This window comes from Sturnira hondurensis, unplaced genomic scaffold (assembly GCF_014824575.4).
Source record: "Sturnira hondurensis isolate 20B ecotype Veracruz unplaced genomic scaffold, ASM1482457v3 Scaffold0009229, whole genome shotgun sequence".
NCBI lineage: Eukaryota > Metazoa > Chordata > Mammalia > Chiroptera > Phyllostomidae > Sturnira > Sturnira hondurensis.
This window is the reverse complement of record NW_028081860.1, coordinates 532,695-603,817: the sequence shown is the minus strand read 5'-3', so window position 1 is coordinate 603,817 and position 71,123 is coordinate 532,695. Positions and strand designations below refer to the sequence as shown.

The 71,123-nt window shown below is 45.1% G+C and overlaps 3 protein-coding genes across 3 annotated transcripts in view; 1 reads left to right on the top strand and 2 right to left on the bottom strand.

Annotated features, from left to right (window-relative positions):
- The window catches only part of TKTL1 (transketolase like 1), a 23,463-nt gene extending 1,715 nt beyond the window's left edge, over positions 1–21,748 (bottom strand). The window contains exons 1-11 of the mRNA XM_037056909.1: positions 21,630–21,748; positions 17,949–18,046; positions 16,104–16,295; positions 15,894–16,021; positions 14,490–14,683; positions 11,067–11,231; positions 7,137–7,293; positions 5,084–5,214; positions 3,092–3,175; positions 865–961; positions 437–556 (exon numbers count right to left, since the gene is read on the bottom strand). Coding sequence (XP_036912804.1) covers positions 437–556; positions 865–961; positions 3,092–3,175; positions 5,084–5,214; positions 7,137–7,293; positions 11,067–11,231; positions 14,490–14,683; positions 15,894–16,021; positions 16,104–16,295; positions 17,949–18,046; positions 21,630–21,713 — 1,450 coding nt within the window. The 5' untranslated portion in view covers positions 21,714–21,748. The remainder of the gene's footprint in view (positions 1–436; positions 557–864; positions 962–3,091; positions 3,176–5,083; positions 5,215–7,136; positions 7,294–11,066; positions 11,232–14,489; positions 14,684–15,893; positions 16,022–16,103; positions 16,296–17,948; positions 18,047–21,629) is intronic.
- A 3,389-nt stretch (positions 21,749–25,137) lies between these two features.
- TEX28 (testis expressed 28) lies at positions 25,138–46,839 on the top strand. Its single transcript, XM_037056910.1, is given in 4 exon segments — positions 25,138–25,327; positions 33,382–34,126; positions 45,433–45,568; positions 46,242–46,839. Coding segments are annotated over 4 exon segments (1,428 nt in total). The 3' UTR covers positions 46,599–46,839.
- Positions 46,840–46,907: 68 nt separating this feature from the next.
- LOC118994308 (long-wave-sensitive opsin 1) lies at positions 46,908–59,141 on the bottom strand. Its single transcript, XM_037056952.1, has 6 exons — positions 59,002–59,141; positions 55,220–55,516; positions 52,308–52,476; positions 51,518–51,683; positions 49,796–50,035; positions 46,908–47,158 (listed from the first exon to the last, which is right to left on the bottom strand). The coding sequence occupies exons 1-6, from the start codon at positions 59,111–59,113 to the stop codon at positions 47,048–47,050; spliced, it is 1,095 nt and encodes a 364-aa protein (XP_036912847.1). The 5' UTR covers positions 59,114–59,141; the 3' UTR covers positions 46,908–47,047.
- Between the last annotated feature and the right edge of the window lie 11,982 nt (positions 59,142–71,123).

Sequence of the window (71,123 nt, the reverse complement as noted above, 5' to 3'; positions counted from 1 at the left end):
CCTTTCTCTGATACATACTTTTTCTGCATTTGCTGTGTTCTCTGACTGCAAGACACTTCCCATTTTCGGGAGCGGGGGGGGGGGGAATGGAAACTATTAGCCATTTAAAACTCAAGAGCAACTGTGAAACTCTTCATGATCCCTCCCTGCCCACAACGCCAAGGCTCAGTTAGACACTCCTTTGTGCTGCCGCTGAGCCACCCAGGGACCAGGCACTGTGCACTGTGCTGAGGACGTATGGGAACAGCCCCACGCTTAGGGAGCCAGTGTAGGTGGGTGAGAGACTCCTATGTCGACACACTTGCAAAAACCAGTAACAAAGTTTGTTGGGTAAGTGATTTGGTATAATTTGAAATGATGGCCAGGAGCACGGGGTGCCTCCAATCAAGGAAAACACAAACACATCCTGCCAAAGCAGACTTTGAAAAAGACATACCTTCCAGGTGGTGATCCTCCACTGTGATAATTAGGCCATTTGTGCATTTTGCACTGGAGATGATGGTGGCAACATCCAGGGGCTTAATGGTAAATAGGTCGATGACACGGATAGGAATATCTGGAGAACAGCAATAACCAGCTTGGTATATGAAGCAGACTTAGAAAAAACCGATAAGGGCACAAGAGGTAGCCCGAGCACTACCTCTCCCCAGCTGGAACTTCAACATTCAGGAAAAAAAACCCAATTTCCCTGACTGGTATAGCTCAGTGCATTGAGTGCAGGCCTGTTAACCAAAAGGTTGCTGGTTCGATTCCCAGTCAGGGTCCCCAGTAGGGGACCAGTAGGGGGCGCACAAGAGGCAACCACATATTGATGTTTTTCTCCCTCATTTCCACTCTGTAAAAATAAATCTTAAAAAAACTGACCTTCTTTGGAAAGGTCATCAGCAGCTGCTAGGACTTCATGCAGAGTGACTCCAGCTCCAATAACTGTGACCTTGTCATTGACACTGTGGCGAATGACCTGGTATTGCACACAACAAAACAAAAAATGTTGTGGTTACTATGGTCAGAGCACGTCTCAAAGTGTAAGACACTGCTACACTGCTCTTCTCTGTCCTACCAATTTCACTCCTCAATAATTCACTATGAAAAAGGCTAAATCAACACATGACATGCTTTTTTACTAACCCCCACTGCGTATGTTTTACAAATTCAAGTACCTTTCCTTCAGAGTTTCAGTGCCAAATTACTAAGTTATTACAGAATACGTACAAAATGACCTTTTAACAAAGAAGGTAGGTATCAAACTTGGATCTGAAAGGCAGAGAGGGTCAGAAGTGAGTTGTGTGGTCTATGTACGGCCAGAGCAGAGACTCATACCCACTGAGGAGTCTGGAAAGGCACCACCATCTCTGGATGGCTTGGACACATCACTGGGATGAACACACAGACTGAACTCCACTGATGAACATGCTAACAGGGACCATTTGGGGGCACTTGTTACATGCTCTGTGCCAAGCACCTTGCATGCCCCAAGTGCTCCGTAAGGTCTACGTCATTAGTGGCTCCATTCTGCTGTGGAGGAAAGCAAATTTCAGCGCAGGAGGAACTTGCCCAAGGCTGAGACTAGCAAGCATGCCTATCTGATGTTAAACCCACACTCCCAACCATCCTCTAATCTGCAAGCAAAAATAGGTGCCCTTGGCCTTTCTCATAGAATTTGGTTTCCTTCAAAGCTCCCCAACTGAAGGCATCTGGAATTAGTCTTCATTTCAGCCATCTGTATAGGTTTCCCTATAGCTTTAGGACCAATGCTGATAGTACAGATATTTGGGGCTTCTAAGCCACCCCATTCTCTGAAAATTTCTTAGCCTTTTCACTCACTCACACATACACACACCCCTTTTGCAAAACTCAGCCCTTGAGTTGTTCCATGCCATGCATGTTATCTTACACATTTAATATCCTTTACCATTTGAAAATTTATTTTGTCAGGGCTGTATGACTATCATCAAGACCCCCCACACCCTCCAGAGGCAAACATATGGCCTTGAGTTTAAATGTGGGAGTAGAGAACACAGAACCTAAGGTTAACCCTGAAGGTGAATACTGCAGCTTTTCATTCAGTGTTGGCCAGCTACCTAGCTAGTACTAAAGCCACTCAGCACTCATTCTGAGGACTAACAACTATAAATTCTAGAACAGCCTAGCCTTTAGCAATCAAGTAGAATGTCCCCATTACTCCTTCAAGAACAGCTGTTGGTCTTTCACATATTCAAGAAGAGTATTGGCTCAGTGGATTGAGGGCAGGCCTGCGAACCAAAAGGTCACCAGTCTGGTTCCCAGTCAGGGCACATGCCTGAGTTGCAAGCTAGATCCCCAGCTGGAGCATGCAGAAGTCAACTAATTGATCTTTTTTCTAGAACATCAATGTTTCTCTCCTTCCCCCCTCTAAAAATAAATACTTGTTAAAAGAAAAGCATTAATGACTTCCTAAAAAGTCATGTGATAAGAGTAAGGCATAAAATTTTCCTACGCAGTATAATCTCTTGTTCCTTACTGTAAACTCTGAGCAAAGCCCATCTTCTCTGATCCTTGTCTGCAATACAGGGCTGCATTACAACAATCCATGCTTCTAGGGCTTTTGTGGGAATGCAGGAGAAAAGTGCACAGGATGCTTTTAACAAAAGACCTACAGGTGAGGCCACATTCAATGTGCAAAACTCATCTCAGGGCAACACAATGGCTGGCAGCAAGATGGTTCACGTTCCCTTTTTTCCCTGGCTCTGAATATGCCAAATCGAAACTTCACAGATCTATTATTCCTTTGAAATGGATTCTATTATTCTGTTCAGCTTGAAGCTGTGATAAGCTATAGCCAAGCAACTCAAGTGCCTTCAAGTTGTACTGCTTATCTTTGAAAATTTAATAGCAAGAGTCTCCATTTGGAAAGGAGAAAAGTTCAGTTCTGGCTGATATTGGTAGAATGTTCCTTCTGGAGGAAAAGCAGGCAAAGGTCACAACTGTTTTTCTAAAAACTAGAATGAAGAAAAGATAAAGCCTTGATTGTGCAGATACCTAGTACTAGCTTTAAAATAGTTCTCTGCACATGAAATGATATAAGAGGACACTGGAGAACTTAAGCCCTTACCTTGGCTTGTCCAATCTCAAAACTGTCTTCTGGGGTATAAATAACGTCGGTTTCTGGGCGGTTGGTACGAATATAACAAATCCCCTAGGGTGTAAAGGAAAAGCAGAACTATTAGAAAATCAAACTCAATTTCTAACTAGTAAGTCTTTTAAAAAAACAGTGGGGAGAGAAGAGGAGGACTGAACAGATCCTTTTACTAAAACAAAGCACAAATTTTGAATCAAGGGATAAGCACTTACAACTACTGGCAAACTGGTCGGGTATCACCTGGTCAGGTTACTACTGAGCCAGGCAAAAGTTTATGCAGGGCCCTGGTGGATGCCCTCCGTGGCAAGCTTTCCACATTTCACATTCACTGATTTAGAAAAGCTTTCTGAGCTACATACTGACCTGTCTCCATATAACATAAATTCAGGGCAGGAGCACTGGTTCATGTTGAATAGAAAGGTCAGAACACAATGCTAAATAGTTAGTTTTTCCCACAATAGCTTATAATGCTTCAACCTTAGAAATGCCTTGAACACTGAAATATAAAATGACTCGGTATTTTCCCAGTGAGAAGATGTAAATACATTTCTATCAACTTGAACACATAAAGGGAAGTATAAATAAATACTGGAATGTCTGAAGTACTCAATTTATATTATATATAAATCATACATTATAAACTAATATATTAATTTAGAAACTTAAATTCTGTTCATTCCCATGTTATAAATCAATTCTATGAAGTGTTTTTTAAAAAATTTTGTTCATTTATTTTTAGAGAGAGGAGAAGGAAGGGAGAAAAAGAGGGAGAGAAATATTGATGTGCAAGAGAAACCTAGATTGGCTGCCTTTCACACACCCCCAACCGGGAACCTAGCCTGCGACCCAGGCATGTACCCTGACTGGTAATCAAATTGGTGACCTCATGGTTCGCAGGCCAATGCTCAACCCACTGAGCCACACCAGCCAGGGCTATTCAGTGTTTACTGAGGTAAGATTTACCTCAATGGAGCACTCCACAAATTCTGACAAAGGTATACACTGCATAACCAATTTCCGAGTCCAGATTGCATTCATCTGCCCAGAAAGTTCTTTTGTGCCTGTCCTGTCATTCTGCCTACCCAAGGTAAAATCTCCTTATTTGTCACTACAGCTTTATTTTGCCTTTTTTGAACTTCCTAGAAATGAAATTCTCCAGCACATGAGATCACTCTGTGTAGGCACAGGCATAAAGCAACTTCCAGGATACAGTGTACAGAACAAGAGTGTGAGCCCTTAAAACCAGGTCAAAGAAACATGTCTTTAACATACTGCAAATGCTTATAACAAAACTTACACAATCTACCCCACCTGTGTCCAGAGTCCCCTATGTAGGGGCCTGGCCAGGTGCAGGACTGGGTGGTGAGGAGAGCTTGCTGACAGATAGCTGCAGATACTGGAAAGGTGAAGACTACATCCTCTAGATGCCCCTGCAGCTGGATCCTGGGCAGGAATTATGTTGTGTTCACCTGATGTCCTTGTGTGAGACTTCAGGAGGGACAAGTGGGGCGGAAACCATACTCTTGCTCTTCTGCACTGTTGATGAGTGACCCTGGGGTTCGTTTGCAATGGAGTCCCCCCAGCCACTCTCCAGCTTTCTGGATGTCACAAGGTGGTGGCATGGGGCATGTCTAAGGCCAGCACCTGATAGCTCACTGCTGGAGCCAATTCCTTCAGCCCTGCCTCAGAGCCCCAGACTCCCTCTTCTGGCTGAGCCCTGCCCAATCTGGGCCCATGAGGTGGTGGTCAGCATCCCTCGGCACTACTTGTCTTAGGCTGTGTTGTTTTATGTGCTTAAATTACCTTTAATGGGTAACAGTTGTATTTTTCAAAGGAATCCTATGACCAAATCTATTACCTTTATGCTCAGAAAAAAAAAAAAAAGGAAAAATCCTGCCATCAGTACCAAACCAATAGCAGAGCTCAGAAGCATTTTCAGTCTGAACCAGTGTCCCCTAAAAATACCTTGGTCTTGGCCGCCAAGAACACAGCATGCTCGGTTGAGACTGCATCACTTGGATAGAAAATGGTGCAGTTGGGAATGGTTCGGAACATGGCCAAATCCTCCAGCGCCATCTGGGAGGCGCCATCTTCACCTGAGAAAACAAAGCCACAGCCCAACAAAAATGTGAGCAAGACCAAGCAGCTAGGACCCTGTCCCCTGCTCGATAAACAACAGCTCCTATTGCCATGAGGTGGGGGTGAGGGGCACAACCGTAGCAGAGCCCAACAAAACTGTCCAACTCTTATGCCAATATAATGCCTTGTAATGAGTTGCCACACATCTATCTCCCTTGAGACACTACTGTGACGCTCCAAGTTCAGCTAATTGACCTTCCAGATCAGCAAACGGTGGTCCCTTTTTGGTCTTGACTAGGAGTGTCCCAACCTTTTGGTGTCTCTGGGCCACAGTGGAAGAAGAGTTGTCTTGGGCCACACATTAAATACACAATCACTGATGAAAAGTAATGAGTGGGAAACAAGTTTTACGTAAATTTATAATTTTGTGTTTGGCCACATTCAGTCACCTTGCACTGACAGCATGTGGCCCACAGGCCACATATCCCTGGCCTTTGACCTTTGCCAACCTCTAGCACTTAGTCACTGCTACTACTGTCTAAGGTGCCTTGATGCTCTTCTCCTTGAGCACAGGTGGCCGATTTGGCCCATAAAATCTGTCCCTGTCCCCATTCTTCTGATGAAAGTCCTCTCAGGCTCTATCCTTCCTTCTCTACTCTTTTTTCTCGAGACTAGGGTTTTTATAGATTGAAGTGCTCTTACTAACTTCTTAAGGCCTTCAAGGTAGCTGAATATAATACACCTTGGAGGCACCCTTGGGGTGCTGTTGTGGGCCTTAGGGTTTGTTTGGAAACAGAGTTTCTGGCCAGAAATGGTGTGAAAAGAGAAAGCCCAATGTATACCATGGTAGTCTACGTCTTCTAGCTAGGAAGGGGACTATTACTGTGCTCACTGCCTTGCCTGGGATAACTGTCCAACCTCAGAACAGCTAGCTCCTCTGGGTTGGACCCAGAGCCACTTCTCTCTTAGCTGATTATTTTGAAATTTTCACTCCACCCACCCTCAGGAAGAGACCCCCAATTCCTAGGCCCCCTGCCAGGCCAGCCCTGAAATGCCGGGGGCTCTACTCTCCTCTCCCCCCCTGTATCTGGCCCATCCAGAAACTTCTTTGCTAGTGTAGTTCTCCCAGGGAGTCCCAGAGATGACTCCCAACTGTGCACTTCTAGCCCTCCCCTCCCCTCCAGCATTCTAAGCAACAAATGTAAGCTGTTGCATCTACCTAGGGTTCCTGCCCCCCATGTTCCGCAGGCACATCAGTCATCTCCATCGTAGCCAAGTCCTCATATCTGTCACTCATGACCCTGACACCCTGATGTTTCCCAGGCAATTTTAGACTTCTTCATCTCTCAGCAACGTGACTTCTTTCTTCAGACTTTTCAGATTCACCCTTATTTTCTATCCACTGCTAATGTACACTGTATTTCAACCCTCTTCCTGATTTTCCAATTTCCAGTTTCCACCAACTTGTCCTGCCAGGTTAATACCCCGAGAGTGATGTATTCCTCAGCCTCACTCCCAGCATCGGGATTCTCAAAGCTTCCTATTCCATCCCACCAGGCTGCTCTACCCAGGCAAAGTCCTGCAGGCCATGTTCCTAAGTTTCCTGTGCCCATGACCAAGCGCAGAAAAGGGATTCTGTAATGCTGGGACAGCCCCACTCATACCCAGTATGTGGCTTGACATGTAAGAAGAACTCAGGACAGATTATTATTTCTCAATGACTGCAGAAGTGGACATTTTATAGTGATATCAAAAGATTTAGTCAAAAGTAACCCAAAGTACCTAGAACTTGTAAAGCACAATATGGTTTTTAAAAAAGTGGTTACAAACAATCAAACGTTATGAAACCCTATGTACATTGGAGATTCAACTATTCAGATACTAATTTTTCTCTGTAAAGCAGAAAGGCTATGGAGAGGGTGGCATTGAGAACTCATACCGACAGATATCCCGCAGTGGGACCCAACAATGTTGATGTTGCTTTCAAAAATGGCTCCCATACAGATCTGATTAAATGCTCGGGTCAAAAAGGCAGCGAAGGTGCTAACAAAAGCAATGGTCCGACCACGGATGGCGCATCCCAGTCCCACGTTCACCTGTAACACCAAGAAGGGGAATCAGAACACACCTGGACATACTGCATGGTTCCCAGGGTAACAACCCTGCTGTGCACACCTCCCTGCCTCACCCCACCCACCCCAGGCACATACACAGGGAAAGCTCAAACCTGGCAAACCCAGTGTCCCCTGAACACTGCCAGAAATCAGGGGAATTGACCTGGTTCCTCAAATCCAAGAAGGAAAAGCTTGGGACACCTATGACCGCCCCCCAGTTCCTCATGGGTCTCCTTCCTGTTCTCCTCTTCCCAAACCTTCTGCATACCTTTCTCCCAGCCCCCTCACACAGTATCTTCACCTCACACCTCATGAGGAATGAGGTGAACAATGGAGGTTCTCCCATCTGCCCCAACCGGCCTCTCCAACTGTGCTGCTAAGAGACATGGTGGCCGTGCATCTACCTAAGGCCCACTCACCATGCTGAATCTTCTCTCATTTTCTCAAGGGTATCTCTGTGCAATTATCCCCTCCCCTCCTGTACTCAATCAGTTTTTCCCTTTCTCTTGGGTTCGCTCACCATTTGAGTATTTGCCGCTATCTTCTATCTTCACCCTCCCACCTCCACCTTTTCCATCTCCTCCAGAGACTGCCTGCCCCTTCATCTATGTTCTCCTTTACAACTTCTCACACTGTCCCTCCCTGGCCTCCTTTGGCTAGCCTGTCATCCCTGTGAGGAACTCTGAAGGTGCCAAACGCCTCTTTGCATTGCATCTGACCTCTCAGCAGCATTCCACCAGACAACTCTCCTCCCCCAATGGATGCTGCTGCTGCTGCTCCTGCCCCTGCTGGATGGTGCACACCACTTTACCAAGGCTGCTGGACTGAGTCTTGGGACTCAGTCACATCCTTCCACATTTGCCCCCCTCCACTGGGAACTGGCATGAGGCCTTGCCCTGCAAAAGCCCCGTATGATTTGGTCCTTGGTGACCTTTCTAAAGCAATTTCCTTCTGTATTCACCATATTCCTGCCACTCTGACCTTTTTTCTGTTCCCCAAACATCTCAAATTTGGGCTTGCTACAGAGATAGCTGTGCCCACTGCTGGGAATGCCACACTCCATATCTATGCATGGTTGTCTCCTTGTCACTTAAGTCTCAGCTGAAATGTCACCTCTTCCAAGAGGCTGTCCCTGATTGGTGCTGGTCACGCTCTCACTAGCGATCTGTTTAATCTTCGCACTGGATACTACCTGCTGGCTTCTTCTTTACTAGTTTTCCTCCAACTTTAAGAACCTGTCAAAGGGGGCAGTAACATAAAATGGAGTAAAGACAGCCTTGTCAACAAATGGTGTTGGGAGAACTGGACAGCCACATGCAAAAAAATGAAACTCAAGCACCAACTTACACCATACACCAAAATCAATTCAAGGTGGATAAAAAACTTAAATATAAGCCATGAAACCATTAAAGCCCTAGAGGAGAGCATTGGCAAGAAAATCTCAGATATTCCACGCAGCAATATTTTTACTGATACGTCCCCTAGAGCAAGGGATATAAAGGAAAGAATAAACAAATGGGATCTCATCAAAATTAAAAGCTTCTGCATGGCTAAGGAAAACAGTATCAAGATAAAAAGAGAATCAACTGTTTGGGAAAACATATTTGCCAATGATACCTCAGACAAAGGTTTAATTTCCAAAATATACAAAGAACTCACTTGACTCCACTCAAAGAAGACAAGCACCCAATTAAAAAATGGGCAAAGGACTTGAACAGACACTTCTCCAAGGAGGACATACAGAGGATCCAGAGACACATGAAAAGATGCTCGATATCACTAGCTATCAGAGAGATGCAAATTAAAACCACAATGAGATACCACTTAACACCAGTCAGAATGGCTATCATAAACAAAGAAACAAACAACAAGTGCTGGAGAGGTTGTGGGGAAAAGGGGACCCTAGTTCACTGTTGGTGGGATTGCAGACTGGTACAACCACTATGGAGAACAGTATGGAATTTTCTAAGAAAACTAAAAATGAACGTGCCTTTTGACCCAGCAATTCCACTCTTAGGAGTATATCCTAAGAACCCTGAAACACCAATCCAAAAGAACCTATGCACCCCGATGTTCACAGCAGCACAATTCATGATAGCCAAGAGTTGGAAGCAACCTAGATGCCCATCGGTCAGTGACTGGATCAAAAAACTATGGTACATTTACACAATGGAATTCTATGCTGCAGAAAGGAAGAAGGAACTACTACCCTTTGCAACATCATGGATGGAACTGGAAAGCATTATGCTGAGCGAAATAAGTCAGGCGGTGAAAGACAAATACCATATGGTATCACCGTTAACAGGAATCTAAACAAAACAAACAAGCAAGCAAAATATGACCAATGACACTCAAATACGTAACAGGCTGACAGGGTCCAGAGGGGAGAGGGGAGAGAATCATAGGGGAAAATGGGATGGACTCCCATGAACAAGTATAAAGGACACTTGGACAATAACTAAGGGTGGGGGGCGGAAATGGGAGGGAGGCGGGGAGCATGGGGCAGGGCTGGGAATATAAGACAGAAAGCTGTACTTGAACAAGAATTAAATAAAAAAATTATTTAAAAAAAAAGAACCTGTCAATAGGCATAGAGTGTATGACTGATGACTGAAGGAATCACCAGTGAGTTGGGGAGCAAGGTCTTGATAGGTGGCTTAATTCAGAAAATTATGGATAGTATTTTTCCCAACTGGAAATAGCTTAGTAAGACTCATAGAAAAATGTGCATATTCCTAAAATTGTGATGACCTACTTTACTGAACAGGGGCCTGAAATTCCAACACTGTCAGGGCCCAGGAAGCACCATGAGTGAATGAGCAGGCTGGGAAAAGGGTTAGGGTACACGTCCCATCTAAATGGCTCTAGCTGACTGAGGGAATGCCATCCCAGTGTTGCCAGATTTTCCCATTCTTCAAGAGAATCCAAAAATTAATATTCTACATAAAATCTAACCTTTAAAAGCTAGCAACTACTTTTAAAAAATTGTGAATACTACTTGTTCTAAATAAAATACCTCTGGTGGTCACCTGAAACCTGCTGGCCTACAGTTTTCCAGCCAGTGCTGTTTTTGGCCTCTGAAGTGTGAAGACAAATGTACATTGTCCTCTGTACTGGCACAGAGCTTTAGAAGTCAAGGTGTTTACTGGAATTAACTCCTTTCTTTCTTTGAGAAGAGGGGTGAGGGAGTGTGTGCACAAGTAAAAGAGGCTCCCTGCAGTATCATCACTCCAGGGAGAGATGAAGCACAGATAAGCAGAACAGCTTTATCCAAGACCACGGCTCTACTGGCATTCTTGAGGCTGCAATTAGCACACCATTTGAGTATCTGGGGTATATTAGGTCCTGCAGTACAGTGGAGAGAAAGAAATCACAGTCCTTTGTAGCTCTCTCAACCTATTGGTCTCTGTGTGGTTGTAGAATTGCTTGGTTGTGAGCTGGGCAAAAAGAGCAAGGCCACCTAGAGCTACTAGGGAGCTCAGGATGCTTTGGGCCTGGAGCCCTGGGGTTGAATAGTTGCTGCCTACCAGGACAGGGTGCTGGGCAATCTACCACACTCCTCCTAGCAGTTCTGGAAGCCACCCCTCAGACTCTGCCCAGCTACTCTCTACCTGTTTCCCTGGAGACATTTTTGATCCAGTGCCTTTGCTTTTATAAATGAAAAGGAAAACCACAAGGTAGGCTGGCTTCCTGTGTCCAGTAAGCCACTGTTAATCAATGAGAAGACCCAGGAAGGACACTTATAGCACACATACCATGTTTTGCTCGGCAATAAAACACTCAATGAAGCGCTCAGCATGCTCCTTCTTGAACATCTCGGAGAAGGTAGAGTTCTTGGTGTCACCATCCAGCACAACGACTCTCTCATTTGCGTGGCCCAGCTTAGCCAGAGCCAAACCACATGCTTTACGAGTAGCTACCTGGAAGAATCAAACAGTAGAGTTTCTTAGAATGGATTCAGAAGGTTAAATTTTATAGAATTGCAAATTGTCATCTATCTAAATGAAGAAAGCAAATTTGTGATTCACCAATAATATCTTTTAGGGTCATAAAAATGGACTGCTAGCCAATCTTAAATCCATATTTGGCTCACTTGTGTCAATTTCTTAAAGATACATTTATTCTTCTGTACCATTTGTGTAGTTGATTTAAAAATTTAAACTTACCAAAATGTAAATGCCTCTATAACTTTTCAACTATTAAACATAATACTCACTGCAAATATTAAAACGTAGAACTTCAGAATCCTGATACCAAAAATAAAGAATTCCACTAGAATATGTTTGAGATTGGGCTGAATTTATGAATTTAGGGGAGAACTGACATCTTTACAACATTATTTCTACTAAAACACGGTTTGGGACTTCCGCCAAGATGGAGGCATAGGTGGAAACACTGTGCCTTCTCCCACGGCCAAGTTTGAATACAACAAAGGTTTGGAGAACAAGGACACACCCAAAGACCAGAAAATTGAATTATACGGAAGTCCGACAACTACGAACCGTTCAATGGGGACGGTAAGAGAGGCGGAGCCAGCAGCGGAGCTGGGTGGGGCAGGACAGATCCCCCGACCTAGACGCTCAGGCAGCCTGGAACCAGTCGGGGTGTGGGGCAGACTGACCTCGGTCACACATTCGAGCACAGTGAGACGGACCACGCGGGCCCCAGGGGGCAAACTCAGTGGTGGAGGGCTGACGGCGGTGGCACACTTGCGTGCAGTGGAACGAAACGCGTGGGCCTGGTGACAGTGGTGGCTGCGGCACCAGTGGGGGCCGCGGCAGCAGGCGGCAGGCAGGACACAATTGTTCCTCTTTGACCCCGCCCCCACATAAACGTCACAACCCAGCGACTTAGTTGCCCTGCTCTAGTGAACACTTTAGGGCTCCGATCCTGCTACGGAACAAGCACGAACAGCCCAAAAGATGGTGCAAGAAGAACTCAAAGTCCCAGAGCCAATAACTCTCAGCGACCGAGAAATTGCCAGCCTCTCAGAAGCACAATTTAAGACACTATTTATCAGGATGCTCACAGAACTGGTTGATTATAGTCACAAATTAGAGGAACATATGAAGGCTAAACTAATTGAAATGAAGGGAGATGCACAGGAAACCAATAGCGATGGAAAGGAAACTGGGACTCAAATCAATGGAATGGACCAGAAGGAAGAACGAAACATCCAACCAGAAAGGAATGAAGAAATGAGAATTCAAAAAAATGAGGAGAGGCTTAGGAAACTCCAGGACATCTTTAAACGTTCCAACATCCGGATTATAGGGGTACCAGAAGGGGGAAAGAAACAGCCACGAGTGGAAAACGTATTTGAACAAATAATAAAGGAGAACTTCCCCAGTCTGGCAAAGGAAATAGACTTCCAGGAAGTCCAGGAAGCTGAGAGTCCCAAAGAATTTGGACCCAAGAAGGAACACACCAAAGCACATCATCATTACATTAGCCAAGACTAAAATGAAGGAGAGAATCCTAGAAGCAGCAAGAGATAAGGGGACACTCACCTACAAAGGAGTACCCATCAGACTGTCAGCGGATTTCTCAAAAGAGACCTTACAGGCAAGAAGGGGCTGGAAAGAAGTATTCCAAGTCATGAAATCCAAAGACCTACAGCCAAGATTGCTTTATCCAGCAAAGCTTTCATTTAGAATGGAAGGACAGATAAAGTGCTTCTCAGATAAGGTCAAGTTCAAGGAGTTCATCAGCACCAAGCCCTTATTATATGAAATGCTAAAGGGACTTATATAAGAAAAAGATGAAAAATATGAACAGTGAAAGGACAGCAAACACACAGTTATTAACAACCACACCTAAAACAAAAGCAAACCAAGAGGACAGCTAGATCAGGAGTGGAACCATAGAAATGAAGAACACATGGAGGGTTAGCAACAGGGGGGTGGGAGGAGGAGAAGGGGAGAGAAGGCACAGAAAATAGCATAGATGGTAGGTAGAAAATAGATAGGGGGGAGGGCAAGAATAGTGGGGGAAATATAGAATCTAAAGAACTTGAGACACGTGGTTATAAACTAAGGGGGGAGAATGGTGGGGGAGGGAGTGTGCAGGTGGAGGGGATTGAAGGGGGGGAATAGAACAACTGTAATGGTATAATCAATAAAATATATTTAAAAAAATAAAAAATAAATAATAAATAAAATAAAAAAACCCCAAGGTTTGGCATTTCCTCAAATTGTTAAGCATAGAATTACCATGTGACCAAGCAACTCTACTCCTACGTATATACTCAAGAGAAAACTACATCTATATAAAGCTTGTATACAAATGTCCACAATAGCATGTTCACAATTTTATCATCATAACCAATGATGCAATCGACATTCATTCTGGTAGATATATCTGCACACTTGCACAGATGTTTCTGCAGGACAAATTCCTGAGTTTGAAGGGTGCGAACAGTTCAAGTGTTGATACATGTTGTCAAAGTGTCCTTTGTTAATATTTGCTTTTTTCCTTATTAACTCCTTTTTCTGCCTTTTCATGTTTTCTAATTTCTTGAGTAGTCAATGAATTTTAAACCCATACTACCAGGCCAAGAAAACATAAGCAACACTCAGAATGTCCCCAAATAAATAAGGAAAATAAAGGTCAGAAAAAGTTTTTTTCCTCCCAGGCTTAGCACCTTGTTTCCTTAAATCCCGAAGACCGCACCTATTTTGCATCTGATGTAATATACAAGAAGGCAAGATATACAAATGATAAAAAATGAAAAGATTTTATGTTCAGGGTTTCATGCCTAATGTGTTTTCTTTTTTGAAGAATTGGTCTTCAATGAATTAGCCTGCTTCCTTGTGTAATCCAGGGAGTTAAGTTCAAAAGATTAGCCCAACCAGGCCCCCCATCCTTAGAGCAGACACAGAATTGTTTCATGCACAGTAGACTGCCAAACTACAAACTGAGTTTAGGAAGCAAGCAAAATCTCTACAACACTGGACGCTAATAGGTAGCAAATGACTGATAAAAAAAATTTAAATGTAAATTAAGTTTAAAATCAAATAATAAAAATCAGAGATAGTAAAAGAGAAGGTAAACCAGTCTTTCATTGCTCATAACCTTTAAATATTACACCATCTAATAAATGATTTATCCGTGGAGATCAGAGTAAGTGGGGAGTCCTGTGGATTTAGGAAGAAAAGAAGAAAACAAACCTTGCTTACCTTGTCACCAACTTGGTAAGCAGGTGGAGAGGTCATCTCTACATTTGTGATGTTGACTTCAGGCGAATCTTCAATAGGGGGTTTTGGGTCAAGTTGTCTGTTGGTCTCTATCTGGCTCTCAATTAGTTTGATAATTGCATCTGCTCTTTCTGATGGCATTGGCCTTCCATGCCAACTTTCTGCATCCTCAATGCCTGCAAAGGAATAAAAGATGTTCGTCCCATAAATACTTCATGAGCACCTGGTGACATCCTGATGGAAATGATGTCAGCCAAGGACTCAGGAGTAAAAATCTGGCATAGCCTGAGATAGTATTGTACTCTTAGAGAACAGCCTGGACAAAGGCCCAGAGGCTCTTGAAGGGGCCACTGGTCCACGTGCTGGTGAATGGAGGGGAGAGTGAGAGAAATGAGGCTGGAGAGATAGGCAGGGCAGACCATGGAGGATCCCATGGATATAAAGAGTTCTGAGTTTTGTCCAAAGCAAGATGGGAAGACACTGAAGGGTTGGAGTGGGGGAGGTGAATGATCAGACCTGTGTTGTAGAAAGACCACCACAGTAGCCCCATGGGGACTGGCTTTTGGAGACAGCAGTTAGGGAGAGATAGCAGGGGCCTGGGTAGGAGAGAGAGAGAAGACTGAACAGATTTGAGATATACTTCAAGGGCAAAAATCAGAATTGATGGTGGACAGGGTAGGGGAGCATGTAAGGGAGAGGGGCAAGGATGGTACCCAGGTTTCTGCCAGAAGTAAATCAATCAAGTGGTCATTTCCTGAACTCAGGATACCAGAGTAAGACTGTACTTTGAGAAGTCTTAGAACCGTTTTATTCTAAAATATCTATATTAAAACGTACCAGGAATCACACCCGTTGCAACTATTTATACTTGAGATGAACAACTCCAGGTGTCAGTTCTGGAATCTGCAAGAAGACTTTCAAAATGCCTTCCTTCCCCAGGCCCTCAATTCCACAGCTACCTTTCCTGGAAGCACCACTTCACTAGTTGCCTGTGTTTTCCCTGATACTTTGGGCACAGACAAGCATGGGTATGCCTCTGTGTGTTCACCCTTATTTACGTATCTGGTCACGCGCAGAGCAGCACCTCCTCACTCTGCACTCCTGTGGAGATCTTTCCCTGCCAGTCCTCTAACTGATAAGACTACCTACCCTCCTACCCACTCCCTCGTGTAGGCAGAAAATCACTGATCATTTGCTGGGGGTCTGGGCTTCCCCTCCTATCCTAACCAGACACACTATCTATAAAAGTTGGGAGTAGCACATATTTCAGGCATAGTCACTGTGTGCTAAGTCAGCTGTCTGCTTGGCCAGCCAGAGTGTCCTGACCTGTCTTCTGTGCAGAGAGATGTTTTTAATAAACCCAAGCAGAAAGAAACACTTGTTTACTTGGCATGCCCCGGCCCTTGAAGGTCTTGGCAATTACAGCAGTGGGCTTGTCTCTCACTTGAGTTGCCTGCCAGAATACCGCACACAGTGTCTCAATGTCACGGCCATCCACCACATAAGTATTCCACCTGTCAATGGAACAGAAGTCCGGGTTACGAGGTAGAGGGGGTGATGGGGGAGAAAAGTGTAACATAAAAACAGGACAGTTACCCAAAGGCTTCGCAGCGCTTCTGATAGATGTCTATGCAGTTCTCAATGGGCAAGACGCCACTGCGGCCCAGGCGGTTCACATCGAAGATGGCTATGAGATTATCCAGATTGTAGTGGGAAGCAAAGGCCAATGCCTCCCAGACAGAGCCTTCCCAAGACTCATTGTCTCTCAAGAGGCAGAACACCCGGTAGCTGGGAGAAGTCAAAAGAAGTTTAGGACCCTGCTCAGATCTCTTCATGGCCACTCAAGCTAATATATTTCATGGAGAGAAACAAAGGAACAGACTGAAGCAGCCACTTCAGATCAAGTTCTTAAGACTATTTTCCTTGTTCATCCTGTCCAAACTCAACATCTGAGGAAACACAGCTTTAAAAGCTTGGACCTGCCCTGGCTGGTGTGGCCCAGTGGACTGAATCAGTCAGCCTGTGAACCAGAAGGTCGCCAGTTCCATTCCTAGTCAGGGTACAGGCCTGGGTTGCCGTCCAGGTCCCCAGTTGGGGGGGCCTGTGAGAGGTAACCCATCAATGTTTCCCTCAAACATGAATGTTTCTCTCCCCCTCTTTTTAAAAAAAAATTAAGATTTTATTCATTTATCTTTAGAGGGGAGGGGAAGGAGAGAGGGAGTGAAATATCAATGTATGGTTGCCTCTCGTGTGTCCCCCGCTGGGAACTGGCCTATAACCCAGGCATGTGCCCTGACTGGGAATTGAACTGCAATCCTCTGGTCTGTAGGCCAGTGCTCAATCCACTGGAGCTACAACAGCCAGGGCTGGCTTCCTGGCTTCCTGGCTTCCTTCCTGGCTTCCTGGCTTCCTTCCTTCCTTCCTTCCTTCCTTCCTTCCTTCCTCTCTCTCTCTCTCTAAAAATAAATAAACTGTAAAAAAAAAGCTTGGGCCCCACAAATGGATTTCACCTTTGGCTAGTTTACTCATTCTAGTTGTAAAGGCTATTTCTAGGCTCTTCTGCCACTTCTCTGAACAACCAACAAGAGGAGATGGGAAGAAAGCAGCTCCCTTAAACACCCAAGCATTTACATATACAGTTTCTTGCACCGCCACCTACCTGTGATCTTACAAATTTACTGACAGTCAAAACATTCTACCTCAGGAGCATATGTTCTGTTGAAAATGGTGAACTCCTCCACAGCAGAAACATGAAACGTTTATACCAATAAAATGTAACCCAGACCTCACAAAAATGCAGCACAGAGACTAATAGAGGCAATAATAAGACATGAAAAATGTTAACAGACTTGCAGGGAATGGAGCAGGGCAGCTGTCTGAACAGTAGAGGAAGCATAAAGCACTTTGGCCCCTCCAGAGGGGCCAACCTGGGTGAGGGGTTCTCGACTCAGGCATGCAGAGGAGTCACAGAAGCAGAACATGCATACTACCAATGCAACCTGCCCAACAACCCCCAGCCCCTTGCCACCGCCTTGCTCCCTTTTCAGCAGCAGCTGGGTGCATTCCTATCTTCAGAAAGGTGGAACCACTCCAAAAAAGAAAACTTGGACTATTAATATTTAGGGGTCCCCAATGCAAAGGCAAATGTGCCATCTGTTCACTCTCTAGTAAAACTCACTGAGACACGGAGAACAGGAAGACATCTTTCTCAGGGAAGACTACAGAGTCCTAATAAAGTGGTTTCTATACTGCAGGCAGCTCTTAGAACCCAACCAAAGATTCTAGAACAGGTTCCAGCAACACAATTTCTATACTGCTTGAATATTTGGTAATCTGAACGTTCAAATAATCACTATCTTCCCAACTAATAAGCCATAAATAGGGCCAAAGTGCTGGGGGTGGTATGGGGAAAGTCAAGTGGTTTCTGGGTATGCAACTTACCTGGCCTTGTCAAAGTACCTGCCAGTATATGCCATGCCGCATGCAGCGCCCAGTCCTTGTCCATACCATCCGATTGCCATATCACAAAATGCCAGTTGCTGTAAGAGAAGCTTTTAAATGAACCTACTTGCAGCTGCAGGACACATAGGAAGTCGAGTATCAGGCCAACTACTGGCACCGAGCACAGGCTACTCTTCAGAATGGCCCCTTCCACCCTGTGGGGTGACTTCCTCTTCACTACACCCATATGCACCCCCAAGTCACAGATCACAAAGACAGGGAAGCCTTAGGTAATTGACACAACATGTCAAGCTTTGGGAACATAGCTTGGGAGGCTTTTCCTCCATGCGGCAGCCTAAACAGAGCTCAAGAGCAGAGCAAAAACCTAAGCAAAAACTTTGCCATTTCATAAGGCCTTTTATCCAGCCATACACACACCAAATGTTCAATCTTTTTGGAGAATACAGGTTCTTAAGACACAACAAACTTACTCATCTTCCTATTGCCACCATCTCAGTCTGGCTACAGACATCTCTCTCCTCCATCATTGTAGTGGCCTTCCTGCTCCTCCATAGCCATTCTCAACACAACTGCCAGGGGAGCCTGTTAAAACCTAAGTGCGCATTACTCTCTGCCAAAAAATAACCAATGTCTTGCTCTCTTGTGCCAAGTAGAACCCAAGTTCTTGCACTGGCCTGTCCACTCTGGTGCCCCCACACTTCCTACTCTCCCTCCCACCACTCTGGGTGCCCTGGCCTCCTTGCTGCCCCTTGAACACACTATGCACTGGGCACATGCCTACCTGAGGGTCTTAGCACTTGCAGCTATCTCTTCCCCAAGTGCTCAGTGTTCATGCCTAAACAAGTGCACAGCTGACTCCCTCACCCCTTCCAAAATTCTGCTTGAATGGCAACAGCAAGGCCTTCCTAAACCATCTTTTTCAACTAGTGCCCCCCTACCCCTCCACTTCCATTGGATCCAGGATGCTCAGCCCCATCTGACATGCCAGCTCTATTACTTGTGTTTCTTGTCTGCTCCCTTCTGCATTTAAATGTCAGCTCCAATGAAGCAGAGGTTGGTGTGTGCTGTCACTACCATGGAAGGGTACTTCTTAGTCTCAGGTCCCTCTCCATTCCCAATCCACCCTACTACTAGCTTTCTCCACATGCTCTATGACCCCAGAGACTCCCTCTCCATTTTGCATCTCTATTCCCAAAGAACTGTCCCACTGAAGTTTCTCCTGATGTCATCTTGAGCCCCATACTTTTCCTCATGGCTTCTATATCTTACTCTTGTAACAGGCTCTGGCTCCCAGTTGTCTTGCATGCCATTGGACCCAGCCTGCAGTGTGCACTTAGACCAAGGGTGTCAAATTCATTTTCATTGGGGCCAGCCACATCAGCCTCACAGTTGCCTTCAAAGGGCTGAATGTAATTTTAGGACTGAATAAATGTAACTACTCCTTAACTTCAAGGAGCTGAAATTACGTTCAGCCCTTTGAAGGCAACCGTGAGGCTGATGCAGCCCCTGGTGAAAATAAGTTTGACACCTCTGACTTAGACCAACCCTTTTTCTCCCTGGCTTTAAAACAGGGGCAAGTGAAGCTACTTGAAAGCTTTACTTTGTGGGTATGATTGAAGATCAATCCTACAGGAGGCTGTAGGATTGATTGAGAAGGTTGGCAGGGAAAGAACACAATGCTGGCATGGCAGAAGTGCCACCACATGGGTTCCTTTCTCTTCTCCAAGAACCCTTATGCTGTGGAGGTAGCCACAACTGAGGGTACCAACAGCTAAAATAAAGATGCATACAAGGAGTTATGGACACCCAGAAAAGAAATACTTCTCTTCCATGTTCTCATCTTTGTTCCAGCAAAAAGTGTGCCTCAAGAACAAGTTTACAGAAGGGCCTTTTGGTTACCTTTCAGGCCTGCTTGGCTGGAGAAAACAAAAGAGCTGACAAAACAAAAACAAAGACCTGGATGGGGGATGGGGGCACTGTAAGCCTCCTCTCCCAAGCTTTCAGCACCCTGAGGGTTCTAAGGGAATCCAGGCACCTCAGTGAGTGACACTGCCAGGTTTTAGCAGTTGTGCTTGTCTGTGTTAGACACGTGCATTGCAGGAGCACTGATCATAAAGATCCTGGTTCCTCTGCTTGTACTGGAGTTCATTTACTCCATTCCCAGCCAAAGCGAAGATGGATTACACTTCTGTGTAATTCCTCCTTTCTTCAATTTTATCTGCTGATTAAATCTGAGGAATACAAAGTTTGGCAACTGAACAATGCCCAGGCTGCTACTGCACGCCAGAAAGCCTCTTTATTCCTCTAAGGCCAATGACTCCGATGGTTTGATAGGACAGCAGCGGATATGGGATAGTCTAGGCACTTTTTCTTTTTCTAAACCAGAGATCTAAGCACTCATACTGTTTTTACACCTGTATTTATTTGATTTTTATTGTAAAGAAAGTTCAAGCTTATAGGAAAATTTTAAGACTAGTACAATCATGTCCCATATTCTCTTCACTTAGATTCACCAACTATTACTAATGTACCACTTTTGCAGCATCTCCTAATCTATGTACACTCACACATTTTGTTTACCTTTTGCCAAACCCCATTTGAGACTGTATTTCAAACATTAAGACAGAGTCATAACTACAACCCAAGATACTTCAGCCAAGCCCACATTCTGACTTTGTTTTTAAACTACTTTTGCTGCCCAGATCTGGGGCTTCTGTTTGTACATGGTGCTCTATCAGTTAAATTTTAAATGATTTGCTCAGGATGCAGCAAACTTTCAGATAGCACATCGAAGAGTTACACATTCCTACTAGATAGACCTTGTTTTTAATATTCCTTTTCTTTTTGGCTCCCCAGTGTAATGGGGTACCTGATACTATACCTAGTGTAATGAGAAAAGTCCCCCATTGGTGTCAAGTCAGAACTACAGAGAAACAGAAAAGAAAGCAGACAGGGGTAGAATGTCCCTCCAAATCCAATTCAATTTCCCTCCAGCTCAGAAAGTTGGATTCACTAATGTTGCCTACCTCTATCCAGGTGACAGAGGATGGGAGCAGCATGACTGCCAAGAGGGGCTTTACTGCTAGGTGGTATGAGGTGGGCACACCAAAGGAAAGGAAGGGTGGCCAGTCACCACAAGTCATCCTTCCTACCACACACTCTTCACCAGAACACCTTTTAGAGCTTTATGAGGTGCTATGGTCTGAGTGTTTGTGTCCCCCCTCCCAAATCCTTATGTTGAAAACCTAATGCCTGAGATGATAATATTAGGAGGTGGGGGTCTTTGGGCAGTGATTGGATCACTAGAGCAGAACCTTCAAAAGTGGGATTAGTGTCCTTATAAAAGAGGTCCTTCATGTGAGGATATAACCAGAAGTCTGTGACCAGGTAGATGGCCCCTCACCAGAATGTGACCATGATGGTGGACTTGATCTTTGACTTCCAGCCTCCAAAACTGTGAAAGATAAATTTCTATTGTCTATAAATCACCCAATCTTTGGTGTTTCATTATAGCACCTCAAATGGACTATGACATAAGGCAAAGATAGAAGAACCAAAAAGATAAACAGAGTCCATTTCAGGCCTCGTTGCCACATGGTAGCTTTAAAAGTGAGTTTAAGTGAGCATCTGGGCAGGCTCTGGGCTCCCAGGCTTGCTTACTTTAGAGAGGATGAATCGGTCATTGTTTGGGTTCTCCGGGTCCTCCTCTTTATATCTCATGACGTGGAATAACAGCACAGACATGATCTCAGCAGCACTGCTGCATGATGTGGGGTGGCTGAAAGACAGACATGGCACAGGTCATTTCTCGCAAGTGACTCTCCAGGGACACAGTACATGGAGAGGCTTTTCAGCACATGGTCTTCTCAGACCAGCAGCAGTCATTACTCCCAGCCCTGGAAGAATCCAGTCAAAGGAAAGGGATGTAGGACCACTGCCACCCAAGGTCATAGCTTTTAAGAATGCCTTAAAGCCCAGTAACCTCACAATTTTCCCCCCTGTGGAGAGCAAGACCTCCAACACCAGTCCCCTTCTATCAATGGAGCCCCTGTGTACTTGGGCAAGTTTACCTGGTGATTCCATGAGCACTTGAACATTCTTTCACTTGTTTATATTTACCTGTGTTATCATTAGTTAGAAATGCCATGAAGCAGAAAGAAACTCATGCATATATATATGGTCAACTAGTATTTGACACAGGAACCAAGAACTCAATGGAGAAAGGACAGTCTCTTCAACAAAGGGTGCTGGGAAAATTGGATATTCACATGTAAAAAAAATGAAACCGCACCCTTACATTACAACACCCACAGAAATTAACTTAAAATAGATTAAGAGTTAAATGTAAGACCGGAAACCAGTAAACTCCTAGAATAAAACACAAAAAAGCCCTGGCTGGTGTGGCTTAGTGGATTGAATGCTGGCCTGCCAACCGAAAGGTTTGAAAAGTTGCTGGTTTGATTCAGTCAGGACACATGCCTGGGTTGCAGGCCAGGTCCTCAGCTGGAGGTGTGTGAGAAGCAACCATTTGATGTGTCTCTCCCTTCCCCTCTCCCCAAAAATAATTAAATAAAATCTTTAAAAAACACAGAAAAGAGGCTCTTTGACATAGGTCTTGGTAATGAGCTTTCAGGTGTGAAACCTAAAGTTCAATAAACAAAATAAAAAATAAACAAGTAAAAATACACCAGACTAAAAAGTTTATGGAAAGGAAAGGAAACCATCAAAAAAGTGAAAACGACAACCTGGCATATGAAAAACTATTTGCTTGTCTGATAAGGAGCTAATATCCAAAATATATAAAGAACTCATACAACTCAACAGCAACCCCTCCCCAAATAATCCAATTAAAATGGTCAAAGGATGTGAATACACATTTTTCCAAAGATATTCAAATGGCCAACAGATACAAGAAAAGGAGCAACATTACTAATCATAAAAGAAATGTAAATCAAAACTTCAATTGAGATACCACCTCCCATTATGTTAAAATGGTTATCACAAAAAAAGACAAGAGATAGGTGTTGGTGAGGATGTGGAGAAAAAAGAACTCTTGTTCACTGTTAGTGGAATTGTGAATCTGTGCAGCCACTGTGGAGGACCTTCAAAAAGTTAAAAACAGAACTACCATATGATCCAGCCATTTCACTTCTGGGAATATATCCAAAGGAAATGAAAATACTGTCAAAGAGATAACTACGCCCCTATGTTCATAGCAGCATTATTTACAACAGCCAAGACATGGAAACAACTTAAATGTTCACAGAATGGATAAAGATGATGTGGTAGATACATACAATGGACTATTACTTAACTGTTATAAAGGAAATTTCACCATTTGTGATAACATGGATGGACCTTGAGGGCATCATGTTAAGTGAAATAAGTCAGATGTAGAAAGGCAAATACTATGTAATATCACTTATACCTGGAATCTAAAAATGAACTCATAAAAAACAAACCATCACATTTGTGGTTACTAGTGGTGGGGGTTGGAGGAGGGGGAATTGGAGGTAGATGGTCAAAAGATACAAACTTCCAGTCATAAGATAAATAAGTACCAGGGATATTTTAAGTAAATTTATGATTTTGCATTGGGCCACATTCATAGCCATTCTGGGCTGCATGCCATGGGGTCACAGGTTAGACACCCCTGCTTGCACAATGGAGTATTTATTATTCCATAGTAAAAAAGGAGGAACTTTTTATGACAGCATTGATGGACCTGTAGACTATTAGGCTAAGTGAAATAAACCAGTCAGTGAAAGACAAATACCATATGATCTTGCTTTTTTGGTGCAATTTTACAAATGAAACAAACTAACAAGCCAAATATTAATAGAATCAGAAACATAGACATATGGAACAGACTGACAGCTGTGAGAATGGAGGAAATTGAAGGGATTAGTCAAAGAACTATATGCATCATCCATGGACATGGACAACAGTGTGTAGATTGCCTGAGTAGAGGAGAAAAAGGTAAAAAACTAAGACAACTGTAATAGCATAAACAATAAAATATAATGAAAAAAATAAATGGGCTAACCTGGAAGGAATTTCTAGAAACTGACCCACAAAAAACCAGAAAATCAGAGTAAACACATGAGGAGATTAAATCAGTAGTTAAAAACTTCCCTTTCAAAGAAAAACTGGACCTGATATAAAGACCATTAATCCTCAAAGTCTTCTAAAACATGGGTCCCCAACCCCACGGTCACGGACAGTACCAGTCCGTGGCCTATTAAGAACCAGGTCACATGGCAGGAGGTAAGCGGTGGCTGAGCCAGCAGAACTTCTGCTCCACAGCAAAGCCACTGGAGCTCCACTTTGTTTCCCCTCCCCTCCTTCCCACCTTCCGAGAAAATGGCCCCCGACGCCAAAAAGGTTGAGGACTGCTGTTCTGAAGCAAAAAAAAACTGAAGGGAAACATTTCGAAACTTATTCTGGAGCGAGCATTGCCCCTACGCTTAAGCCAGACAAATACAAGAAAACTGCTAACATCTCTTATGACTACCAATGCAAATAACCTTAACAAAATACTAGCAGATCCAACAGCCCCCTTTTAGGTTTTTCTTTTTTAAAAGATTTTATTTATTTTTAGAGAGAAGGGCCGCGGAGAGAGAGGAGGAGAAAAACACTGATTAGTTGTGTCTCGTATGTGCCCCAACTGGGGACAGAACCCACAACGCAAGCACGCGCCGCGACCAGGAATCCTACCAGGGACCTTTCGCTTTGCGCGACGCCACCCAACCAACTGAACCAAACCAGTCAGAGCTAGACTTCACTTCCGTACATTCTTCTGCCGTGGGTTTGGGGACCCCGGTGTTGAAGGCAACCACTTAAAACAGAAAATCTGGGGCTCTCCCATTCCACCTTAGCCTGATCTGATGCCTGGGACTGCCCTCTCTGTCCCCTGCCAGCCTACATGCCTACGGTGGTACCCGGGACTACCAGCCAGGCAGCGACGGGTGAGGGGCCATTGCTTGGGCATGTGGCTGGCCATTAAGTGAACCAGCGGTGGGCACACTAAGCCAGCGTCTGAGGGTAGAATTCAAGTCCCAGCGGCCCCAAATTGGGCCTCTACGACCAAACCCACCCAGCTCCAACGCTTCCCTTCGCCCCACACCCCTCACCACCGCGCCTGCCGCTCGGCGCCAACTCGGCTTCGATGAAGGCCACTTACCCAGAGGTTGAGGTGCACGTGGCCTTGATGGAGTGGATGCGCAAACGATTGGCCAGGTCCCGTAGCACCTGCAAGGTGTACGCATCAGGCTTGGCTTCTCCGCTAACGGCAGCAGTCGGCGGAGCTTCCGCCATAGCCACAACCTGTTCACCGTCTAAGGAGAAAATGGCGTCGAGTGGGCTCTGAGGGACGTTATGTGACCACTGCGCGGGCTCCCTCCGCGCGAGACTCCCTCCGCGCGAGACTCCCTCCGCGCGAGGCTCCCTTCGCGCGAGACTCTCTCCGCACACGGCTCCCTCTCCGCATCCAGTTCAATGGATTTTGAACGTTTCTCATTTGCATATTCAACGTTATTCAAAATCATTTTATATCTTTATATTTTCTCTCATGTTATTAATTCAAAGAGGACTGCTTGTGTACATGATCCCGGATCTACTTTTGGGGTTATCAAAAAGTTCTGGGTCTAGATGCTGTGGTGGTTGACAACCTGGTGAAGGTAGGAGTTACGGCATCACACATTTAAAAATAGTTACAACCATGAATTTTGTTTTGCGTCACGGTATTAAGAAAGCTATGCTGTAATTTTACAGTTTTCTGGTACCCCTCCTCACATCATAGTGATTTTCACATGTAATTTTTAAATGTCAGTTGACCATAGCAGCCCAACTCCCAGCTCAACTTCTCAGCACGGAAGGCAGACTGAGGTTTCGAGACACCATGGTGTCTCTGCGCTGACCTTTCTTTATACTACCTTCTGTACGGAAAGACCTGTGTGAGTGTTTAGGTTGCATTAGCCCAATGCTGGCCGGCAGCTTTCACAGGGACTTGAGGGGGCTCCCACTGACTTTCTGTATGAAAGTCCCCATCTGGACGAAGGCCACACTATAGTCTCTCTGATTTTGAGATGGTCTACCAAGAATTAACCTTGCTTTCAGCGGCACCATCTCCACAACACTGAACCCTAAGTTCGACCACTGGGAAGCATCTTCCAAACTGCTGAGCTGCTGACAACCTCAAGTGTCCCTGAATGTTGCTAAACATTCACGTTCTTGCTTGGTTAAAGGTTAGTGCATTGAAATTTTTCAATACTTGTGATTGCTCCAAGAAAAGTCTTGCACCTACATGTACTCCTATTTCCACACTGGATATTGTTAGACTTTTTAATGTGTGGCATCCTCATGGATGAAAAAATCATAGTTAATTACTGTTTTGATTTACATTTGCCCAACTTCCTTACAGTTGCACATTTAGCATATGTTTATTACTACTTGTAGTCCGTCCTTTCTTAATGATTTGTTGCTATCTTTTACTGTTTTTATATTGGATTATTAGCTTTCTAATATGCAAGACTTCTTTGTGTTGATTAGCCTTTTATCTATTAGAGATATTGCAAAATCTTTCTCAATTTGTTGCTTTAAAAAAAATATTGAGATATTTTATTTTTAAGAAGAAGCAAGTGTTTGAACCAAAACCTAACTTTATGCTTTTTTCTGTATAAGGATGTTTTAGAACACTTTTGTGCAGTAAAATATGTAAAACTTTGCTTCATGACATTTTTGTTTGAGTCATTTAGATATTCGACACACAAGATTATAAAAATATTTCTACTATGCCCTACTAATAATTTTATAGTTTCATTTTTATGTTTAGTTTTTTATTCTATCTGAACTTTATTGTTGCATATAAATAACAAGAAACACTAACTTAATTTTTTCAAATAGCCAATTATCTTAAGACCATATTTATTATTTTATTTCAAAAAATTCTTAGCTTTTTTTGCATTTTTCCAAGTAAATCTTAAAATAAGGTATTTTGAGATTCATAAGACATTCCCATTGGATTTTTAATTGGGATTTTATTGAATTTATAGGTTAATATGTAGAGAGGGCTGACATTTACAGTGTCGAGTCTTCCCCTCAAGAATACAGTATATAGCCATTATAATCACATCTTATTAACATTCTATTTGATATTTTCTCTTTAGCCTGATATCTTGTTTCTTTTTCTTCCTTCTTTCCTTCCTTTTTTGGATTAATCAAGTTCCATTTTATGTCTTTGATTGTTTGGATGTTATGCACCTGGCTTTTCCTAGTGGTTACCTTTAATTTTTTCACCAACATGTTTCTGTGAATTTTGAGTTTCATGTGATATCTATACAATTTCCCAATAGAACTAGTTATTAGCAAACTTTAATTTTCCCTGTTTTCTATTTCCTTTAAAATAATTATTTAGTATTTTCATTTATTAATGGTATATATGAACATAGTTTAAAGCAGGGGTCAGCAAACTTTTTCTATAAAGGCCCAGATAGTAAATATTTGAGGCCACAGGATCTCTGTTGTGGCTACTAAACTCTGTCATTGGGGTGGCACAAATGTAACCGTGGACAATATGTAAATGAACAAGAGTGGCTGTGTGCAAGCCACACTTTCTTTATATGGATATTTACATTTGAATCTCATGTAATTTTCACATGTCAAAAACTACTCTTTTTTTTAACCATTTAAAAATGTAAAAACCATTCTTAGCCCACACTGTATAAAACCAGGTTACAGTTTGCCAACCCCTGGTCCAGTGAGTAAATGGCTCTATGAGGTTTATGACAAAAAAAAAGAGCAATCCCTGGCTTGCACCTATCCAATCATCCACTCTCCAGAATCAGCCACTTTCTACCTTTTTAGCTGTTTCTTTTGGCATTTACCTCCAGTTCTTAAAAAAAATGTTTACAGTGATATATATATATTCATATATATATGAAATTATCAAATAACTTTTTACTATAAAGGACAATGATGTAGCTCTTTCATTCTGTGCCCCCCATCCTTTCAGTATAACATACAATGATTTGGGTTAGATCATTCCTTGGTGTTCATATTATCAAGTCCATGAAAACACTGGTCACAGCTGAGTCATTACTCTGATGTTTCCATTCTCTCCCAATGTTTTGTTTTTCTTAGAGTTAATACTTGTCTCCCTCAATCCCTGTGTTGCTTGTTCTCTGCTATAAAGGTCAGCACTTCTGCCAACTGTCTATATGTCCTTTTTAGCTGGTCAAAGATGTCCAGCATTTCATTAATTTCTTCTTTTTTTCTTTCTTTTTTTTAAGGAAATAGCTCATCCTTTTTTATTTATTTTTATTTTTATTTTTATTTTTTTAAATATATTTTATTGATTATATCATTACAGTTGTTCTATTCCCCCCCTTCAATCCCCTCCACCCGCACACTCCCTCCCCCACCATTCTCCCCCCTTAGTTTATAACCACGTGTCTCAAGTTCTTTAGATTCTATATTTCCCCCACTATTCTTGCCCTCCCCCCTATTTTCTACCTACCATCTATGCTATTTTCTGTGCCTTCTCTCCCCTTCTCCTCCTCCCACCCCCCTGTTGCTAACCCTCCATGTGTTCTTCATTTCTATGGTTCCACTCCTGATCTAGCTGTCCTCTTGGTTTGCTTTTGTTTTAGGTGTGGTTGTTAATAACTGTGTGTTTGCTGTCCTTTCACTGTTCATATTTTTCATCTTCTTTTTCTTATATAAGTCCCTTTAGCATTTCATATAATAAGGGCTTGGTGATGATGAACTCCTTGAACTTGACCTTATCTGAGAAGCACTTTATCTGTCCTTCCATTCTAAATGAAAGTTTTGCTGGATAAAGCAATCTTGGCTGTAGGTCTTTGGATTTCATGACTTGGAATACTTCTTTCCAGCCCCTTCTTGCCTGTAAGGTCTCTTTTGAGAAATCCGCTGACAGTCTGATGGGTACTCCTTTGTAGGTGACTGTCCCCTTATCCCTTGCTGCTTCTAGGATTCTCTCCTTCATTTTAGTCTTGGCTAATGTAATTATGATGTGCCTTGGTGTGTTCCTTCTTGGGTCCAACTTCTTTGGCACTCTCTGAGCTTCCTGGATTTCCTGGAAGTCTATTTCCTTTGCCAGACTGGGGAAGTTCTCCTTTATTATTTGTTCAAATAAGTTTTCCACTCGTGGCTGTTTCTTTCCCCCTTCTGGTACCCCTATAATTCGGATGTTGGAACGTTTGAAGATGTCCTGGAGGTTCCTAAGCCTCTCCTCATTTTTTTGAATTCTCATTTCTTCATTCCTTTCTGGTGGGATGTTTTGTTCTTCCTTCTGGTTGATTTGTGTCCCCGTTTCCTTTCCATCGCTATTGGTTTCCTGTGCATCTCCCTTCATTTCAATTAGTTTAGCCTTCATATGTTCCTCTAATTTGTGACTTTGTTCCTCTAATTTGTGACTATAATCTACCAGTTCTGTGAGCATCCTGATAAATAGTGTCCTGAATTGTGCTTCTGAGAGGCTGGCAATTTCTCGGTCGCTGAGAGTTATTGGCTCTGGGACTTTGAGTTCTTCTTGCACCATCTTTTGGACTGTTCGTGCTTGTTCCATAGCAGGATCGGAGCCCTAAAGTGTTCACTAGAGCAGGGCAACTAAGTCGCTGGGTTGTGACGTTGTATGTGGGGGCGGGGTCAAAGAGGGACAATGGCTATCACTGGTATTGCAGGGCAACTAAGTCGCTGGGTTGTGACGCTGTATGTGGGGGCAGGGTCAAAGAGGGACTATGGCATCCTGTCCGCTGCCTGCCGCCACGGCCCTCACCGGTGCCGCAGTTGCTGCCGTCGCCGGGCCCACGCGTTTCGTCCCACTGCACGTGAGTGTGCCACCGCCGTCAGCCCTCGCCCCCTGGGGCCTGCGTGGTCTGTCTCACTGTGCGCGAATATGTGCCCGCGGTCTGCCCCGCACCCCAACTGGTTTCTGTCTGCCTGCGCGCCTGGGTCGGGGGCCCTGTCCTGCCCGACCCTGCTCGCTGCTGGCTCCGCCCCTCTTACCATCCCCGTTGAACGGTTAGATGTAGTCGGACTTCCATATAATTCAATTTTCTGTCCTTTGGTTGTGTCTTTGTTTCTCCAAACCTTTGTTGTATTCAAACTTGGTTGTGGGAGAAGGCACAGTGTTTCCACCTATGCCTCCATCTTGGCGGAAGTCTCACATGTAGCTCATCCTTTTTTAAAAAAGAAGATTTTATTTATTTATCTTTAAAGGGGAAGGAAAGGAGAGAGGGAGAGAAATATCAATGTATGGTTACCTCTTGTGCGTCCCCTGCAAGGAACTGGCCTGCAATCCAGACATGTGCCCTGACTGGGAATCGAACCACATCGTGTGGTTCGCAGGCCCGCACTCAATCCACTGAGCTATACCATCCAGGGCCAGCATTTCATTAATTTCACTTCCTTGGAGTACTCTCTCCTGGAGCCTTTTGACTTGCCCTCCAGGCCCACAGCTCAGCTGCCAGCCTAGACTTCCACGCCATTATTCTGGAGATTGCATTTGCCTCTTTTTAGGCTTGGGGCCCCTGTTTCATAGATTCCATCTCTACCTATTTCTGAGGTTCTTCTGTGTTTTTGGTGGATCACCTTCTCTGGTAGCTTCCAGAGAAAGAATGTGGAGGAGGTAAATACACGAGTACTTTCATGTTGCAGAATGTCTTTAGTCTAACCTTACAATTGACAGTTTGGATGTAAAATTCTAGGTTGGAGAGTTGTTTTCCCCCCAAATTTAGAAGACATTAGTTCATTGTTTTCTAGTTCCTAGTACTTTTGTTGAAAAGTGTGAAGATATTCAGACTTCTGTTTCTTTTAATGGGACCTATTTTTTCTCTGATAGTTATTCTCTCAGCATATTGAAGATATCATTCAACTCTCTTCTGGATTTCATTGATGCCATTGAGGATTCAGCTCTCAAAGTTATGATTTTAAAGGTACCAGCTTTTTAATGTGGCTGATTTTAAGATCTTATGTCTAGGTAGATCTATTTCTGATCTTCCTGTTTTGGGATTTACTGGGCTTCTTAAATTTGTTGATTTGTGTCCTTTATCAGTTCTAGGAAGTTCTTAGTGACTGCCTCTTAAAATCTGGCCACTGCTTCACTCTGTCTTCTCACTGTAGGATAACAGATTTTTGTTAGACTTCCTAACTCTGTCTCTCATGTCTTGTATTTTCCAATTTTTTGAATTTTTTTATTTCTTTGTGCTTCTGTGTTTCTGTGCTTTCTTTGGCTGTTTTACAATTTACTAATTTTCCTCTCCAGCCATTTCTAATCTTCTGTTAAATCCATCTATTGAACATTTTAAAACTTAAAAAAAATTATGGAATCTGGCCCTGGCTGGTATAGCTCAGTGGATTGAACGCGGGCCTGCAAACCACGCGATCTCAGTTCGATTCCCAGTCAGGGCACATGCCTGGATTGCAGGCCAGTTCCCAACAGGGGACGCATGAGAGGCAACCATACATTGATATTTCTCTCCTTCTCTCCTTCCCTTCCCCTCCCCTCTAAAGATAAATAAAATCTTTAAAAAAATTATGGAATCTGACATATGTCCATAAAACATCAGAAAACATCAACCTACAGTTTAGGAAATAATGATAATGTGAACACTATGAGTACTATTAGTACTATTTAACTAATACTCAGGGAAAGCACCCTGTCCTCCACATGTCTCTCCAAATCCCCATCCCCTTCTTCCATCCTAGTGGGGACCACAATCCTGACGTTATGCTTTTCTTTATAGCCTTTACTGCCTATGTATACTTGCCTAAACACCATCATTTTGTTTTGCCTGATCTCGACCTTTCCATATGAATGGAACCATATATAGTATTGATTCCTTTATGCTTGGCCTCTTTCATTGAACATTATTCTTGTTCATTCATGTTTTCAAGGTTGTAGTTCATTTTCATTGTTATACAGTAGTATATTGTCGAATACATTATATGTAGTTCGTTTACACATTCTCCTATGAATAAGCATGTGGATTGCTTCTAGCAGCTGGTTATTGGGAACATTAGTGTTTCTCTCTCCCAAGGACATACCTAGGAATGCAGCTGCTGGGCCATTCAGTATGCATGCCTTCAACTTTACAATATTAACAGATGCTTTTCCAAAGTGCTCATACCAGTTGTTCTCCCACCAGGAGTGATTGGGAGTTCCTGTTGTTCCATATCTTGGCCAACATTTATGATTGTTAGTCTAAGTTCTGCCAATTTACCAGGTGCATAGTGGTATCACATTGTGTTTTTTTAAATTGAGGTATAATTTGCATATAATAAATACACGGAACCTAGCTATCTATTGCAATTTAATCACTCTTGACTTGCCCCTGAGAGAGCACTTTCAGATCAAAAACAGTCACGAAGGCACTTATGTTTACAAAGTAGAAACAGGACAGAGGCTCTACCTGTTCAGACCCCACTGACCTCTCCTAGGTCATTATCATTCACTCTTCCCTGGCCCACTATGTTCCAGCTATATAGCTATGGCCATCTTTAGATATGAGAAAACTGACTCTCTGAGCAGTTTGACTTGCCCAAGGTAGAGTGGTAGAGTCAGGATTTGAACTGGGTTTTGTCTTGAAGGCAGGGTTCTTTCTGCTATCCTTTACCCTGTGAGAGACTCATTCATTTGTGTCACAGTATAATTTTTCTCCCTGGACTATGAGCTCTATGAGAGCAATGAACGTGTCTGGCTTCTGTACCACATGGTAGGCAATTAGGCAATGTGGTTTTTTATAAGATTTTATTTATTTATCTTTAGAGGGGAAGGGAAGGAGAGAGGGAGAGAAATATCAATGTATGGTTGCCTCTCATGCGCCCCCTGCTGGGAACTGGCCTGCAACCCAGGCATGTGCCCTGACTGGGAATCGAACCGTGATCGTGTGGTTCGAAGGCCTGTGCTCAATCCACTGAGCTACACCAGCCAGGGCGCAATGTGTTGAATGAGTGATTGGATAAAGGAACAAACCTGTTAGGTTGCAAAACTCTCTGCTTGTTTCTTCAGTCTGCTTGGCAGTAGCAATCCAGCAAGGTCTATGGCTCAATGGGAATGAGTTTATTTCATACTTTACAAGAACAGTTTTTAATCAACTGAGATGCACAGCTGGTAATTCTTGGAAGAGAGGAAGCCCAAGAACAGAAGGGGTAGGAATGGAAGGGAGATTCTAGCCATCTGGGGGCCATAGTGAGGCATGCCCATAGAGCAAGAAGTCAGGTGCTGGAAAGGAGGAGAGAGGGGTCTGGAAGATGAACTAGACTTCTCTGTTCTGTGTTGGGCCCATCTTGAATGCACAAATCTTGCATATATAAGTGTCTGTGCATACATGTAAGTATTTTCATAGAGCGAGGCAATAATGTGTTCAGTTCTGCTATTGGCAACTTATAGAAAAGTACTCATTTTTCATTTGTCTCCCAATGCAGGCAGAATATACCAAGAGTACAAGTGCAGCCCTCTCCTCAAATATTCCCTCATAGAGTTCCCTGTCATCTAGTGAGGAGGGCCGCAGTAGCCACTCCAACCTCTCGGATCGGGAGATGGCGGGGAACTTACAGGATAGTATTAAGCACCGCATCCTCCACCTCTTAGAGCAGCTGAGAATGGAGAAGACCAGTCGGGACAAAAACGCAGTGAGCTATCTCAAGCTGGTATCCAAAACCAACCGGCACCAGGCTCCTCACATCCGGCAGGCCTTTGAGAAGGTGAACCAGCGTGCCTCTGCCGCCATTGCCCAGATCGAGCGAAGGCTCTTCCAATGTCACCAGCAGCTGCAGGAGCTGGAGGAGGGCTGCCAGCACAAAGGCTCAGTGCTGAAGGTGGAAAGCAGCCTGGACAACTGTCAGCAGCCTAGTGAGAAGACCACTTTTTTGGAGCCCGCCAAGCCAGGTGGGAAAGACTGCTTGTCCACCAGCCTGTCCATCAGACACTTCCCTCTGGAGAGTCACTTCCCAGCCTTACAGCAGGGGAAGTCCCCAGAGAGAAAGCAAAACTTGCTATTGTGGAAGGTGAAGAAAGAGCTGAAAAAAGTCCAGAAGTTCCACTTTAGCCTCCAGGCATCCTATCAGAGCCTAAAGGAGAAGTATCTGACAGACCTGCAGATGTCGCTGGAGTCCTTTAAGGAGGAGAAATGCAGGTGAGGTGAACCCCTTTTGCTGCCTTGGCTCTGGGGACAGTCCTCAGGACTGTTTGTAGGAGGGTGAAGGGGAGCCGGGGAGGGGCAAGGAGCAGCTCAGCATTCCTCTTGGTGACTGCCTCCCACACACCTCTCAGTGAAGAAGGCTCATCTCCTGTCTGCAGTTGCACACCAGCCTGGCCCTCTGCTGGCAAATGAGGCCCTAGCTCCAGCCCCACTGTGCAGTCCTGCAGCTGTGGCTCAAACTGGAATGGCAGGAGACAGCTGAGGTGGTGGTGAGCCCGGTGGACACCCATCATCAGTTAGGGAGGTGTTTTGCTATCCTGTCTGCTGCAAGGGTTGGTGTGTAGGTAGGAGTGGAGTCCCCTTGCCAGCCCTGATCCCTTCACTAGTGCTCATGGCTGAGCTGGGGCCCAACAGTCACTTATGGGATATTTATTCTGAGAATGACTGCCTTCTGGGGGGATGCTTTCTCCCCACTGTGTGGTGGGTTTATTTTATTTTCATACAAGACAAGATGAAGTCCACCCTCCCCAAAAGACAAACTCAAAGGATCTTCTCCATTCCTATTCGATTACTTCTCAGAGTCCCACTGGCCCTCAAAGGTGCCACACTCCTTCCTTGGATTCCTGCAGTTTTCACTAACTCTAATCCTTTTTCTCCACTAGAATGAAAAGGGGGCTTTATCTTGTTCATTTCTATATTCATCATGCCTAAAACTGCCTGCCCTTTGTAGGTAATCAATAAATGTTTGTTAAATAAGTGGGGAAAAGGGGGAGGGAGGGATTCACTTAGATGAGCCAAGATTCTCAGCATTTTCATGAAAGCAAGAACTCTGCAGTCCATTTAGTCTGTTTTCATGGGGAAATCTTACCTGCATTTGCACTGCTTGACAGTACTACAAAGAGCCATTAAAGTTTTATGGGGCAACCTATTGTCAAGTAAGATAACCACTCAGAATTACAGGTTTCTTTTGGGGAAGGAATTTTCACAGGACTTGGCAACACAACTTAAAATCTTGGCACTCTTTTTTTTTTAAGCCTCACCCAAGGACATGTATTAAGTTTATAAAGGAAGGAAGAGACAGACAGAAACATGGATGTGAGAGAAACATCAATTGGTTGCCTCTGGTATGCATTATGGCCAGGTATTGAATTCACAACCTGGGTATGTGCCCTGACCGGGGATTGAACCCGCAGCCTTTTTTTTGATGGGGGGTAGTATACGGGCCAATGCTCCAACCAACTGAGCCACCTGGCTGGGGCAGTCTTGGCACTCTTAAAGACCTCTTTGTCAAAATAACATTTCCAAGGTTGGATTTCTATAAAGCAAGACCACAGTTTGGTGGCAGATATATATATCTTTATACTTCCCAGGCCACTGAGACTTAAACTCAGGTACACTTTTAATCCCTTAAGCAAATCAGAATCTGCCAGCTGTGCAAGGGAGTAGGGTAACCTACCTCCTCCTAAACTCTGTGAATTCCACAAGCTTGTACTGCTGAGCCAGCCAACCGCCCACCATTAGACTGTGCCATGAGTGTGAAGTAAACTTTAATTATGTCCAGCCACTGAGATTTTCTGGTTGTTGGCTACAATAGTTAGCTTACCTTGATTATTATACATTAGAAGCAAAAAAGTAGGTCTGTAGGACTCAGATTTACCAAGAGAAATGGAGAATGGGCTGATGATGACTTTACGTAATAACGGTGACTACAAGAGGTTCACCTGTAGTGTTCAGACACCCACTTTACAGATGGGGAGAAAGAATCTCAGGCACAAGCAGGCCACACAGCTAGGAAGTACAGACCTGAGAGCATGTCAGCATGTCCTGGCCTGGCTGTGTGGCTTCCTAAGTTAGGTGAGGGGGGCACAAGGATTCATTGCACATAATATATCTGTATTAAAAGATCCTTCAAATCTTTTAAGAAATCTGTATGTGAGCTAGATGCAGACATAGAAAAGGGCATGTGATGTATGTATTCAACTCAATGAAGTGTCACCCAGTCGCCATACCTGTGAATTCACCAGCCAGGGCTCTGTGATTGTCATGTCTTCTCTGGTGCATCCCGAACTGAACTTTCAAACTGAAAAGTCCTATGACACTTCTCACAGGCAAATCTGTTTGTGTTCAAAAGGGCTTTCTTTTTTTATTTTTTAATTGAGATGAAATTCACAAAACGTAAAATTATCTGCCTTAAAATGTATAATTCAGTGACACTTAGTACATTCACAATGTTGTGGAATCATCATCTCTATCTAGTTCTAGAACATTTTTATCACTCGAGAGAGACCCCATCACTGCCTGCCTCCTCTAGCCCCTGGTAACCACCAATCTGTTTTGTGTTTCTATGGATTTGTATATTCTTTTTTAAAAATATATTTTGTTGATTATGCCATTACAGTTGTCCTATTTCCCCCTTCATTCCCCTCCACCCTGCATACCCCTCCCCTACCATTCCCCCCTTTCATTTATGTCCATGTGTCACAGGTTCTTTAGATACTATATTTCCCATACTATTTTTGCCCTGCCCCCTATTTCCTACCTACCATCTATGCTACTTATTCTCTGTACCTTCTCCCCCCTTCTCCTCCTCCCACTCCCCTGTTGCTAACCCTCCATGTGATCTTCATTTCTATGGTTCCGCTCCTGATCTAGCTGTCCTCTTGGTTTGCTTTTGTTTTAGGTGTGGTTGTTAATAACTGTAAGTTTGCTGTCCTTTCACTGTTCATCTTTTTTTTTAAAGATTTTATTTATTTATTTATCTTTAGAGGGGAAGGAGAGAGGGAGAGAAACATCAATGTATGGTTGCCTTTTGTGCATCCCCTGCTGGTAGATAGCCTGCAAGGAACCGGCCTGCAACCCAGGCATGTGCCCTGACCGGGAATCGAACCGCGATTGTCTGGTTCGCAGGCCCGCGCTCAATCCACTGAGCTACACCAGCCAGGGCTCACTGTTCATCTTTTTTATCTTCCTTTTCTTAGATAAGTCCCTTTAACATTTCATAGAATAAGGGCTTAGTGATGATGAACTCCTTGAATTTGATCTTATCTGAGAAGCACTTTATTTGCCCTTCCATTCTAAATGAAAGCTTTGCTGGATAAAGCAATCTTGGATGTAGGTCTTTGCATTTCATGACTTGGAATACTTCTTTCCAGCCCCTTCTTGCCTGCAAGGTCTCTTTTGAGAAATCAGCTGACAGTCTGATGGGAAGTCCTTTGTAGGTGACTGTCCCCTTATCTCCTGCTGCTTCTAGGATTCTCTCCTTCATTTTTATCTTGGGCAGTGTAATTATGATGTGCCTTGGTGTGTTCCTTCTTAGGTCCAACTTCTTTTGGACTCTCTGAGCTTCCTGGATTTCTTGGAAGTCTATTTCCTTTGCCAGATTGGGGAAGTTCTCCTTTATTATTTGTTCAAATAACTTTTCCACTTGTTGTTGTTCCTCTTCCCCATCTGGTACCCCTATAATTCAGATGTTGGAACATTTAAAAGTGTCCTGAAGGTTCCTAAGCATCTCCTCATTTTTTTTTGAATTCTTGTTTCTTTATTCTCTTCTGTTTGGTCATTTTTTCTTCCTTCTGGTCCACTCCATTGATTTGAGTCCCAGTTTCCTTTTTATCACTATTGGTTTCCTGTGCATTTCCCTTCATTTCACTTAGTTTAGCCTTCATTTGTTCCTGTAATTTGTGACTAAAATCAACCAGTTCTGTGAGCATCCTGATCACCAGTGTTTTGAACTGTGCATCTGATAGGTTGGCTATCTCTTTGTTGCTTAGAATTATTGGCTCTGGGGCTTTGAGTTGTTCTTCTGCTTGAGCCATAATGTCTTGGTTAGGTTGTGCCTGTTATGTATGAGGGGCGGAGCCTTAGGTGTTCACCAGGAAAGGGCGACCCAGTCACTGAGTTGTGATGCTGCATGTGGGGGTGGGGTCAGAGAGGGGCAATGGCGTTTGTTTGGCTCCCTCTCGGATTTTGGTCCCCTCTGCTGCTTCCTGCAAGCAAACCTGGCCCCCCTGGTGCTGTCACCTGGGTGTGTGAGCCTGTGCACCCTCCAGGACCCTGTGGGTCTCTCCAACAAACCCTCTGTGAGCCTGGGAGCCTCTCCTGGCACCTCAGCTCTGAAAGTTTTTCCAATTGGTGCTTTCAGGCTCTAATTCCTGTCACTGGGGCCCTAGCCTGCACAGTCTGTCTCACTGCTCACTCATTCACTTGGTTTATCTGCGTGTGAATATGTGACCTCTGTCAGCCAGCCTCCTTATGCCCTTACTGGGTCTGCCCGTTGCCACCTCACACCTGGGATCTGCCAACTGCTGCCTGAGCGCCTGGGTCAATCCGGCCGATCTTTCCTTCCTGATCCCACTCCGCCAGCCGCTGACTCCACCCTTCTTTCCGGCCTGGCTGAGTGGCTCATTGTTGTCGGACTTCCGTACAGTTCAATATTCTGTGTTTTGGCTGCATTTTTGTTACTAAAACTTTGTTGTCTTTAAACTTGGTTGTGCGAGGAGGCACAGTCTTTCCACCTATGCCTCCATCTTGGTCGGAAGTGGATTTGTATATTCTGACATTTCATGTAAATGAAATCATACAGTATGCCGTTTTTGTGTCTGGCATCTTTAACCCAGTGCATTAATTTTGAGATTCATCTACGTTGTGTGTAGGAACAGTTCACTCTTGCTCATCAGTATTCTACTGTATGGATGCACCAGACGTTGTTTACAGATTCATCTGCTGCCAGTCAGGGCTGTTACGAATAAAGCTGCTATGAACATTCTGGTACAAGTCTTTTTGTGAACATACAGGGTGGGGCAATAGTAGATTTACAGTTGTTTTTTCTGGAAAATAATACAATAATTAATAAATAATACAAGAATAAACTCTGTTTTGCATACTCACAACTGTTTGCCCCACCCTGTACAGTTTTATATGTGGAATAATAGAGTAGCTGTATGTTGAAACATCAATGTGAGAGGGAAGCATTGATTGGTTACCTCCCACATGCACCCAGATATAACCCACAACCTAGGTATATGCTAGGTATGTGCCCTGACTGGGAATCAAACCAGCAAGTTTTGGTTATGGGACGATGCTCCAACCAACTGAGTCATACTTGCTAGGGCTGTATGTTGAACTTTTAAAAAAAAAGATTTTATTTAGCCCTGGCTGGTGTAGCCCAGTGGATTGAGTGTGGGCCTGCGAACCAAACAACTGCAGTTCGATTCCCAGTCAGGGCACATGCTTGGATTGCTGTGGCAGAATCCGTCCAGCAGAGTCCACCTCTTGTGGCTGATGACGAGAATAAATACACAGGCAACAACAATCCTGTGGAGAAAAAGGGAACGGCACAACTACTCTCTCAAGGCGAAACTGCCTATGGATGCCTCGGCCACTCCCTCAAGAGGGGAGCGCCCTGACCCTTGCCTAGACAGGCTTTTATTGTATTCCTCAGGTCTTACATCAGAGAAGGATTTATTATCTATTACATAGAATATTATTGTCTACAGTTTGGGTACAATCAAGGAAATGAAAATAACATGCAGAGGGGAATGGCGATGGGCTGATTAGCTCTGTCCTTGGGAGAACTCACACACGCTTTGGAAATTACCTTGAAGATAGACAATACGCATTTGTTGTTTTAGACCAGGGTGATGGAGTTTTAGCAAGAGCAAGTCATAACAGTCTGTATGCATTTTCTAGGCCTGATTCCCACAGGAAAACTTGGTTTGAAGGTCTGGCTCCTGCCCACCACTTCGCTTTTGTAGGTTTTCCATACAGAGCTGAGTCACATTTGCCAGACTAAAACAAACCCGTCCCCTACAGGTTGCAGGCCAGTTCCCAGCAGGGGACTCACAAGAGGCAACCATACATTGATATTTCTCTCCCTCTCTCCTTCCCTTCCCCTCTAAAGACAAATAAATAAAATCTTTTTAAAAAATTTAAAAAGATTTTATTTATTTATTTTTAGAGAGAGGGGAAGGGAGGGAGAGAAACATCAATGTGTATTTGCCTTTTGCGCACCCCCTACTGGGGACCTGGCCTGCAGCCCAGGTATGTGCCTGGACTGAGAATCAGACTGGCAACCCTTTGGTTTGCAGCCCGCACTCAATCCACTGAGCTACACCAGCCAGGCTGTATGTTGAACTTTTAAAGAAACTGCCAAATTGTTTTTCAACATGGTTGTACCATTTTATATTCCCATCAGGAATGTGGAGCATTCCAGGTGCCCCACATTCTGGCTAATAATTGGTATCATTCATGTTTGAAATTTCAGCCTCTTAAATTCAGTCACAACTTGGTGGCCCCTAAATTCCAAATTGTGTTGTACTAGCCCAGGTTTTTGCAACCTCAATGCTATGGACATTTTGGACCAGATGATTCTGTGTTGTGCATGTTGTCCTGTGTATTGTAGGATGTTGACCAGAATCCCTGGTCTCTACCCATGAGGTGCCAGGAGCACCCTGGAGGAGTTTCTAACAGAATGTTTATGTGTGACAGATACATCATTTGGTTGCCTCTCACATGCTCCCAGTTGGGGACCTGGCCTGCAACCCAGGCATGTGCCCTGACAGGGAATCAAACTGGTGACCTTTTAGTTCTCAGACCAGCACTCAATCCACTGAGCCACGCCAGCCAGGGCTGGAGGAGTTTCCTACAGTCGTCATAACAAATTACTCCAAACTTGGTGGCTTCAAACAACAAAAAATTTATTGTCACAGTTATGGAGGTCAGAAGTCTGAAATCAGCTTTACTTGGCTGAAGTCACTGTCTCACCAGAGCCATGCTCAGTCTGGAGGCTCTAAGGCAGAATCTATTCCTGGCCTCTTCCAGTTTTGGGTGGCTACCAGACTCCTTTGCTTGTGGCCGCATGCATCACTGTAGTCTTCAAGGTGAGCATCTTCACATCTCTCTCTGTTCTGTCTTCACATGGCTTTCCTCACTGTGTGTAAGAGCTCCCTCTGTCTCTTTCTTATAACAATACCCATGATTGCATTTAGGGCCCACACATGCTCACGAGGAGCTCCTCCGTCCCTGCTGCATCCCCCAACCCTACCCTTGCTGCCTGATCCCGCACATCTGTTTCTCTGCCTCAGATTTCTCACCCAAGTTGCAGGCCACTAGGTTCTAGCTCAATTTGCCAAAAAGCCAATCCTCAGGTATAGTCAACAGTATAATCTTTTGCAACCACAATATAGTTTAGGACAATTTGTATTGGTGAAGGTGGCCTTATTAGCTTTGGAAGAGGGCATTCTTAATAAAGAATTAGGGGGCAATCTAATAAATCTTATTAGATTTAGGGGGCATTTTGGTTGACTGGTCATCATTTTGTCTTTGCGAGAGCATTTCTGCCCTGGCTGGTGTAGCTCAGTGGATTGAGCGCGGGCCTACAAACCACATGATCATGGTTCGATTCCCAGTCAGGGCACATGCCTGGGTTGCAGGCCCGTTCCTGGAAGGGAACTCACAATAGGCAACCATACATTGATATTTCTCTCCCTCTCTCCTTCCCTTCCCCTCTAAAGATAAGTAAATAAAATGTTTAAAAAAAAGAGCAAATCTCAGAGTGGTACATTTGCCTCTGTGACTGTAGGAGCTAGACAGAGAGGGATCCTTGACTAAAAGACGGACAGGGAAGAGAGTCAGCTGTGTCGTGGCCAGGACACTGCTGCCAGAGAGTAAGGAGGCTGGGGGCAAGGGACGGGGAGACTGAGAGAATGTCCTTATGAATTAACATCTTTTTATTCAACAATTTATTCAAGAATAAATTTAAGAGTATATTCATAAAGTTTTATAAATACATTAATAGAAGAAGGTATTCACTGACTTCTGTTCATGAAGAATATATTTTTGAAAATATGGTCAAACACAGTTACTATCTTGAATGTTCTTGTGACTGGATCTTTTGTGGTAATGGGAAGATAACTGTGGGGAATCTACTTTCAGGGTGGACACCTTGCCTTTCCCCTCTTTGTGGGCAGTAACCTCAGCCATGTTGTCAGCCCACTCTCTTCTCAGCAGGTAGCAGGGCAGAGACTAATGGCATGTCCCTTGCAACACTGTTATGAATTGTCTCCTGATGAATTGGCTTACAAGAAATGAGTGTTCAGCCCTGGTTGGTGTGGCTCAGTGGATTGAGTGCGGGCCTGTGAACCACACGATCACGGTTCGATTCCCAGTCAGGGCACATGCGTGGGTTGCAGGCCAGTTCCCGGTTCCCGGCAGGGGACACACGAGAGGCAGCCACGCATTGATGTTTCTCTCTCTCCTTCCCTTCCCCTCTAAGATAAATGAATAAAATTTTTTTAAAAAGGAAGGAAAAAAAGAAATGAATGTTCAGCTTATTAGATGCCTGGGGAACATCTCCATGTGGGTGTCAGTCAGGTTCTCAAGGCAAGACCAGGTCCCTCTTAGCCTCACATTCTGTCTATACGACAGCACCGTTGGTTATGTTCTTTTGCATGTCTGAGGCACAGCCGTGAACCTGGTCCTTTCATTGCCCTGTTCTCCACGGGCGCCAGGCCCCAGCCATTCTGTGTGTGCAGTGCTCTCTGGTACCTTTTCTCTTCTTCAGTGTCAGTGCCCCTGGCTTGGGTCAAGCCTTCCTCAGCTCTTCCCTAAATCAAAGTTCTAGAAGCCTCCTGACATCTGTCTTTCTGGCCTATCCTTCCTGTTGTCCAAATGAGGAACCTCAAAGATGTCTTAAATTATGAAACATTCCAAACTCAGGGGAAATGTAGAGAATAACATGATCAACATTGTACACCTACTCCGTACCTCCCAGCTTTCTCAAATCTTCATATTTACCATTTTTGCTTCAAGTTTTATTTTTTTAAGAAATAAAGCTTCAGAGCCCTGGCTGGTATAGCTCAGTGGATTGAGCGCAGGCCTGCAAACTAAGGGGTCATGGTTCGATTCCCAGTCAGGGCACATGCCTGGGTTGTGGGCCAGTTCCCAGTGGGGGACACACGAGAGGCAACCATACATTGATATTTCTCTCCCTCTCTCCTTCCCTTTCCCTCTAAAGATAAATAAATAAAAATCTTCAAAAAAAGAAATAAAAAACTTAGTTGAAAAAATAATGAAAGAAAATTTTTCTAATTTGGCAAAGGAAATAGACATACGAGTCCAGGAAGCACAGAGAATCCCAAACAAGTTGGTTCCAAAGAAGAACACACCAAGACACATCAGAATTAAAATGCAAAAGGTTAACAATAAAGAATCTTGCAAGCAGCTAGAGAAAGGCAGAAAGTTACCTACAAAGGAGTTCCCATAAGACTATCAACGGATTCCTCAAAAGAAACCTTGCTGGACGGTTCGATTCCCAGTCAGGGCACATGCCTGGGTTGCAGGCTGGTTCCTTGCAGGCTAACTACCAACAGGGGATGCACAAAAGGCAACCATACATTAATGTTTCTCTCCGTCTTTCCTTCCCCTCTAAAGATAAATAACTAAATAAAATCTTTAAAAAAAAAAAAAAAGAAACCTTGCTGGCAAGAAGGAAATGGCAAGAAATAATTCAAAGTGATGAAAAGCAAGTACCTACAACTTTAATTACTCTATCCAGCAAAGCTACCATTTAAAATAGAAGGGCACCCTAGCTGGTGTAGCTCAGTGGATTGAGTGCGGGCCTGCGAACCACATGATTGTGGTTCAATTCCCAGTCAGGGCACCTGCCTGGGTTGCAGGCCAGTTCCCAACAGGGGACTCATGAGAGGCAACCATTCACTGATGTTTCTCTCCCTCTCTCCTTCCCTTCCCCTCTGAAGATAAACAAATAAAACCTTAAAAAATAAAATAAAATAGAAGGGCAGATAAAGTGCTTCCCAGACAAGGTAAAGCTAAAGGAGTTCATCATCACCAAGCCCTTATTATATGAAATGTTAAAGGGACTTATGTAGGAAAAAGATGAAAACTATGAATGGTAAAATGACAACAAACTCATAACTATCAACAGCTGAATCTAAAAAACAAAAACAAACTAAGCAAACAACTAGAACAGGAATAGAATCATAGATATGGAGACCATTTGGTGGGTTATCAGCCAGCTGGGAGGGGGAAGGGGAGAAAAGGTACGGGGATTTAGAAGCATAATTGGGTAGGTACAGAATAGACAGGGGGTGTGTTAAGAACAGTATAGGCAATGGAGAAGCCAAAAGAACTTAACAGGTATGGCCCATGGACGTGAACTAAGTGGAGGGGCAGGAATTGCTGGAAGGAAGGGAGGAACCAGGCAGAGGGGGGTCAAAGGTGGAAAAACTGGGGCAACTGTAGTACCATAATCAATAGACTATACTTAAAAACAATCAACCAGTGAATAAATAAGTGGAACAACAAATCTCTCTCCCTCCCTCCCTCCCTCCATTCCTCTCTCTAAAAATTAAAAAAAGAAACAACACTTTAAACAATTCAGTTGAATCTCTCTCATTACCCTTTTCCCTGGTCCCATACCCCTTCTCACCCCCTGACTATCCTCTTTGGCGCTTATCTTTTTCATGCATGTTTTTAACCTTTTACTACTTTACGTATGTAGCTGTAAACCACAGGTCATGATGCTTTGTTTGTGTTTTTTAACAGCTCCATTGAGATACAGTTTCAGTAAATATACTGAGTTGTGCAACCATTACCACAATCCTATATTCATTTTTTGTTTTAATAATAGTTTTATTGAGATGTAATTCACACGCCATAAAATTCATCAATTTAAAGTGTACCATTCAATAGTTTTTAGTATATTCACAGAGTTGTGCTCTCATCACCACTGCCTCATTGCAGACCCTAACATTGTCATCACTCCAAAAAAGAAACCCCATCCCCATGAGCAGTCACTCCCACCTTTCCCTTCCCCAGCCCCTGGCAACCACTATTCCGTTTCTGCCTTTCTGATTGCTCTATTCTGGACAGCTCATATAAATGAAATCATACAGTATGTGGTTTCTTGTGACTGCTTCATCTCTGTCATCCACAGAATTGTATGAGATAACTACTGTGTGCCAAACACTGTTGCTGGGGATACATGTGGAATTGAATAGCATATGAGGGCAATTTAGATTTTGATTTCTACAACTTCTAGTCTGCCTCCGTTTTGCTAAAGCGGTTGCAAAAGGGGAATGATATATAGGAGATACATGACTATCAGTGTGATGCGGCTGAGGTGCAGACCTGGAGGGGTAGGCTGGGTTTGACTGGAGCTGGGGTGAGAGGAGGAAGGTGGACCCTGAACCCAAGTCTAGTCTTGATATAGGACCACTCATTGCCAGCACAAGCTCTGGGTCGGGTACTGAGGGAGTATTACTTTCTCTTTTTCTCCCAAGACGAGCGTTGATGGAAGAACTGGTAGATAACCACTTGCAAGGGTACCTGGATGAGATTCACCGTCTCAAACAGAATCTGGCCTATGCTGAAGAACAGATGGCCTATCTTTCCTATGAGAGAGCCAAGGAAGTATGGGTGAGTTCCTCAGGGGGGAGCTTTTGGAGAAAGGGCCAGTAAGAAGGAAGGATATAGGGATGAGAGAGGCAAAGGATGAGCGAATCTGTTTTGATAACCTCCAAACCAAGGAAAGAGACTGGTTTTTAAGTTGAACCCCCCGTTGAGGGTTTAATGGCAACTCACACATTTTATTTAGAGCTAGCAGTGTCCAGTCTTTATGTTCATGCCTCCCTCCCCCGACCCCTTAGCTGATCTGGGAACTTGGGCACTGCGGTTCTCATACCTGAGCATACATCACAACCACCTGCAGGAGTGCTGATGGGGCGGGGAACACCAGCTGGGAACCTCTGCTTTTTACCCTGGGGTCACAAACGTGGGTAAAGGATTTTCCTCTCCTGTGATACATAGCATTATTCTCTTCCACACCTTACACTTGGTCAGCTCTCTCACAGCCAGGCTCCCTGTCTCAGGTCACATTGGGTGAGGGCCGAGTCAAATGAGACCTTCACTGTTATTGGTAAACATGGACCCTCCCAAGATGGGGCCCTCAGCACATGTGTGCTCTAGGTTCTCGACTTCTCTCTAAATCTTCAGTTCACCAACGCCTGGTGTGCTCCCCTTAGGAACTCAAGTAAATGGCCGCACTTCCCTTCTGACCTCTTGTGAGGGCATGTGTTTTTGTCACCTGCAGGAGGTCATGGACACTTTCAAGAGTCGTATAGCCAAGCTTGAAACTCTACAGCAAGTGACTCAACTGGAGATGACAGAGAACCTTAGGAACTGTCCCCAGAAGTTTATGTTTCGATCTCTGAACCTGTTCCTCACACTGGCCACCACCTTCTTGGTCTTCATCTTTACTGTGTGCACCTGCCCCTTTCTGCTGTTCAATTCACGCCTGCGCATATGCACCATGCTCATGCTGATTGGACTTGGTGTCCTGGCCTGGCAGGAGTGGTATGCCATCCCTGCCATGGACTGGCAGGCTTGGGTTCCCTCCAGGTGGAGACTGCATTCCAAGGACTCCCAGTCTCTATCAGATGGGCCTTAAAAAGCCTGGGTTTGCTAGCCCTTCCCCCTTTCAGGTGGCAGGGCATCCAGCCAGCCGTCCTCAGACAGCCGCTTCTCATTTCTCCCTTTCGGATTTTATCGGTACTGTGAGAGGTTTGCGGATGCCTACCCAATTCACAGTTCCCTTTCTCATATCCTTCCATACCATCAGCAGACATGAGGCCTGGAAAAGATTAAAGTCTCGGAAGTGCAGTGTTGCTCTCCATTCTGAATCCTTCATGCCCTCTGTGGCCCAGTGACTGGATACTCAGAGGCTCCTGTGCCTCCCTCACCGTGACTTTGTTGTTTGTGGCGAAGAGAAACTACATTTATTTCACAGGGATGGAGAAGAAGGGATGGTGGGGTGGTGGCCAAAGCCCCAGTGAGTGGGACAGGGGTTATGTTTTCTGGTAGGAAGCAGATCTTTTTGTTGTTGGGGCTGGAAGAGCCTCATGCAGGTGACACCGAAGAGACAGATGAGACCTCAGTTTTGGAGGTGCTGGAGAGTTCAGAGCTATCATCCACTTTCTTCCCAAAAAGCTGCAAGATGCAGTTTCGAAACTGGAAGGACAGAAAGTGTTAGTCAGCAGAGCAGGAAGGGTCAATGTGCTGTGCTAAAGGTAAAGCTCAGGGCCCTGGCTCGTGTAGCTCAGTGGATTGAGCGCGGGCCTGCAAACCAAAGCACTGCAGTTCGATTCCCAGTCAGGGCACATGCCTGGGTTGCAGGCCAGTTCCCAGCAGGGGACTCACGAGAGGCAACCATACATTGATATTTCTCTTCCTCTCTCCTTCCCTCCCTCTAAAGATAAATAAATAAAAATGTTTTTTAAAAACGGTAAAGCTTAGGGCATTCAGAGGAAGGTATTCGTTAAATGTCATCTGAATGACTTAACACCTTCTCTTCTACCATTTTGAACTCTACAGAGTGAATGGCGGAAGGCTCAGGTTGTTCTTTGCACATAAGGATGGTCTATTTCTGACTATTCTGTCATCTAGTTTAGTAGCTGATGGTAACTATTGTGGGTCGTATCATGTCCCAAAAGAGATGTTCAAGTCCTAACACTTGGAGTCTGTGAGTGAGACCTTATTTGGCAATAGCCTTTGCACATGTGATTTAGATATACATTACCATGAGGTCATGCTGGGGTAAGTGGGCCCTGATCCAATGACTGGTGTTCTTAAAAGTAGAAGGGAATTTGGACACAGACACACAGGCACAGAGGGAAGAAGGCCATGTGAAAGTGAAGACAGAGAGCTGGGTGACTCATCTGCAAACCAGAGAACAGCAAGTACCTACTACAAGCTAGGAGGGGGGTATGGAACAGATTCTCCCCCAGAGCCCTTAGAAGGAACCAACTCTGCTGACACCATGATCTCAGACTTTTGGCCTCTAGAACTGGGAGACAATATATTAAAGTCACCCAGTCTGTGGCCATGTGGCCATGTCTTATTGTACCCCAGAGAACTCATACAGTGACCAAAGATGATGCCAGCTAAGGGGCCCGTGCATAGAGTGACCTGTCTCCAGAATGTCTGGGAAGAGACTTTCTAGTAAAAAGGAACATGATTGTCATCTTGTTTCTATTTCATCAATTTTGAGGCCATGTGAGGACTAGGTAGACAACAGTCTAGTTGCCACCGCATCTCTTTAGCTAAGAGAGTCTTGTGGCACCAGGAGGGACCTGTTCTTTGCTCTTTGACCCCTAAAGAGATCTGGGCCACATGCATTTCTAAGATTATACCTCAAATCATCACTGAGCTAACTGCAGTGCTTTGAGAATGCAGACCAAATGCGTTTCCTGTGTACCCCAGGCTTATTCTTGACTACCTCCAGCTCCCTCCAAAACCAAAACTCTCAAAGATAAAAAACATAATTGTTGAAATCAAGAACAGAAGAAATGGGCTGAACAACAGAATCAACTCAGCTGAAGAGCTGGCAGATGAGGCTGAGAAATTCATTCGACACATTCACTTAACATCTTCCGACTTACTGAGTGCCTACTCTGTGCCAGACTGTGTCCTAGGGGCAGCAGGGAGGTCCCTATGGAGTTCCACTCCAGAAAGTTCTCTCAGAATGGAACAGGAAGGGCTAACAGTATGAAAAGGGTGAAAGAAATGTTTGAAAGCCTGGAGAGGTCCAGAAGCGCAGACATCTGTCTAGGAGGGGGAGAAAAGAAAGACTCAAGCAAAGACAGGACTTGGCAAGTTAGTCTAGGATTCCACAAACAAAAGGCAAACCTAAAAAGAGACCCATATGAAGGACAGGAAACTGAGGTCAGGGATAGAACTATACTCTGAGTATTGAGGGGGCAGGAATGGAATCCTGCGGAATCAACTGTGGTACTGGTCCTACTGAATATTTAAACATCACCGAAAGAATGCATGCTTAAAGGAACTCAACAGACCATCAGAGCCAGGCAGGAGGAGGCAAAGCCATGGGGCAACTGTGACATGGAGGAGCAGAGAAGAGCCAGTTGGAAGGATTAGGTTGCGTCTGGTGAAATAGAAGGTCCCTGAGGGGGAAGTATTTCTGACTCATCAAATCACATCACAGATACACCTTAACAAAGTGGATGTGACGTGGGTGTCAAGGAAGAATAAGAAGGCAAATTGCAGTTGGAATATGATGAGCCGCAATAGTCACCTATAACTTACCAAGAAGTGTAAGTAAGACTCATGAGCAGTTTGCTGTGGAGGCCCAATATGCCAGCCCATGCTGGCTGCCATCTGGCGAGACTTTGGGCAGGACCATAGAATGTCCCCCCTGAACTGATCTATAAAGCCATGAAAGGCAGTGGTGGGTGCAGCCAGGAAAAGCCTCTTTTAGGTCCTGGTCAGAGTTGGGGTTTGAAGATGGAAAGATGAAGACTGAGAGAAAAGTTGCACCAATAATGCCAATAAGTGCACACCTAGGGTACTGTGGCCATGTGCAGGCGGTCCTCCGGTGTTTGAGCTCTAGGCTAGTCCAGATGCCAGCAGAAGGGAAGAGCTCACCAGTACACAGGCGAATGCAGGAAAGGCCCACCCTCAGGCAGAGACCATGAAAGGATCCAGAGGGAGAGGGCTGCCTAGGGTTGGGTCACATGCTGAGCCTTCTCAGGTCATTGTTCTGGAGGCCAGACAAGATACCAGGTGGAAGCCATAATGGGGCTCCTCCAGGTTCTATTTCTAGTTTCCTCTGCGGACAGTGTGACTTACCTGCCGATTCATAAAGACGTAGATAATGGGGTTGTAGATAGTGGCACTTTTGGCAAAGTATGCTGGCAGGGCGGCCACCAGAGGGTGGAAGGCATAGCCAGGGTGGGCAGCAGCAAAACATGCAAAGAAGGTATAGGGACCCCAGCAGAGGCAGTATGCCAGGATCATCACCACCACCATGCGGGTCACCTCCTTCTCTGCCTTCTGGGTGGACTCGGATTCTTTTTGCTGCTTCGCCACCTGGGGGAGACAGAGAGCCATACCAAGGCACAGTGAGTGGGAGAGTCCCTCAGGGCTGTGAATCGGAAGGGACTCTGTGTTCCTATTGCTTGGGCAGCACATCTGGGAGGCAGTGAGTGATGTGCACCTCAAGGATGGGGACTTGTGGGGAGAAGGAGATGGGCCTACCTGCTACAGCAACTTGGCTGGCCAGCAGCTAGTTCCCATCTGGGTGAGTACCCATCTGGGCTAGGGTGGTCTTGTGCCAGAGCTGTGCATGCTTTGAGCTAGCACGCACCTAAACCTGCCTGAGATGGCCCTGAGCTTGGGCCTTCCAAGCTCTTGGCTTATCTTGACTCCCGTCAGGAGTTTGGGCAGCAAGGAGCTAAGGGAGCTGTTCATAGCCTCCCCTGGTCCCTTATCAGCCTGCCCCTTCCCGTGCTCAGGTCTGGGGCTGGGCAGGAGAAGGCACAGGGCAGGCCGCTGCCTGCTATGGGAAGGGACTGATGGCAGGGAGCTGAGTGGGTGTGAGGGGAAACTGTGTGGGCAGGCAACACATTCTAGAGCCTGGGCTCCATATCTCAGACCTAATGTGGCCCAAACCATGGCTAGAACCTGTGGGAGCCATCTAGATTGGTTCTGATCCCTGACTACCAACAGGGTGAGGGAGGAACACGGGGAATTCCACAGACTGAAAGGAATGAGATGAGGGGAGCTTAGCTTGAGCCTGTGGCCTCCACGGTAGAGAGAGCTTCTGAGCACATGCTAATCTGATTGTGGGCACAAGCAGCTTCATATGGAAAAGGTGTCACCCCAAAGGGCCTTCTACCACCTGTGCCAAGCAGGATCCCAACAAGAACAGATGGCACGTCCAGATCAAGCTACTTGTGGCTTAGATAACTGATAAAGGGACAACTTATTTATGGTGTTCAGTAGACCACCAGGGGAACACAGAGCTCTCAGCACCCCAGGACCCAATCTCATGCTCCTGTCTTGCTCTGATTTCCTGTAAGGGCTCCCCAGGGGTAGCTCAGCTGGTGCAGGGAGGTGGGGCTGTAGACAGGATTGGTTCCCAGGGAGAAGGAGGGTGGAGAGTGGGCCTGGGGGGCAGATGGCACCTGTGAATCTACTCCTTGGCCTGTGCCAACAGCCCAGTGAAGGGGACAAGGGCCCTCTGGTGGCAGCCTTTTAAAAACACTCCTTGATTTACAGCTTTCAATCGTGCGTCTGGCTGCCCCTGGAACTGTCCTGGGTCAGGAGGAATGCAGCTGTGCTCCCTTATTAGGCCCCTCCGCTAGGGATCGGGGGCTATCCCTTCCCATTCTATAAGGACAAGGACAAGGGAACCAGGGCTGTAACAGTAAGTCCCAAAGAAACTGCCAGATTCACGTCTGGTTTGGGGGCAGGAGAGCAGACTGGGTGACCCTCTGTTTCTGCCCGGATATCACTGGCCTTCATGTTCCTACCAGCCAGGGGTGAGGCCAGGAGGGCACGGGGGCTTACAGCTCGGATGGCCAGCCACACTTGGAGGTAGCAGAGCACGATGACACTGAGTGGGATGATGCAGCATGTGGTCATGAGAACAATCATGTATGACTGCACCCCAGGGTACGAGCTACCGCTGAACACGTCTGGGCCGCACGAAGTCTTCAGGCCATGGGGCCAGTACCTGGATGGAAGGACCAGCAGCTTGTCTTGATGCACGCAAGGCAACCTGGGAGCCCCCGGCCCAGGAGGACCCTGACTTGGGTAGGGTTGTTGGATTTTTTTTTTATTGAGGTGAAATTCACATTACATGAATTGACCATTTTTGAAGTGAACAGTTCAGTGACATTTAGCACATCCATTGTCACTATCTGGTTTCAGAACATTGTCATCACCTTGATTACATCCCCTTTTTACAAAGGGAGAGTAAGGTACTCTCTTGCCTTCTAAGAACACCTGTGAATATCTGAATCATTTTTGTGGGGTCAACTAAATCAGCCCTGAAGTTGTAGGCATTTCTTCATGTGTTCCTGTGAGCAGTTCACACTTGGGAAAAACAGACCTTTCCAGAGGCTGGGAGACCACAGGGCTCATTTCCACATTGCAGCCAGCTAGTTTCACACTTTCATAGCTGCTGCATGCTCGAAGGGGTATCATGGAGAGTCAGGTCCATCCTCACTTTATTTGTGGGGCCATGGACGCCCAGAGACAGAAAGCTATTTGTCCCGAGGTCACAGAGGGAGTCACAAGTCTGACCCTCCCCTTTCTGTCCTAACAAGCCACCTTCCTGGCACCCTGGTAACCTTACCTGCTCCAGCCAAAGATGGGCGGGGCTGTCCACACAGCAGACCAGACCCAGGAGAAGGTGATGCCTGCGATGGCCAGCTTGGCATCAAATCTCATATTGCCAAAAGGCTTGCAGACCACCAACCACCTCTCCCAGGAAATGATGGCCAGGGACCAGAGACCTGTGATCCCTGCAGGGGAGAACAGACAGATGATGGCTTTGAGCCTCCTACATCACTTCTTTCATACAGACCAGCCAACAGTTTTCCAGACGAAGAGGCACTCTTCAACTACCTGCAAAACCTCATTGTCCAAAGGGTGTTTTCAGGTGCAGGGGGCACTAGGTCTCTTGGTCAATTTCTTTTCTTAATATGAGCCTTCCCATTTTTCCCCACTGGGTCTCTCCTTGCTCCCTCGGATTTGGCCTCTTGGTCCACCTTGCTTTCCCTCTTCCTTTTACTTGGCTACCAGCCTTTCCTCTGATGACACCAAGGTGACCCCCAATGTCCACGCACGTACCAACATGACCCACTTGATATGCTATGATCCCAGCCAACAGCTGTGCTCCTCCTGCCAGTGTGCACACGTTCCTTTAGGCCCTTGGAATCTCCTCCCTGATATGCTATCACCTTGCTCCATTTGGCAGGTGCAGACAATGTCTCCCATCCTGCTTAGACCCCAGAGGAGTACACAGCATTCAGGGGTCCCTGAACTGGGGTGGGAAAAATGACATCTTTGTTTTCACCAACCTTTCATGGACACTGACATTTCCTTCCATTTTGAGTGTGGCAGCACTAGCAGTGCCTGTGACTTGGTCACTTTACAGAGGTGGCAGACATTTCCAATACCACTACGTTCGTTACCATTTTGAAATTTCAATGGCTGTCAGGCCAGATCCAGTTATTTGATGCTTTGATGAAGAATAATGTCACTAGCCCTGGCTGGTGTAGCTCAGTGGCTTGAGCGTGGGCCTGCGAACCACACAATCATGGTTCAATTCCCAGTCAGGGCACATGCCTGGGTTGCAGGCCAGTCCCCAGCAGGGGACTCACAAGAGGGAACCATACATTGATATTTCTCTCCTTCTCTCCTTCCCTTCCTCTCTAAAAATAAATAAATAAAATCTTTGAAAAAATAACGTCACTAATTCTTCTAAAAATACCTTTAATACTATTCAATTATAATAGAATTAAATTTAGCATTATAATTTTAATTCTAATACTTTAAATGAAGAACTATGTTGCTAATTACCACTTAATACTTTGATCATTATATTTCAGTATCATTGTAATCCTATGGACCTTGCATGCATTTGCAAACATTCTTCTGAGAAGGGGTCCATATGTCTCCCCTAAGGGCCAGGGAGCGTCTGTGGCACTGAAACTGGTTCAGGAGGTGTTGGCATCATGTTACCACCTGCCTAATAAGGTTGTGGGAAGGTTTGACATGTTCATTTAATGAGCCGCTCCTGCTCCCATTTTACAGATGGAAAAATGGAGGAAGGACAGAGCAGTAAAGTAATTCAGTGGAGCTCACACCACTAGTAATTCAAATCTGGGGCCAGGCTCCCCATTTTCCAGGCCTGTCCTATCTTAGTGTCTCTTTCTATTGTTCACCTCCTCAGAATCCAAATTGGAGATCAGGTTAGGCGACAATAAAACAAGCCCAAGTTAGATGTGGAAGCTAAGGACCCCAGTCTGTTGGCCAGGTGGCCCTGGGAAAGTTTTAAAAATGGCACAGTAGGTGCAAGCTTCTGCTGGTTTGACAGCTACAGGCCCGGGGACAGGCCACGTGTGATGAGGGCCATGGCCTTTGGGCTCCTGTAGTCTTGAGTGGACACCAAGGCTGTAAGCCTGCAGCCCTCTGTTTTCTCATGGGGGCGTGATACAAGGGCCGCTAGAGGGGACCTTGGCCTCAGCAGGCTTGCCTATCCTCCTCTTCCTTGTAGGCCCCTGAGAAAGAAGCCTGGCCTCATGGCAACCACCTTGCCTCACTAGGTCCCCAACATACAGCAGATCCATCTTCCGCTCTAGCTTCCTTGACTTTCCTGTTGTTGTGGCTTTGGCTTTCTCACTCAGGCTCCCTTCCATCTTCCAGCCTCTTCCTGGGTGTCCCCTTCCAGTCCCCTCCTCCCAAAATAAACTGTCTGCTCCAGAGTGTGCCATCCCAGGCTTGCCTGCCTCTTGTCTGCTCAACACTCACTCACCAGTCTGCCCACCTAACCATCGACTGAGCCCAGCTTTCCTCAGCCACCTTGCCCCAACCCCCTTCTTATTCTGCTGACTCAAGATTCAACTCCTCCAGGATATGGTCCTCTGAGAGGACTGTTGGTACTGTGTAGTTACTATCTGAGGTAGGGCCTCCTCTTTCCAGGACTTGGGAACACTCTGGGCTGGGACCCTGTGTGCAGCATCCTGTGTGCCTGGTGCCTAGCATAAAGCTCAGCACATGGGTACTTCTCAGCCAATGTTCACCTGAACATTGAATGGAGCTACGGCCCACGGAGATGTTAGTGATAGGGACAGGAAAAGGAATCTGGTCATTGTTTCTTTCCCTGGAAAAAGCCAACACAGGTGAGCTGAAAGGGAACACATCCTGATTTGGCTGGGAGTTCTGTTTGGGGTGCCCAGAGTGTGTTCCCCTCCCACATTGTTCTGGGGTCCTGTGGCTCTATATCCGTTCTTTCACATGCCAGCTGTATGGCCCCAAACTGGCTGTTCCCAGGCAGAACCTATCTCAGAGCAGGCACTTAGGTGTGTTGGACCTCACAGTCTCACCCCCGACCTCAGCAATGATCTTGGCCCTGGTTTCCCCTGCAGGTCTGTCTCCCTTTAAATGTGCATTGCAGGCACACCTGGGGGTTTGCTGTATGAATGTTTCCTTTACGTACAGCAGGGTGGGTCTCTCCTGAGGCTGGGCCCTCAGCTGGCTTACCACACAGGGAGACAGTGTAGCCCTCCACGATGCACAGAGGGTGGCCCAGCACAAAGTAGCCATAGATCTGGTTCACAACGCTGATAGTGCTGGCGATGATGGTCTCTGCCAAGTCAGCAACTGCCAAGTTCACGAGGATCCAGTTCAGAGGGTGGCGCAGCTTTTTGAACCTCATGGTGGCCACCAGTACAAGCCCATTAGTGAAGACAGATGCAATGACCACGAAGATCATCCAGGCACTGGTGAGGTGGTACACCCATCTGGGAGCAATATGGTAATTGGGGCCTTCAAAGGGGCCTGGAGGCAGGAGGTACAGAGTAGATACCAGTGTTACCCACCTGTACAGCTATATCCAGCCCTCCTCCCCCACCCTGCCAGAGCCGCCCCTCAACCTTCCCACTCTCCTGCTTGCTGCATTTGCAGCTGGTTTTTTTCCTCCAACTCTACTTGTCTGCAAATAACCTGCCTTTCATCCTGTCTCTGAGGCCAGAGGACATGGCTTAGTGGACAGTTGTATGGGCATCTTTGAACTTAACAAAGTGAAACTCCTCATCATCTCTGCTGGGTATCTTTCTGCCTCCTCTGGTTCACCACCTAGTGTGCTGGGCCAGCCCCCTGTAGTGCCGTTGACAGGCTCCTGCTCCCCTGAATCCCCTACACCCCCTGCACTGTTTTCCTTGCTCACTTCATGTCTTTCTGTTGAATCTTCGCTCACACTCTCCCCTGCACCTGGGTCCCCTTCCTTTCCATACTATAAAGTCCGTTTTTGGACGCCCTTTGTTGTCAGGAGCCTTTCCAGATTCACCAGCTGAGAGTCAACTCAGCCCCTCGGGACTACCATGATACAACTTTATGATGTTCTAGTATATATTGGAATTACCCCGAAAGTACAGAGGTTTAGTATGAGAATAGCAACCAGAACTGTGAGGTATTTGGAACTGTCCAGCTTGCAGGCAAATGCAAGGGGCAGGAGCAGTTTCAAAATGAGGCAGCCTGAGTGTCCTTCCCAGACAACCCATGGAATCCAGATTGGGCAGAGCAAGGACAAGAGGGACAGGGCAGCGACAGAGGCTATGCATGGTGATAGGGGACGCGGGCGCTCTGAATTTGGGAGGCCAGAGAAGAGGGGCCTCTAGTAGTGCAGGTGCCCCAGCCTGCTCCTCTTTCCTAAAACCTCTGGGTGGGACTCATTTCATGAAGAAATTAGTATGAGAAGGGTATCCCACTCAAGGACCTAACAAAAGTATTCTAAAAAATACAAGAAGGGTGGAAATCAGGTGTAGGGTCAGGCGGAGAGGCAAGGTTTCTTTGAATATGCCTTGTTTTCTAGATTTAATTTGGAAAGCTGCAAGTAGTTCATTACCTAATTATAAAACAACAGTCAATTTTAAAAAGCAATCCCTGAAAATAAAAAAAATGAAACAAATGGACCTAAATGCATAGCCACTCAGAACGAATATTCTAAGGGACTTGAAAACATAGTAGTTTGACTACGTGAGCCTAGTGGCATACATCTAAAGATAAAATATTATCCTAAATATGACATATAGCCTAAAGATAAAATGTCCAAATGTCACATTTTTGGTAATTATGTTGTCTGCAGTTGTGTTGGTATCATATTCTGAGACCATTGTGCATGTGTTTGGGATAAAGCTAATGATTAATTAAATGATATTCTAATTCTGATTCTACCCAAAGCTCTTGAGAAGATGATTCTTGGTGGGAGAGAAAGGAGATAGAGAGGTCAAACCCAACTGGCTCCACTAGGAAACTAAGTCATCATTTTGCAATGGGAAAGATAAAGGAGAAGAATCAAGCATTTCTCCTGCCTTTCCCATATACACCCCCTACCCCAGGAGAGTGCAGTAACAGATAAGAGCGTGTTTCTCTTTATCCAAGGAGTCCGGCTAATAAATGAAGACAAAATGGTATTTTTGCATTCCCAGGGGGGTTTAATGGATCCAGGCATTTGGGCTTCAGCAGCTGCCAATACTCAGGAAAAAAGGATGCCCCCCTGGTGGGGAACTCTTGACAGAACACCCAACAAATCCAGCCTGCCTCTCAGCAGACCTTCAAATCAACTGCCAGTTTACAAAAACAGCCTGAAGAAGGGGCGTGGGAAGGTAGGAGGGGTGTGGGAAGCCACACGTGGGAGGGCATAGGTAAAATCTGAAGTGGGTGAGTGCAGAGACTCATTTGCTCTGACGAGTAAATTGCAAAGAGGTCCGGGGGGAACCTCCAAATCCAAAAAGGATGACAAGACTTATTGATCAACAGCAACATGAAGGCCTTACTTGATTGAGCCCTGTTTCAAGCTAACTGAAAAAATGTTTAAATGCTGACTGGGATTTGACGATATCGAGGCAGTGTTACCTTCTAGGTGTGATCATGGCTTCGTGGCGATGTTTTCTAAAGAGTCCTTTCATCTTAGAGGTGCATACTGAACATTTATAGAGGAAATGGTATGATGTCTTGGATGTACCTCCAGAAATCATGAGGAGGGGTTAGTGGAGAGGGTTATAGATGAAATAAGACAAATGATGAATATCCAGGGGTTCGCTATACTTTTCTCTCTACCTCAGTAGATACTTCAATTTTGAAAAAAAAAATTACAGGAAGGAATCTTGGACATTGATGAAACCCCAGGGGCCCCCAGGAACTGCATTATTTCTTCTCCATCAAGAATAACCTGGGGCACCCTGGCTGGCATAGCTCAGTGGATTGAGCGCGGGCCTGCGAACCACATGATCGCGGTTCGATTCCCAGTCAGGGCACATGCCTGGGTTGCAGGCCAGTTCCCAGCAGGGGACTCACGAGAGGCAACCATACATTGATACTTCTCTCCTTCTCTCCTTCCCTTCCCCTCTAAAGATAAATAAAATAAAATAAAAGAATAACCTGGGGCTCGATCAATTAGCTCAATGCCAACTTCAGGGTTCTCAGCCAGTTTGGCCTGGGAACCCTGTTGCTGATCACCGCCCTGGCTGTTAAGAAACCAAGGCATGTGAGACATTCTTGAAGGAACCAATGGTCTTTAGCTTGGAGGAGGGACCTGGGAAGGGGTCTAGGGCTGGGGATCACTAGTGTCCTCATCTCTTTAAGGGGCTTACATGCAAAGCTTTTTGACTGGGCCACTCCCGGGAAAGAACTCAGCTGCCTTGACAGAGTTTTCAGTTTCTTTGGGACCTAAGCCCTCTCTCGACATGAGCCAGCTCTAAGCAGAAGAGTGGTCTTGGGAGTGGAGCAAGCTTCTTCCCCCAAGAATGTGCTATGAAAGGGTCCGGACCCTGGGGCAAGAAGTTGGAAAAGATGACCAATACAGTCTCTTCTGACCCTAAAGTTCTAGAAGTCACTCACCCCCTACCTCAAGCCTCCTGCTCCTGGAGTTGTTGTATCCTTTGGGCGTTAGAACATGCAAAGATGAGTCAGACCCGGGTCCTTCCCCAGACTTGAATGTAATGAGTACTCACTAGCAGCTTGGGGTACAAGGAAAGAGTAATCAACTTTCATGGGACAGGGGTTTCCAAAGGGTCTGGGAAGCCTACATGGTTTGAAACTGCATGGTTTGATATTCTGATGTCCTTTTCTATTCAGAAAGGAACCCCCATTCATGTCATCATAAAAGCTAAGGAAGAAGACCCTTTCAGCTGCTGACAATGTACAGAAGACCCTCTTGGGTAGGGTGGGTGGCCGACAGCCCCCCATGTGGCCACTGGGTCTAGTGTCCCAGGGGGGCTGCTTCAGCCATTGTAACCGAGCCTCTATGGCACCTGCCCTCTCACCTCTAGTGGCGTTGCTGTTGGTATAGGTGAAGATGCTCGCCTGGGTGCTGTCCTCAAAGCTGGCCTGCAGCTGCCTGTCTGCAAGCCTTTGGGGGCCCCACGGCTGGGCCATGGCTCCAGAAAGCCTTGTCCCTGATACCTGCCAGCACTGGCGCTGTAGGGGGGGTTACGGTGCTTTATACAAGCTTGCAGGATCAGCCTGGGCCTCCTTACCTTAAAAGCTCCCAAACCCTTCACCATTTGATCTCTTAATTGGGCCCTGGACTTAGACCTCCTCTCCCCCACCTCTTGCCTCCTGGCTCCTTAGGAGAGCCCATGAGGGCAACTCAGACGGATTTGCTTGGAACCAAACTCATAGCCCCTGGCTTCCCAAGGGGGCTGCAGGAGCTGCCGTGGGCCCTTGCTGCTGCTTATGTGTCCTTCGTTCCCTTCTACTGTCCAGCACTGACTCTTAAGTCAGGCAGGTCCGAGGGTCAGAATTTTCAGATTTCCCCAAAGCTGAAATCTGCCTTTCCCATCTGGTTTGCTCCAGAGTCCTGGGAGACAGGTGTGCTAGGAGGCTTTGCAAGGCCGAGGCCGGGAAATGGAGCCTCCTTGAGCATCAGGCCATCTCACTGGGCCCACATAGAAGCAAGCTGCACTGGCAGGGGCTCCTCCCGCAGGAGGGGAGTAGACCTGGGGGGGCGGGGATCTTGCTTTCTGCGCATCTTGCTTTCTGCTTCCCCTTCCTCTCCATGAACTGCAGCTCTTCCAGTCACCAGGGTGCTCATCTAGGCAACGCTCCCACAGCACTTGAAGGTGCCCACCACAGACACTCAGGCCCCACCCGCTCAAGTCTCCTTCCCCCGAGTTCATGACCTTTCCTTGGACTGCCTCTGACCACAGCTTCCTTCTAGACTTACCTTCAAAAGTAAAGCTCTTGAGACTCTGGGTGGGTGGCTCAGTTGGTTAGAGTATCATCCCCGATATGCCAAGGTTGAAGGTCTGACCTCCGGTCAGGGCATATACAAGAAGCAACCAGTGAATCCAAAAATAAGTGGAACAACGTTTCTCTCTGTCTCTGTCTCTCTCTCTCTCTCAAAATCAATAAATGAAAATTTAAAAAAGGAAACCTCTCAACACTGTATTCCAAACGAGCTACCCGTGTTGTCCCTCTTCAGCCCCTGAAGTCTGGTTGCTGCTGACCCTGCATTTGTCAGGGGCACCAATTACTTGCTAATTGCCCCATTATGCAGCCTTAACTATTTCTAACTGAAGACCCCTGGCTCCGCTCCACAGGCTCCCCTTAGAAAACACATATTTTCAGTGGCTTCTGCCAGCTCCTCTCTACTCAGTCCTGAAATCCAGCTTCCCTCAGCTGTCTCCTTTGGGTTGGCCTTAAGCTTGGCAAAGCCAAGACATGGGCTCATGGCATCACTTCCCTGTTCTCAGTGCCATGACTTTTCAGCACTCCACGCTGAAGCTCCTGGTGATGCGGCTACTCCTGCAGGTGGAGGGGAAGCCTTGGCTACCAAGCTGCGGGCTGGAGCTTCATGGGGCCCCAGCTGGGTCACGCATAGCAAGAATGGACCTTAGCAGTGGTCACTGCCTGCCATGTGCTAAGTGCCTAGGGGTTCTTCGTGGAACTGTGAAGGTAAGAGTCCTGGCCACAATCTTGCCAGGGCCTATTGGCAGCCTATAAAGCTGGGCTTGCTGCCCAAGGACACTTGGAAAGCTGTATTTTCCTAACTGCAAGAGGAAATACATCCAATACTTCCACTCCTAGGTATCTACCCAAGAGAACCGAAAACGACCACACAAAAATCTTGCATAAGAATGCCCATAGCAGCACTATTCACAAGATGTGAAAAGGTAGAAACAGACCAAGAGTGAATCAACAGGTGAATGATAAACAAAATGTGGGCTACCCATGTAATGGGGTTCAGCCATAACAGGAAATGGAGTTCTGGGTCCTGGTCACGTAGCTCAGTTGGTTAGTGCATCATTCTGATACACCAAGGCTGCTGTTTCAAGCACAGTTAGGGCACATACAAAAATCAACCAATGAATGCATAATTTGGTGGAATAACAAATCTATGTCTGTCTGTCTGTCTGTCTGTCTGTCACTGTCTTTCTCTCTCCCCCTTTCCTCTCTATCTCTAAAATAAATTTAACAAATGGAGTTCTGGCTCACGGTGTAGCATGAATGAACCTCCAAACCATGATGCTGAGTGAAAGAAGCCAGATGTGAAAGGGCATGGGCTGTATGATTTCATTCATATGAAATGCCTGAAGTGGCAAGTCCATAGAGACAGAAAGGAGATTTGTGGTTGCCAGGGCTGGAGGGTTGCAATGGAGAGCGACTGCTAATGGGGACAGGGATTCCTTTGGAGGTAATGGAAATATTCTAAAATTAGATTGTGATGGTGCAACCAACGTGGGAAACAGTTTGGCAATTCCTCAAAAAAAAAATTAAAAATAGAATTCTTATGGGATCCAGCAACTCCATTTCTGGGTATATACCCAAAAGAAGTGAAAGCAGGAGCTCATATCACGAAGTTAGGCTGTTCAAGTGGTTCACAGTGTAGCTCAACATAACAATGGCAGATCCCTAGAATTCAACCCTCAGTCATTGTGACTCCCCAGGCCACACTTTTCCCTCTTCCTGGGTCCTAGGGAGATCTACCTGCCTGTCTCCACCAGGGTCAAAGAATCAGAGCATCCAAGAATGTGAGATCTGGAAGCGGGCACCCTCTGAGATTGCCTGTCCCACCTGGTCCCTTCTGAGCACTGGACACAGGATACCTCTTCCCAGTACCACCACTGATTGGCTGGATGACTTTAGATGGGGAGACCCCTCCATTTTAGGCCAGATTCCCCTTCTGTCTAAAGGGGACAAATCTAACCAGTCCTTTCTACCCCCGCATGGGGCTCCCATGTCTTTTGGAAGCCTTTTGGGGACAATGTGAAGTGCCATCTCAGTGGACATCTGGCAGAGGAGAATCAGGACATCTGGGGGAAGCCTCCAGCTTGATCCCTAGAGGTTGCCCACCACTTGCCACGCCTGCTCTTGTCAAGCATTACATTAATCACTGAGTTCAGTCTTGGGTCTGCCCCAAGACCCTGTAGAAGGAGAGGGAAGATGGCAGAAGTGGGGATGGCAGTGAGTCCTGGATCGTCACTGTCTCTGCAGAATAGGGTGCTAATTGATGATTAAGGTTAATAGAAGATCAAGTCCTGTTTTAGCAGAAAGCAGATTACTGCCCTGGAAATCACCCAGCACCTGGGTGCACACGTGTGCTCCCTAAGGCCCAGCGAAGACTCCTTCAGATCCCACACTATGGCAAAGGGTAGATGAAAGAGGAGGGGCATTTGTAAAGGGGATGAAGAACAAAGAGGGGGGAAATGTGGGGGAAGAGGTGAGGGAGAAATAGGAGGGGGCTTCCACTGTGCCCCCATCTCCCTCTTTCATCACCGGCTGGGGCCATCTAGCCGGGCTGGAAGATAAGATGGCTGACTTGCCTAATCCAACTACTCCTAGGAACCATGATTAGGAGCCCTGGGGGCTGACTGCCACCTTGATTCAGCTGTGGCTTCGGTCAGCAGTCAGTGGCTGCTACAACTACAAGGCAAGGAACCACTTGGCCATCTGCCTTTGTTTTTATTGTAATAAAATTTATATAACATCAAATTTACCATCTGAACCATTTTAAAATTTTATTTTTTTTAATACTTTATTGATTTATCTTTAGAGGGGAAGGGAAGGAGAGAAACATCAATGTATGGTTGTCTCTCGTGAGTCCCCCGCTGGGAACCAGCCCGCAACCCAGGCATGTGCCCTGACTGGGAATCGAACCACAATCGTGTGGTTCGCAGGCCCGCGCTCCATCCACTGAGCCACACCAGCCAGGGCTAAAATTTTATTTTTAATTAAAGTTTACATGCAATATTTTAAAATATATTTTATTGATCATGCTATTACAGTTGTCAGACTTCCCCCCTTCATTCCCCTCCATCCTGCACACCCTCTCCCACCCACATTCCCCCCTTTAGTTCATGTCCATGTGTCATAAGTTCTTTAGCTTCTACATTTCCCATATTATTCTTGCCTTCCCCCTGTCTATTTTCTACCTAACATCTATGCTACTAATTCTCTGTACCTTTTCCCCCTTTCTCCTCCTCCCACTCCCCTGTTGCTAACCCTACATGTGATCTCCATTTCTATGGTTCTGTTCCTGTTCTAGTTGTTTGCTTAGTTTGTTTCTGTTTTAGGTGTGGTTGTTAATTACTATGAGTTTGCTATCTTTTTACTGTTCATTCATATTTTTTATCTTCTTTTTCTTAGATAGGTCTTTAAGATTTTATAAACTAAGGGCTTGGTGATGATGAACTCCTTGAACTTGACCTTATCTGAGAAGCATTTTATCTGCCCTTCCATTCTAAATGAAAGCTTTGCTGGATAGAGCAATCTTGGATGTAGGTCCTTGCCTTTCATGACTTGGAATACTTCTTTCCAGCCCCTTCTCGCCTGCAAGGTCTCTTTTGAGCAATCAGCTGACAGTCTGATGGGAAGTCCTTTGTAGGTGACTGTCCCCTTATCTCTTGCTGCTTCTAGAATTCTCTCCTTCATTTTAATCTTGGGTAATGTAATTATGATGTGCCTTGGTGTGTGCCTCCTTGGGTCCAACTTCTTTGGGACTCTCAGCTTCCTGGACTTCTTGGAAGTCTATTTCCTTTGCCAGATTGGGGAAGTTCTCTTTTATTATTTGTTCAAATAAGTGTTCCACTTGTCGCTGTTCCTCTTCCCCTTCTGGTACCCCTATAATTTGGATGTTGTAACGTTTAAAGATGTCCTGGAGGTTCCTAAGCCTCTCCTCATTTTTTTGAATTCTTGTTTCTTCCTTCTTTTCTGTTTGGTTGTTTCTCTCTTCCTTCTGGTCCACTCCCTTGATTTGAGTCCCAGTTTCCTTTCCATCACTATTGGTTCCCTGTGCATTTTCCTTCATTTCACTTAGCATAGCCTTCGTTTTTTTTAAAGATTTTATTTATTTATCTTTAGAGGGGAAGGGAAGGAGAGAGGGAGAGAAATATCAATCTATGGTTGCCTCTCATGGGCCCCCTGCTGGGAACCGGCTCGCAACCCAGGCATGTGCCCTGACTGGGAATCGAACGGCAATCATCTGGTTCACAGGCCCGAGCTCAATCCACTGAGCTACACCAGCCAGGGCTCATTTGTTCATCTAATTTATGACTAAATTCAACCAATTCTGAGAGCAACCTGATCACCAGTGCTTTAAACTGTGCATCTGATAGGTTGGCTATCTCTTCGTCCCTTAGAAGTATTGGCTCTGAGGCTTTGATCTGTTCTTCCATTTGAGCCAGTTTTCTTGGGTCTGTTCGCGCCTGTTACATATGAGGGGCGGAGCCTTAGGTGTTCACCAGGGTGAGGCAACCCAGTGGCTGGGTTGTGATGCTGTGTGTGGAGGCAGGGTCAGAGAAGGAACAATGACGCTTGCTCCACCCTCGTATTTCAGTCCCTACCACTGCTTCCCACAAGCAAATTGGGCCCTTCTGGTGCTGGTTCCCGGGTGGGTGGGCCTGTGTACATTTTAGGACCTTTTGAGGCTCTCCAACAAACTCTCCTGTGATGCTGGGAGTCTCTCCTGGCACCTCAACCCCCACAGGTATTTTCAATTGGTGTTTTGAGGCTTTATTTTCCAGCACTGTGACCTTGGGTTGTGTGGTCTGTCTCACTCCCCATTTTCACCTGGTTTATCTGCACGTGAATGTGTGTCCACAGTCAGCCAGCCACTTTGCGTACCTCATTGGGTCTGCCCATTGCCACCCCACGCCCAGGGTCTGCCAGCCGCCGCCTACGCACCCAGGACCGCCAACCACTGCTTTTTCCTGCTGCAACCCCTCTCCGTGGGCTGCAGACTCTGCTCCTCTTACCGGTCTGGATGAATGGTTGTCGGACAGTTCAGTTTTTTGTCAAATCTGGTTGTTTTTTTGTTTCTAAATTTTTGTTGTCCTTAATTTTGGTTGTGAGAGGAGGCACAGTGTGTCTATCTATGCCTCCATCTTGGCTGGCAGTACATTCAATATTATTTTGTATTAGTTTCAGTTGTACAGCATAATGATTAGACAATTACATACTTTGTAAAATGTTCCCCTGATATGGTACCCACCTGGTACTATGCATACATCTCAGTGACTGTTTTGTGACTACCAATTTGTACTTCTTAATCCCTTCACCTTTTTTTACCCAGTCCCCGAGCCCCCCTCCCCTCTGGCAACCATCAGTCTTTTCTCTGTATCTAAGAGTCTGTTTTTATTTTGCTTATTTGTTTATATTGTTCTTTAAATTCAAGATGGGAATGAAATCATGTGGTATTTGTCTTTCTCTGTCTGACTTATTTCACTTGGCACAATACCCTCTAGGTCCACCCATGCTGTCACAAAAGGGAAGATTTCGTTCTTTTTTATGGCTGAGTAATATTCCGTTGCATATATGTACCACAACTTTTTTACCCACTCATCTATTGATGGTTACTTGGGTTGTTTCCGTATCTTGGCTATTGTAAGTAATATTGTAATGAACGGAGGGATGCATATGTTCTTTTGAATTAGTGTTTCGGTTTCTTCAGATAAATACCCAGACATGGAGTTGCTGGGTCAGAAGTCAGTTCCATTTTTAATATTTGAGGCCCCTCCATAATGTTTTCCATGGTGGGTGCACCAGTCTGCATTCCCACCAATAATGCATGAAGGTTCCCTTTTCTCCACATCCTCACCAGTACTTGTTTGTTAGTTTATTTATTCTTTTAAGGATTTAATGTATTTATTTCCAGAGAGAGGGGAAGGGAGAGAGGAAGAGAAATATCCATCTGTTGCCTTTCACAAGCCCCCAACCGGGAACCTGGCCTGCAATCCAGATATGAGCCCTGATCAGGAATCAAACTGCTGACCTTTCAGTTTGTGGGTTGATGCCCAGCCCACTGAGTCACACCAGTCAGAGCTGTTTGCTGATTTATTGATGATAACTCTTCTCAGAGGTGTGAAGTGATATCTTATTGTGGTTTTAATTTGCATTTCTCTGGTGATTAGTGATGTTGAGCATCTTTTCATATGTCTATTGGCCTTCTGTGTGTCCTCGTTGGAGAAGTGTTTATTCAGGTCCTTTGCCATTTTTAAACTGGATTTTTTTGGGGGGTGTTGAGTTGTATGAGCTCTTTACAAATTTTGAATATTAACCCTTTACCAGATGTATCATTGGTGAATATTTTCTCTCATTTAGTAGGTTGCCTTTCATTTTGTTGATGATTTCCTTTGCTGTGCAAAACCTTTTTAGTTTGATGTAGTCTCATTTGTTTATTTTTTCTTTTGTTTCCCTTATCCAGGGAGATATATCAGAGAAAATATTGCTAAGAAAAATGTCAGAGATTTACTGCCTATGTTTTCTTCTAGGAGTTTTATGGTTTTGAGTCTTACATTTAAGTCTTTAATCCATTTTGAGTTTATTCTTGTGTATGGTATAAGAAGTTGGTCTAGTTTCATTTATTGCATGAATCTGTCCAATTTACCCACCCTCATTCATTGAATAGACTGTCTTTACCATTGTATGTTGTTGCATACTTTGTCAAATATTAATTGACTACATAGGCATGAGATTCCTTTCTGGGCACTCTCTTCTGTTCCATTGATTCATCTGTTTTTATGCCAGTACCATGCTGTTTTGTTTACTATAGCCTTGCAGTACAGTTTGATATCCAATAGTGTATTCATCCAACTTTGTTTTTCTTTCTCAAAATTGCTGTGCTTATTTGGGGTATTTTGTGGTTCCATTATAAATTTTTGGATTATTTATTCTAGCTCTGTGAAATATACCGTTGGTATTTTGATAGGAATTTTATTGAACCTATAAACTGCTTTGGGTAGTATGGACATGATAATAATGTTAATTCTTCCTATCCATTAGCATGATATATCCTTCCATTTATTTGTATATTCTTCAGTCTCTTTCTTCAGTGTCTTATAATTTTCTGAGTACAGGTCTTTTACCACCTTGGATAAACTTATTTCTAGGTATTTTTTGTTAAATATTTTATTTATTTTCAGAGAGAGGGGAAGGGAGGGAGAAAGAGAGGGAGAGGAATATCAATGTGTGAAAGAAACAATTGGTTGCCTCTCACAAACACCCCCAACCGGGGACCCTGCCCACAACCCAGTCGTGTGCCCTTCCTGGGAACTGAACAGGCAAACTTTAGGTTCACAGACCAACACTCAATCCACTGAGCCACACCAGCCAGGGCTTATTCCTGGGTATTTTTAATGCAATTTTAAATTGGATTTATTTGTTTGTTTGTGTATTTATTTATTTATTTATTTATTGAGAGAAGGGAGAGAGAGAGAGAGAAAAACATTGATTTGTTGTTCCACATATTTATACATTCATTGGTTGATTCTTGTGTGCACCCTAACCAGGAATCAAACTTGCAAACTTGGCGTATTGGGATGATGCTCTAACCAACTGAGCTATTCAGCCAGGGCAGATTAGTTCTTACTTTCCCTTTCTGATAGTTCAGTATTGGTGTATCATGACAGTTCAGCAGCATTAAGCACATTCACATTATTACACAACCATCACCACCATCCATCTTGAGCACTTTTCATCTTCCCAAACCGAAACTCTATACCCATTAAACACTAACTCCTTATTCTCCCCTCCCCCAGCCCCTGGCACCAACCTTTCTACTTTCTGTCTCTATGCCTACTCCGGGGAGTTCATATAAGGAGAATCATACACTATTTGTCCTTCTGTGTCTGGCTTCTTCCACTTAGCATAATGTTTTTTAAGTATATTTTATTGATTACGCTATTATAGTTGTCCCAATTTTTTGTCCCCTTTATCCCCCTCCACCCTGCAGCCCCCACCCTCCAGCATCCCCACCCCCCTTAGTTCCTGTCCATGGGTTGTACATACAAATTCTTTGGCTTCTCCATTTCCTATATTATTCTTAACCTCCCCCTGTTTATTTTGTGCCTACCAATTCCCTGTACCTTTTTCCCCTCATTCTCCCCCTCCTCCTCCCCACTGATAACCCTCATGTGATCTCCATTTCTGTGATTCTGTTCCTGTTCTAGTTGTTTGCTTAATTTTTTGTTTTTGTTTTTTAGTTTCAGTTGTTGATGGTTGTGAGTTTGTTGTCATTTTACTGTTCATAGTTTTGATCTTCTATTCCTTAGATAAGTCCCTTTAACATTTCATATAATAAGGGCTTGGTGATAATGAACTCCTTTAATTTGACCTTGTGTAGGAAGCACTTTATCTGCCCCTCCATTCTAAATGAGAGCTTTGCTGGATAGAGTCATCTTGGATATAGGTCCTTGCCTTTCATGACTTGGAATACTTCTTTCCAGCCCCTTCTTGCCTACAAGGTCTCTTTTGAGAAATCAGCTGAGAGTTTTATGGGCACTCCTTTGTAGGCAACTCTCTCCTTTCCTCTTGCCGCTTTTAAGATTCTCTGTTTATCTTTAATCTTGGCTAATATAATTATGATGTGTCTTGGTGTGTTTCTTTTTGGGTCCAATTTGTTTGGGACTCTCTGAGCATCCTGGACTTACGTGTCTAGTTCCTTCACCAGATTGGAGAAGTTTTCTTTCATTTTGTTTTCAAATAAGTTTTTAATTTCTTGCTCTTCCTCTTCTCCTTCTGGTACCCTTATGATTCAGATGTTGGAATGTTTAAAGTTGTCCCAGAGGTTCCTCAGCCTCTCTTCATTTTTTTTAGATTTTATTTATTTATTTTTAGAGAGAGGGGAAGGGAAGGAGAAAGAGAGGGAGAGAAATATCAGTGTGTGCTTGCCTTTCCTGCATCCCCTACCAGGGACCTGGCCCACAACCCAGGCATGTGCCCTGATTGGGAATTGTACTGGCAACCCTATGTTTTGCAGCCCACGCTCAATCCACTGAACTACACCAGCCAGGGCTCTCCTCATTTTGAATTCTCGTTTCTTCATTCTGTTCTGATTGGATGTTTATCTTTTCCTTTTGTTCCAAATTGTTGATTTGAGTTCTAGTTTCCTTCCCTTCACTGCTGGTTCCTTGTATATTTTCCTTTATTTCACTTTGTGTAGCCTTCATTTCTTCCTTCATTTTTGCGACCACACTGAATCATTTTTGTGAGTAGCCTGATTACCAGTGTTTTGAACTCTGCATATGATAGCTTGCCTATCTCCTCATCACTTACTTCTTTTTCTGCAGTTTTGATCTGTTCTTTCATTTGGGCCATGTTTGTTTGTCTTGGGGCACCAGTCTGGATGAATGTTTCTTCTTTAGCTCTTTGGTTGTTGGACTTCCATGCAGTTTGATTTCCTGGCAGTTCTGGTTATTTTCTGTTTTTAAATTTGTTGTTGTTCTTCTTTTGGTTGTGTGAGGAAGTGAAATGTTTCTACCTACACCCCCATCTTGGCTGGAGCCCCAGTATAATGTTTTGTTTGTTTGTTTTTAAGCGATTTGTTTATTTATTTTTAGACAGAGGGGAAGGAAGGGAGAAAGAGAGGGAGAGAAACGTCAGTGTGTGGTTGTTTCTCATGCTCTGCCTACTGGGGACCAGGCAGGCAACCCAGGCATGTGCCCTGACTGAGAATTGAACCAGCGACCATTTGGTTCGCAGGCCTGTGCTCAACCCATTGAGCCACACAAGCCAGGGCCCCGGTATAATGTTTTAAAAGATCGTTCATTGCCTTTGACTTTGTATTTGGAACAGATTTACATACATTTAATTTTAATTTTAATTTTAAGGTGGTCACATATGACTTCATTTCTTGCCTTTCTACCTTCTTGGAAAAGTTCTCCCATCCTGAGTTCCTCAGAGACCCATAAACATTCACCATGTATATAAAGTCCAAAAACAAGTGTTGGGCTGTTTCCTCATTTGAGGGACTGCTCCACTACGTCCCAAATTCCTCACCTCAGAGCCTGACAACCACCAGATTTTCCTCACCCCTCCAGCCGACACATGGTCCCTTCTCGGTATAGTTTCCATAGTCTCAGTTTGGTCCCATAATCTAACTTCATCTACTGAAGGCTTCCTGAAGTGCTGCCATGTCTGCACTCTGTGACCTTAAACAAGTCAGTCACCACCTCCAGAATGTGTGTCCTCATCAGGAAGATGGGGATAACTTGTGGCAGATAAATATTTGCTGTAGGGTTTGCATGAGTTAATCTTTCTGAAACATCGTAGCACAGTATTTGGTGCAGAAAATTCAGTCAATAATTTATTTTACAGGTACTCATTAAGGACCTCCTAGGGCCAGGCATCGTTCCAGGCCCCCTGTGAACAAACAGACGCAGATCCCTGTCCCCTGGCAGCTGCCATTCAAGTGTGTGTGGAGGAACAACGGGAACACCAGGCATAATAAAGAAGTTGTGATAAGTAGGATGGAGAATGGGAGAAGGAAAAAAGGCTTTGGAGGTACCCGGGGTAGGGGGGGAATGGGTGCCCATTTTCATATGACATCAGGGTGGGCCTCCCTAAGACAGGGTCCTGTGAGGAAAGCCTCAAAGAAAAGAGGAAGGGAGCCGTGCAGATATCTGAGGAAGGCATCCCACAGAGGGAACAGCAAGTAACTGTAAAGTCCCTGGAGCAGGAAAACGCTCGACCTGCTTAAGAAACAGCAAGGACACCAGGGTGGCTGGAGCAGAGTGAGCAAGTGGAGACTAGGAAGGGGGAAGTCGGAGAAGGGATAGGGGCCAGAACATGAGTGTCCTGGAGGCCATTTTCAGCATGTGAGCTTTCACCGTGACTGAAATGGGGAGCTAACAAACTACCTCCGCATGTTGTTCTGAGAATGGTAGGGGTCAGGGTGGAAGCAAGAGACCAGGTGAAAGGTCCTGCAGTCATCCAGGTGCGAAACAGTGACAGCTCCCACCAGGTAGGGTCCAGAAGGCTGGTGAGGGTGTCAGATGCTGGAGAGCTTTTGTAGGTAGAGTCAACAGGATTTCCTGGTGGCTTAGGTGGAAGCAGTTAGAGAAAAGGAGAAGTCAAGGTCCCCTCCAAGATTGGGGGCCTGAGCAACCGGAAGGATCAAGTTGTCCTCGGCCAAACGATTGGCGCCATGGGCAGTGGTTGTTTGGCTTTG

What these genes read in the sequence shown, in the direction of transcription:
- LOC118994308 (XM_037056952.1), bottom strand. Translation starts at nt 59,113, where the DNA reads ATGGCCCAGCCGTGGGGCCCCCAAAGGCTTGCAGACAGGCAGCTGCAG. An exon ending in CTACACTGTCTCCCTGTGTG is followed by an intron (nt 52,477 to 55,219) that starts GTAAGCCAGCTG and finishes TCTCCCCTGCAG; the next exon opens with GGATCACAGGTCTCTGGTCC. An exon ending in ACGTCTTTATGAATCGGCAG is followed by an intron (nt 47,159 to 49,795) that starts GTAAGTCACACT and finishes CTGTCCTTCCAG; the next exon opens with TTTCGAAACTGCATCTTGCA.